The following is a 72089-nucleotide window of genomic DNA, read 5'->3' as shown; positions in this document are numbered from 1 at the left end:
CTTGTTAACTGCAGAAAGTTACATTGTTCGTAAAAGGCTCTTTAACAGCCTCATTTCGTGTACATAATAGACCATTAGTATATGGGAGGTAAGAGCCCTCCACTTTCACCTAGAGCTATGGCATTGAGGTTGGGAGAGCCTGGTCTAGTACTAAAAGGTGATCTAAGAATGGGATTTGTGCCCTACCCATCCAAAAGAAAATGTATGGGTATCAAAAAATAGGTAGCAAATAGAAAATGGAATTGTCTAGGAATGATGCTGTTTGCTGCCAAATTCAGAGCCGTATCTTTTTTTTGCTTCAGGAAAGTACCAACTCTACGAATCCTCTTAACCAACTAGTGAAATGTTTCCATATCCATTTCAAATTGTTTAAATAAAGAGATTGAGAATAAAAATCCAGATCAGCTATGGCATATAACTTTTGTCTGCAGATTAGATTTTTAACCTCACCCTATCTTTTTCAGCTGTTTTTTCTCTCCTTCAGATTCATTTGTACATCGAAACTTGAAACTCTTCTTCTCAACCAAATGATGGAGACATCACTATTCAGCCTGTTGGTTTTAGCTTCTAATGATACTCAAAATCCATTGATTTAATATTACAAACAGATCATTAAACAAGCGGAACATATGTTCCAGCACTAATGAGAATTTAGTGTATGAATTAACAAGAAGGATATTGAATCAAAGGACAGCACAATGATGCTTGCAAAAATATAATATTAAGAGTCTTCTCCACAAGAATAAAATGTGAATATCTTCTCAAGAGTAGATTCTACAAAAAATTTAGAAATGAATACCGCGCAAGGCCAAAAACAATGTCGGTGGATTTCCATTAGTTGGATGCTGAAGAACAAATTCTTCTGGGACCTTACTGCAAGGTTGACCAGATAGAAGCTTTAGATAGGATTACATGGAAAACTGCGAAATGGTTACCTAAGCTTAGTGGAAGCCATGATATATTACCTTAAGGCTTCAGCACCTAAGATTAGCTCGCGCGGAATCCATCCATCAATATTCATCAGATCCAGCCAATGTCCAATGATATCCAAGCTAATGTAAATATCCCAACGCCTAAAGGTTTCAAGAATCCCCTAATAAGTGCAAATTAGAGGGACTAGAAACCAACTGCAAATATAATTTTTAAGCAGTAGATATGAATAAAAAAATAATAAAAAAACACGAACAAGCAACTGACCAGATTAGCAATTGATGAAAACCTTCATCCCACAGAAAGCCCCTTGGAAAGAAGGGCCTACTTGGAACTGCTGTATATAGCTCAGCAGGCCAGTACAAGACAGAATTATCCCCAGCATTCAGCTGCATGAGTCAGGAGATTGTAGAACTTCGTTAGACATCCAAATGGTTACGATTATTGAACAAATAACTGAAGGACGCTAAGAGCGAAAAAGATTCAACTTCAAGAAGTACTTGTGATCATTAAAAGAACTTTGACGGCCCAGTACTGGTAACGTGAAATGGTTAAAACCAAATATCAACCTAGCCAAATGATTCATTAGTACATCCAAATTCTTGAAGCATATACTTGGTGTGGTGCAGGGCAGAAAATTTAAAGCAGACTGCACACTCATTAGTTTACTGAAGCCAAAGAAACAAGAGAAACAGCAACTTGACTAGATGCTTTGGGGCTTTCTTCTGTTCTTTATTCTTTGAAATATCAAAAGTCATGGCAGGCAACATTAGTATGATGAAGTATATTTTGCAATCAGGTTTAACTAGAACTTTTGCTGTTCTCTGCCCCAAGAGAAGTGCGGATTTGAAGATGAGAGCATAAACATGGGAAGGTTTCCTTGTCCATAGTTCTTCTTGGAACTCTTTATTTTCAAGATTTTAGCAACTTATCCTCTTCTCTCATGGTCTCACCTTTAAGTCTCAAATCAAAATGAAACAGCAGGATATTCCTATAACCACTTAAGCATTAATAGCTGCTAGAGAGCTAGTATGTATAGTATCCCACATTGGTAGAGAAGGGTTTAGCACTATGTAAACACCTTATATAAATAGGTCTAATGTAAGACACAAATGAATACAAGATCTTTCTTCCCATATCTTAAACTCTCACATGGTATTAGAACGAGACTCAACCCAATTTATTATTTACCCAATGATGGGACCCCATCTTATATTGTCCACACTCCAACTGTCATGCCTGGATGTGAGGGGGAGTGTTAAGTTCCCACATTGGTTATGGGATGAGAGTTAGGACTCCTTTTATCATTGTGCATCATTCCGGTGACATCCGGGAAGAAAGACCTCATTGCCGAACAATTTTCCAGCGAATAAATAACTGTTCCGAGGGTTCACCGCTTCCAAGGGTACTCTGCATATACGTACCACCAATACGATCGGAATCCCCGTGCGACCAGAACCAACAAAAATCGCTGTCATTGGACCTCCCACGCGCTCACACGTGCCGACCAGAAGGAGGAATTTTCCAGCGAGATCCAGCCACGTGCCGGCACGTGAGACTCACTCCGGCAAATTCCAGTGAGAACTTTTCATCTTCGGTGATCAACTATTCATTCCGACCCCATCCATTCAAATTCCACCACATCCCAGCGATTCTTTCCAGATTCCAGCAAACTTTTTCAAATTCTAGTGACGGCCAAAATTTTCTATATTCAGGTTTGTTTTTCTGGTTCTTAGTGGTCGCGTGCTCTAATTTCAACCGCTTGAAATTTTCCGACAACATACAGAGTGTTTCCAGCGATTCCTCATTGTTGCAACATTATACGGAGTTGTACCAATATTGTTCGCCCATTTTTTGTTTTCAGCGAGTTTTTGCAAAGTTGGCGTAATTACGAGAGGTTATTTGATTTTTGATTCGAACAAATGGCAATGAATATGTTGAATAGTTGGATGGTTTCTCTACCAAATTATATTGAGTTCCTTCAGTAAAAACTAAAAAGCACGTATCAGACATCTTTTGAGATAGCTTCTGTTGTTGAAACAGGTAATAGCATGACTTGTGTCTCTCACTCTTTTTTTCCAAACTCTTGGGTCATTAATTCAGGTGCATTTAATCACATTTGTGGTAACAAATCTGTTTTCGCTATTATTTCTTACTCTCAATCACTTTCAACAGTTACAATGGCCAATGGATCTCAAACCGTGTTAACTAGAATAGGTCAAGCTAGTCCACTTCCTTTATTACCTTTGAATTCGGTTCTTTATGTTCTTGGTAGTCCTTTTAATCTCAGATCTATCAGTCGCTTAGCCAAATCACTTAATTGCTCTGTTTTATTTCTTGATGACTTGTTTTATACAGGAATGCAGTATGGGACGAATCCTTAGTACCGGGTGTGAATTAAATAGACATTATTATCTTATCCTTGCTAAATCACACGGATTCACATCTTGTCCTCCTTCAACTGCTTAACATTCACCTGATTTATTACATAAATGGTTTGAACATCCTAGTTTATCAAAACTTCGAAAAATGGTATCCAATCCGTCTCACTTGACTCATATCAGCTTAGTAAGCATACTCTCTCACATTTCCCTCTGCATCCTGATAAACGAGTATATTTACCTTTCACTTTAGTCCATTTAGATGTTTGAGGTCCTAGTCACGTTAGTTATACCTTGGGATTCCACTACTTTGACAATTTCATTGATAATTATTCCAGGTGCACTTGGATATTCTTGATGAAAAATTGATCTCAGCATCCAGTAACAAGTACAAATGATTCACGTCCTATGTCAGATCCTTCACCTATTGTGGACTTGTCTCCTTCTAGTCTATCGATCACACTTTGGAAAGATAATCGATTCACTCTTAATCCCAACCCCCATTACATTGGTTTGAGTTATCATCGTTTATCATTACCCCATTATGCCTTTGTATCATCTTTGTCCTCTATTTATATCCCTAAGTCCACAGGTGAAGCGCTATCTTATCCTGGATAGCGACATGCTATGATCTAAGAGATGTCTTGCTTTACATGCTAGTGGCACTTGGAAGCTTGTTCCTCTTCCTTTAGGAAAATCTACTGTTGGTTGTCATTGGGTTTATGTCGTCAAAGTTGGCCTGGACGGCCAAGCTGATCGGCTTAAGGCTCGTCTTATTGCCAAAGGGTATACTGAGATATTTAAGCTTGCTTACAGTGATACTTTCTCTCCTATGGCTAAAGTAGCATCTATTCGCCTTTTTCTATCCACTCATGTTGTTCTCCATGAGAGTGCGAAGGACGGTGTCTATTTCAGATAACCAGTTCGGGTTCATGTCGGGGCGATCTACCACAGAAGTTATCCACTTTATTAGGAGGATGATGGAACAATACAGGGATAAGAAGAAGGATCTCCACATGGTGTTTATCGATCTAGAGAAAGCGTACGACAGGGTTCCTAGGGAGGTCCTATGGAGATGCCTAGAGGTTAAAGGGGTCCCGGTTGACTACATTAGGGTGATTAAAGACATGTATGATGGAGCTAAGACTCGGGTTAGGACAGTAGAAGGCGACTCCGACCATTTTCCGGTTGTTACGGGGTTGCACCAAGGGTCTGCGTTCAGCCCTTTCCTATTTGCCCTGGTGATGGATGCCATAACACATCATATTCAAGGGGAGGTGCCATGGTGCATGCTATTTGCTGATGACATAGTCCTAATTGACGAGACACGACGCGGCGTCAACGAGAGGCTAGAGGTTTGGAGACATGCCCTTGAGTCTAAAGGTTTCAGGCTGAGCAGGACGAAGACGGAATACCTCGAGTGCAAATTTGGGGCCGAGCCGACGGAAGCAGGAGTGGAAGTGAGGCTCGACTCTCAAGTCATCCCTAAGAGGGGTAGTTTCAAGTACCTTGGGTCAGTTATTCAGGGGACCGGGGAGATCGACGAGGATGTCACACATCGTATAGGGGTGGGGTGGATGAAGTGGAGGTTAGCAACGGGAGTCTTGTGTGACAAGAAAGTGCCACCATTACTAAAAGGTAAGTTTTATAGAGCAGTGGTTAGGCCTGCTATGTTGTATGGGACCGAGTGTTGGCCGGTTAAAAATGCACACATCCAGAAGATGAAAGTAGCAGAGATGAGGATGCTGAGGTGGATGTGCGGGCATACAAGGATGGACAAGATTAGGAATGAAGATATTCGAGAGAAGGTGGTGTGGCCCCCATGGAGGACAAGATGCGGGAAGCAAGACTCCGATGGTTCGGGCACATTCAGAGGAGGAGCACTGATGCACCAGTGAGGAGGTGTGAGCGACTGGCTGTGGTGGGCACGAGGAGAGGTAGAGGGAGACCTAAGAAGTATTGGGGAAGGTGATCAGGCAGGACATGGCACGACTTAGGATTTCTGAGGACATGACCCTTGACAGGGAATTGTGGAGGTCGAGCATTAAGGTTGTAGGTTAGGGGGAAGTTTGTGAATATTACTACAGCGCACTAGAGGGAGACTAGCCATTTAGGAGTTAGACTTAGGATGTTACTGATCAGCTACTGATGCAGGGCTGTATCTGTTGGATATTAGTATACCTTACATCCTTTTCGTATTTCCTATATTTCTTATATTGTTGTTATTTTGTTATTTTATGTTATGTATTTTATGTTATTTACTATGAGTCTATTGATAGTACTAATATATTGTCTCTTGTTGCTCTCTTGAGCCGAGGGTCTCCTGGAAACAGCCTCTCTGCCCCTCGGGGTAGGGGTAAGGTCTACGTACATATTACCCTCCCCAGACCCCACTTGTGGGATTATACTGGGATGTTGTTGTTGTTGTTGGTTGTTGTTCTTCATTAGCCTTTTTATCCGTTGGACATCAAGAATGTTTTTCTCCACGGTGATCTTGAGGATCTAATTTATATAGAACAACCACCTGATTTTGTTACTCAGCCGAAGTCTCGTGGTCTTATATGTCAATCGTGCAGGTCACTCTATGGTTTGAAACAGTCCCCTCAAGGCTGATTTGGTAAATTCGACATAGTTATTCAAGAGTTTGGCATGACTCGTAGTAAAGTTGATTACTCTGTGTTTTATCAGCATTCTGCTCCTAATCTGTGTATTTATCATGTGGTTTATATTGACGATATTGTTATTACTAGCAATGATCATGATGGTATTACTAATATAAAGCAACATCTCTTTCAGCATTTCCAGACTAAGGATCCGAATGTTAAGCTTCTGCTAGGACAGGGGGAGCCTCTTAGCGGTCCTAAAAGATATAAGAGGCTGGTTGGCAAATTAAATTACCTTGACATTTCTTTTCCGGTGAGTGTGGCAAGTCAATTTATGGACTCTCCCTATGATAGTCATTAGGATGCAGTTATCCGCATGTTTCTGTTATAAAATCAGACAAAGGGCTACTATTCGAGGATCGAGGCCATGAGCAGTTAACTGGATACAAAGATGCTAATTAGGCAAGATCATCTTCTGATAGACGTTCTATGTTTGGATATTATTTTTTAGTAGGAGATAATTTAGTCGCTTGAAAAAACAAAAAACAGAATGTGGTTGCTTGATCTAGCGCAGAATCAAAATATCAAGCAATGGTTGTGACAACATGTGAGCTATTTTGGATCAAACAGTTGCTCAGAGAATTAAAATAATTTGTGTGAGTTGCCATTCATATTGCGTCAAATCTAGTATTCCACGAAAGGACTAAACACACTGGGATTGACTGTCACTTGTCACTTCACCGAAAAGAAGATACTCTCCGAAAATATTGTTACATAGTTTGTGAAGTCAAATGTTCAGCTTGCAGATATTTTCACCAAATCCATCATTGGTGCTACATGAGTTATATATATAAAAAGCTCGGTACATATGATTTATATACATCGGCTTAAGAGGGAGCGTTAGAGTTAGTATGTATACTAGTATGTATAGTGTCCCACATTGGTAAAGAAGAGTTTAGTACTATGTAAACACCTTATACAAATAGGGCTACTGTAAGACAAATGAATACAAGAGAAATTCTTTCTTCCCATATCTTAAACTCTCACAATAGCACCATTCCTAAAATCAACCCTTCGTAACTAACTAATGTAGCTCTTAATTGCAGTATCGCCTGAGCATTCTTGCAGTAAGCAAGCGTAGAAAAGAGACATATAGTTACTTGAGTAACTTCCCTTATGTGGCTATTCTTTTATAATAGAGAAATACCCGAGGGCCAATGGCACACAATGTTAAACTCGGTAGATGATGGGCCCACCCCTACCCTTCTCCACTTAAATACTTGGTTTTTGTTTGTGGCAGAGTTCGAACCTGTGATGTGCGCCTAATCCACTTATCTACTTACACACATTGCACTCTTACCACTAGACGAAAGCCCTTATGTGGACAATTTTTTAGGCCCTTACTTTATTTGTTGGTGCATTTGAGGCTCAGATATGATGATAAGTTCTTGATCATAGAGCTAAGAGACATTTCTGGCATAGTAGAGATAGATAACAAAGTTACTTAAAACTGATCATTGGGTTGGTATTGTACATGTCACGAGTTTATTAAAATAGCAGGGAACCAAAACTAAAATATCTTACAGTGGAGGTTGATGGAAGCCAAATCTTTGATTGGCCGAAGAAGTAGCCAATCCCACCCAACATGTTCCCCAGAGCAACCTTACCAACACTCTCAGATTCCAAACCAAGCTGAAAAGATAAGACGTAAACATTTCAGCATTTTATATTTATATACATGGATATGTTGCATCACGGAAGTTAATACAAGGAAAAATAGCTTCCAACTGCAAGTAATACTGCATCTGAAAGGTGGTACAATTAGGTCATCAGCTCGATAGACATTCATATTTCTCCTAGCATCTGAAAGAACTTGTAGAGTACTCAAAGATTGAATTCAGTCCATGTAATCAAATACATAGTAAAATTGAGAGATGTATTGATAGAAATAGAACAACTATATAACTATATAGATGGTGTTAGGAGCAGTGAATTGCTTGAGTAGGCCTACTTTCCCAGATCCATACAACGTATAGTATAGTAGTACAACATATTAGTTTCAGTTAAAATATCCGCATTTATGCACGCATGATGTAACTTACCCAAGTCTATGTTGTATATATTTGTGTGGTACAAGTAATTCAGTTAAATAAACTTACTCATGCACATCACATGAACTGCAAATAGCATAATAGAATAATATATGCCTTCAGGTGAATTCCAGGTGCGCTTTGGGCGAAGGGTATCAGAGGAACTTGCAGAACAGAAGTATCCCACCATCACAAATAGAGACAGTTTCCGAGAGTAGATAAAATTAAAATTTGACTGTAGCTTTTAGTATATTCTAGTGTTTCAGTCCTCTTTATAATAAAGACATAGTAGTTTATAATCCATTTTCGAACTGAGAATAGGTCAGATCTAACATCCGAATACGATTTGTTACAAAAATTTTGGACAGAGATTATATGCCAAGCTAACAAAATGTTAGAATATGAGGACAAGCAAAATCATCAATGACTGTTCGATACCTCATCAGATAGGCTAAAGCATTTCTTAAACTTATCATCGAACTCCTTTTGCTTCTCAGATAGTAAACTGGTCAGCGATATACCTGGAATGATGGAAAGAGTTTTATTTAAAGAATGAGGAAAGGAATGGTACATATAAGATAGACAGTTTCCTCAAAACTGAACATGATACACATAAAACATTTCCATTCTGGTTTAATAGACATTTTCAGTGAAAGAAAAGTTAAAGATAACATTTCCTTGGCTCCTACAATTAGACAACGGCGACCAACATCAAACTTCAAATGGAATATGGGACATGGCAGAAAAATTGGGCAATGCTTAACTTTCTCCTATTTCAGATATGAAAATTCAGTACCGACTCCGACACTCATATTTAGTCTTAATCCTGTATAAGCAATGAGGAATATATATTGTTATTCCAGGGTCAATCAGGAAAATTCACATTCTAGACACCATCCTGAGAATCTAGCAACTGAATTCCACTATCCTTTGTTTTGGAGAAGTCTAGCTGGGGCATGGTATTAAGGGTCATAACCCTTCAAATTACTGTTTTTCTGGCTCTGGCAAAAAAGCTAAGTGGTGAAACGCCAAAAGCCACCAATATCAAGCACACTTTCATATTATGCTAGTCCTCAATCTTGGAAGTGAAACAAAGCTCAGAACCATATATTTAGATACACTGAAAGAGAGTTCCATAGTTCTTGTTTTGGTAAATGCTATGACTATTGCCTAGGATGTGGTATTAGGGGTAGGCATAACCCTTCAACTAGAGGTTTTCCTAGCAAAGAAGCTAAGTGGTGAAAGCGAAAAGCCACTAGTGTCAAACGCTCGTTCATATTATGCTAGTGGTCACAGGATTCATTTTCTCACCAAAACTTTCCTGCACGACACTCAAGTCACTTGACTCAGCCTTTCACTCAACAGAAGTTCGTTAAGGAGTTGGCATTATTTTCAGGCAATCTTCCAGCCTTTATGTTAATTATCAATTACAAAAAGGACTCACAAGTTGGCAATGTTTACAACACTCGATGCCTTAGCCATCAGCCAGCCATGGACATATATTCTACCAATGACAGTTACAAGGAACAAGGGGACACTTGGCAGATAATAAGTTAATCTTAACATGCAGTTGGCATCCCCAACTACTAGGCAACATTTTAGGGAATTCAATGGTCCAACAAAATCCATATGTCACCATGGCACATGTCTAGCTCAGACAATTGCCAACAGCCATCAGGATAGAATTAGCCTTCAACTATCTAACTGCCCCATGTGCCAGGATTGCCTGTGTCAATTGCCAACCTTGGCGCCTAATTGCCCATTTTTGGCATCAAGTGACAAGCCTTAACATTCATGCTGCACGCATGTCTTGTTTTGCAAGCCCCGCACATGCTGAACGCCCATGTCATTCACATGTCGCATGCACATGAGCCCATGTGACCATATCCGCACTTGGCACTTGCTAAAAAAATTGTGGTTTGTTATCAGGTGGACAAACAAATCATAAATCTTTTTTTTACTAGAGTGTAGGTCAACATTACATATATACCTCCTATGACAAATCATTGGTTTCCAATATTTAATCCCCTTTGACCTGCATCTCATATTTCTCTCGCTTCAGTGGAAAGGATGATTTCTACTTTCCTCATTAGTTACATGTTATGGTCAACATAATTTTCCAGGAAAAAAAACTAATATTTCCATTTTTTTTTTGGGGGGGGGGGAGGGGGGGGATTTAAATGTAAGCCGGAATAAGCTGGAAAAACTAATATTTCAACTTTCAAAAAAATTCCTTTTTTATGCCAATCATATTCTAATGAAGTAGACACAGCATAAACCTGTTAGCCTGCTAAGCCGTTCTTCAACTCTTGAATCACGAGTACTGGTCCCAGAAAGAAAAACAATGTCTGCTCTGAAAGGAATCCTAGCAGAGATCTGGATTAAAAAGAAAATCTACTTACAGAATATAAAATCAGCAGAAGTGCAGGAAGTGTTGGTAACTGTCTCAAGGTACCTGAAATACTAAAATGCTGGGAGAATCATCAGATGAATCCGAAAGCAGCAAATGGCCAAATTTTCTTGCCTAATCCAACATGGACAAAAAGCAAGCAATTACAGGCTAAGGGGCTAACTACATAAGTTAAAAGGCAAAGATAACTTCCAAAAATGTAGCAAAGAAAAATATGATTAGAGGCATACTTGGACTGCCAAATTTGCCAGGACAAGATCAGATAAATTGTGAATGTGAGGCGTCTTGAAACCAGAATAATGTACTTGAGAAACATCCTACAAGAAGCATTTCAAATAAAAATCCAACTGCAGATAAATGCTTATGATGAGACCACCTGCTGAAAACTTTGAAAATCTCAACATTTTGGGAGATGGATAATGTCAATGACAACGGAACTATTACAGTTTTGGCATCTGCGAGGTTTGGGTAAGGCAAAAAGGAAAATCTGGAATACCATTCCTTGCCTCTCTACCTCCACCAGTAGGGGTAAGGTCTGCGTATTTACCCTCCCTAGACCCCATAATGTGGGATTACACTGGGTATGTTGTGTTGTGTTGGAAAACCAGTCCTTCAGTGTTTTGGAGGACTATTTGGAAATAAAGGAACACGAGTTTTTAAAAGCAAATTGGAAACTGTAATAACCATGAGCATAGTTGTATATCTTCTCTCCTTAAGTCTAATATGGCCCTTTCAAATGACACTGAGGCCATGATTGATTTTCTAAGCTCATTACAGAACTCGTAATGTAGTCCCCTGCAATTATTTCTACAGCACTTATTGCTGATTTTAATATACTACTTTTAACAATAAAAAACGAAACAAAAGAATTAAAAGAGAGTCATGGAATAGAAGGCAGAATTACCATTTCAGTTCTTATACTGTTAAAAGATAAGGTACAGATTTGAAATCAATGAAATGTTCTAAAAAGGTTATAATCAAAGCATAAGCTATCATTCTAGAACTAGCAATGAACTACAGGAAAACAAAATTATGCCAACAGAGGGTACTCTGTCATGCAGCTTTCACGAAAGATAGAAATAGCAACATAATCACAGTTTCTCCCATATAATTACTACACCTCAGCGCAGAAGGGATCAGGTTCTTCTATATAGTCATCCATGCTCTAAATGACCAGAACACAAGCCACCTTAAGAAGCACATAAAACGCTAGAATCCCTTGCCTTATATGGAGCTTATGGTAGGTAAAATTTACTGATAAAAGCAGTGCATCCATATGTAAAAGGTGTTAAGGATACAACTAAAAGCTGACCACAGCCGTCGGTATCAGCCTAACTTTGGTATAGAGCAACCTAAACACCAAATGTACATTCAAACAACAACAACGACCCAGTAAAATCTCACCGGTGGTGGGGTCTGGGGAGGGTAGTGTGTACACAGACCTTACTCCTACCCGGAGGGAGTAGAGAGGTTGTTTCCGAAAGACCCTCGGCTCAAGAAGACGAAGAGAGAAAAGAGACAATATATCAGTACCATCAATAGAAACCCAAGGAATAATAACAGTATCATAAAAATCAGAAAATAGATGAAAAGCAATAGCAATAACCAGTAAATAGACCCGACACTATGAAAAACGAAATAGTCCAATACAACATTAACCACTAGCAGTCTAAGACAAAAATCCTATCAGACTAGCCTCACATAGTTACGAAGTAGAAATAGGTGCAAATACCTCCTACCCTACAACCGTAATACTCGACCTCCACGGCTTCCTATTAAGGTACATGTCCTCGGAAATCTAAAGTCACGCCATGTCCTGCCTGATTATCTCTCCCCAATATTTCTTAGGCCGCTCTCTACCTCTTCTCGTGTCTTCCAAGGCCAGCCGCTCACACCTCCTCACCGGTGCATCTGGGCTTCTCCTCAAATGTCCATTCAAACAGTTGTTGTCAAAAGCGAAAAGATCTAACCTCTAGGTCTACCGGCTTGGGGCATTAAGCACAAGTGCAATCACTATTGGCTTTAGTTTTAAAAAAGGCACAATCAAGAAAAAAAATAAAAATATATATGTAATGCAAGAAAAATGTAACAAATCCATTCATAATTTTCCTTCAACATTTAATATATCTAATTGTTTAGTACAACCCCATTCAAGATTAACTCATAGGCTTAATGCCTTGGCTACACTGAAGCAAAGCTTAAGCAAGGCAAAGTGCCCTTCCTGAAGTTTCATAAGCTTCAGGGCTCAAGCTTAAATGAGTCTTTGACAAAACTGCATTCAAATTTGACTAGTTTCTTCCTTTGGCTAAGTTTTTTTTGCAGTTAATTGAACAATGTGGTAGAAGAAAAGGCATATCTCCACCTGAGCAAAGATTACATCCTTTCTTCTATTAACTAGAACCACTGAACAGGAGCAGAAACTTGGACACCAACATTCTAATTCTACTACAGAAAAATATGAGGTTCCTTCAAAGATTGAGAAATAGATTTCCCGCTCATCTATTTATTGAAAGGACTGAAAATGCAAAGCATGATATATCAGCAATTTCTCTTTCTTGCCTTTACACTCATCCAAAAATCAGGAATACCTTTATCCTCCTAGCGACGTACTCTCCTCATTGCAGTCTTTAACTCCCTACCAAGCAAAACCCTTACATTAACCATCATCCTTAACATAGCTCAGTCAAGTCAGTTTTTGGTTTGAATTGGGACTTTAGACACATTTCTCTCCAATTCAATTATCTGGGTTACTTCACCCTGAGCTCACACTAAATTAACATATTCCTGTGTCCATCTTCATGTGAACCAAAGAATAGCCCTCTAAGTTATATTTTGTAATGAAGCCATTAGCATCCTAACCAGCAACAAGACTCTAAAAGCTGAATGTGACAAACAAATGGAAAGAGCATTCTGTGTGCAATCATACCTGAAGACTACAAAAGATCTCCTAGGCTCCTACTTAGCAAGTCCTTATATAGCAGCACAAATGGAGGACATAAAACCCTCCTATAAGAAAACAAAAAAGGGAAAATAAACCAGAAAGATCGCTCAAACTAGCATTATCACTTTAAAAGTTCAGTATCCTCTTCTTTTTGACAAATCAGTATCTGTATAAAATAATAAGCCCACAAAGATCAGAAGAGCTATGGAAGATATACATAAGGCAATAGTTTCAGAGAACTGCATCAATAGATGCATAATCATGGCAAGATTGAAGACAACTGAAATCATTAACTTTTCAATTGCAACTGAAAACCAGTCAGCAAACTTACCTCTGACAATAAGTGAAGCTGCCAGTCTCCAGTGTCACTACGTGATCCTGACGCCAATACAGAATCATCATGAATATCCAGGACTCCTCTACCCAAATTAAAACTTTTTCCTCCTTCATCAGCCATGTAAAAAAACAAGTGTGCGGTGTTTAACATTTCATCATCGGGTATAGATCTGTGAAGAATTTAACGGTAAATTGTATAAGGGACACAAAGCATGAAAAAAAAAAATTAAATCCATGTATTATCATTAGACTGCAGGTGGAAATACAGCTTTTTCAGAAACAAAAATAGTTCATGTTTAGGTGGTCTTTGGTGCCAAAAGTAACTTGAAACGCAAATGCAGCAGATTTCTAATAAGAGAAGGCAATACTCTGATTAAGGTCTCTTGAAGCTCGCATGCTTTTAGAGAGGAGAGACAGACATTTGGTGCATGATAATGGAGAAAGTAGTATATGATTGTTAACATATCATCTGTGAAAAATAGAAAAAATAAAGGTAAAAATAAGCAATAGTTGCAATAACTACTCCTACTACTGCTTTAAGAATTTGGCCCCACAAAATAAACTTTTCAGAGTCCAGGCAATCTGATCTCATCCAGCAATTTTACCAAACATTTGACCAGTGCATGTTAATTGTTAGGCCCACCTTAAGTTTAAAATATGCCATCGCTCTTGAAACTTATTATTCAACGCGAAATTATCTTAGATATATCTTCCAAAAAATTCTGCCAGCTAAGCTATTATTACTTGTCAGACACATTCACAAACTAGTAACGAACAAGGAAGGAGTAGCTGATGAAATCTAGCCAACCTTTTCTTTCAATTGCCAAGAGGATCACTCAATCAATCAACTACACCTATATCATCATTAACTGCTAAAAAACCAAAAGATGAATTTTGATCTGCAGCAAATAACAAAGCTTTCCATAAGATGGTGTAACGTGCTATTTCCTTACTAGAACCTAGAGGACCAAATTCTAAACATACTTTCACCTCACAACCACTAGAGCCATGTATAGGCATGTCAAGCTCAAGAAGGGAATATTATGAGAGATGGTAAGGAGAAGTACTCATTGCTCTGCGCTCCAATTCGAACAGCCCAGTCTCCGCCATAGCCACTACCATGGCCCTTCGATTTCAGAAAGCTAGTTGTCAAGGACATTGTCTGTTCAGTCAGAACCTGATGTCCATAATCCCGTCCATTATGACTAGTCCATCCATATTGTTTCAACTCATCTGAATCTTGGCATACATGACGCATGAAATACCTCCCGTCCTTCACTCCAATCCACATTAAACCAGCAACTAATGATTGTGGAGTCCTGCAAATTGTAAGAACATACCAGTAGAAGTTTTATAATAGAGTACTTTAGCATATAAAAAAGCAAGAACCATGTAACATCACAAACTATAGAGAGCATGATAGAAGAGTTGCCCTACTCAACACCAGAAATTATGGACATCCCTATTGTCAGTAATACTTCTATATAAATCAGACAGTGGCATGGAACTTGATGCATCAACAATTTCATTGCCTAGACAGAAAATGCTCAATTGTGACACAATTAGTTGTTGAAGTGTGCCCATAGTTGAACCAACAAGGTCTATTCAAAATAGTTGAACCAGCAGAATATCAGGCATTATAGCACTCTATTTATGAGAAACATCCTTCACAACAAAAACAAAAAACCCAGTGTAATCCTACAAAGTAGGGTCTGGATCCTTCTGTTTCCCCGACTCCAAATATTTAAACGGAAATGACCAACTATTATGCAATTACTGCAAAACTTAGCCATGTTTTTGTGCAATCTTTGCACCAGATTTCACAGCTTGTCAGTTGTTGCATTCATTCGCTGCATGATATTACGAATTAGGTCCAGCGAGGTTAAATAACAGCATAACTTTGTAAGATACTTTCTTCAGATTATGTCAATAGAAGATGAACTTGTTTTATTTTTAAGCTAGAGTGACAATAACCAAAGAAATAATACCGTTCACATTAATTCTAAAACATTTTTCTCTACCAGTCCACATTAACTCTACGATTATCTTATAATGTCAAAAGATACCATTCGATTCCTTATGTAATCCTTTCATCTCTTACTTTATGTAACCTTTATTGAGTTAGGATGTCCCAGGATTCCAGTATATCACATTAAATAAGCATTTTATATCATCTTTAAAGCTACAGCGCATTGACCACTCTTTTCCATGTTTTTGTTGTACAATTTTCAATATTTGAGTCCTTTTATTTCAACAAATGCAGGACCAAGAAACTGGCATGGCCTAGGTCAGTAACCAAATATTAAATCACAAGCCACTAATGAGAAAGAACCTGAGTCATGGATAATTGAATTTTTTTAAAAGAAGGGGAAAAAGGCACCATCATAACGCAGACAATACACCAAAACCTTAAACTTTATTGAATCCTTAATTCTTACCTTCTAGCTTAAGATACAACAGGTAGTACTACCGTTATGTCTCAATCACAAATTAGACGGTTCAACTTTATGATTCCGCAAAGTCCATTCCGCTCTATTTGGATAGGCTTCATTCCAATATTATTGTAAGCATATATCTATATTTACTAGTTTTATACTATCAATATACCATATGAGCAGAATATATTATTACCTTGCACGAACTCCGAAATAAACTTGAGGCCTGTAAGTACCCCAGTATAAGCTCTCTCTATGCTCTCCTTGAAACTGCCTCAAAATGTATAAATTATCAAAAAAATAAAATGTCAATGGAGAAGGAAACAAATATTCAGTATTTAATTTACCATTGGAAGATCCGTTAGTTTTGGAGCTGGAAGTGGAGTGATCACTCTGGGTTTTTGAGGTTTCTCCATGGGATTAACGATCGGATAAATGAAAAAGAGTGCGATCACAAAGGAAATAATCCCAAACCCTAGCAGGAACTTGAGGTTCACATTGAAAATGCGAATTAAGCTGTTATTTCTTGTTTTATCCTTTCGTAGTTTTGGATTGAGAGGACTGAGAATTGGGGCATTTTCGGCGGAAGATTTCGAAGCTCTGCTTCGAGTACTTCCCCGTGAAGTTCCCGCCATTGTTGGCCGTTTGTTTCCAGTTTCGCCGTCTGTGACGGATACTGGGAGTGAAGAAGTGAAATGGTAGAGGAAGAGGACGTTGAATTGTTCAGAAACGGTCTTGGGCTTTGATTCTATAGTCAACCTTTCAGCCCACATATATGACAAAAAAATTGTTTTTTCCTGCAAAAGAAAATACTAAGAGCCGTTTTAAAAACTTAATGACAGAAATATTTTTCTTTTTAAAAAATAATAAAATATGCTCCTTTTAAAGATTATATTACCTAGATACCCCCTACTTTTTATGTCCAAAATCCACCTAAAACCCTCCTTGGTTTCTTTATGGAAAATTACCATCTATCTCCATTTATAATTAGCTCATTACAAAAATTGACCAATTGATAAAATATTACTAATATTAACCAAATTAACAAATTAGCTATTTGTAGCAAAAAAATATCAAATTTGCGCTTTGTTTTGTGTGGGTGTTATTAGAATAGACTGAGCACAACTTAAGGAGCTTGAATCTCAGTTTTGGGGTGATTTGGTGAAGTTTTGAGGTGGTTTGAATTGAAAATTCGAAGTAAAAGCTGAACATGAAAAAAAGATATGTGTATCACACGGTGTATCATTTGTGTATCACATATGTATCATATTCGTATCAATTATGTATATGTATATCCATGTATACATGTGTGTGAGATACATGCGTGATACATGTTTGATACATGTGTCGTAGAAGACTTTTTTGAACTCGATTTAATTACGAATTTTGATACAAAACCAGTCCAAATCACCTCTAATATTCCTCAAATTTTGTATATTGACTTATCTATATATTTTCAATGAATTTCAACTATACTCATTAAAAAAGTCCCTTTTTTATTTAGATTTTTGGAATATTGTATAGATTTTTGTATTCAATCACCTTATTTGCTACCTCGTCCATAAAATTTCCTTTGCGTCTTATATCTAATGTTGCTAATCATGCTTAAAAATATGGAAGGTGATTTTTGCATGTGATTCTTTGAGAGAAAGAACCCTATTATTTAATTTTTCAATTTTTATTGGCTAGTTTTGCTAGGTCTATGACTAATGGCTAGATGTTGGTAAGTTGAGATTTATTTGGGACATTTGTGTAAGTTTCCCTTTCTTTATAGCTAAATCGGCGAATACTAGAATTTAGTATACTACATTAAACATGGTATACCAATATGTAGTATATCAAGAATACGAGATACCATGATTCAATAGTAATTATGGTATATCAATGTGTAGTATACCAAGAATATTAAGTATACCGTTTAACATACTCAAACAAAGTATACTATAATTCAACACTAATTATGGTATATCAATATATATTATACCAAAGATATTGGATATACTATTTAACATACTCAAACAATGTATACCATGATTCAATACTAATCATGGTATACACATGTTAGTATACCAAGAATATTAGAAATACCATGATGGAACAATAATCATGGTATACTAATGTGTAGTATATCAAGAATACTAGTTATACTATTTAACATACTCAAACGAATTATACCATGATTAATAGTAATTATTGTATAACAAAAAGTATTATACCAAGAATACTAGGAATACCGTGATTGTCGAATCATGGTATACCATAGTATACCAAGAATATTAAGAATACTATTTTAAAAACTCAAAATAATGTATATCATGATTCAACAATAATCATGGTATACCAAAAGTAATATACCATGATTCAACTATAATCACGATATACCATACCAAAAATAGTATGAATACCATTTAACATGCTAATAAATATAGTATACCATGATTCGACACAAATCACAATATATCATGATTCAATAGTAATCATAGTATATCTGATTCAATTGTAATTATTATACTAAAAATATTGTGAACATCATTTAACATACCAATAATCTTAGTATACCATTACTCAACTATAATAATAATTACGGATAAGGGTTAAATATACCTTTCTACTATGAGAAAAGGATCAAATTTACCCTTTGTTATACTTTTTGTCTAAAAATACCCTTGTTGTTATACAATTAGGCCAAATATACCCCTCATCCATTAAAGTTGTCCAAGGTAGCCCCATTTTCTATTTTAATTTTATTATTGCGTCGTCTACTAAATAAAAAATATGTTCGGTTGAGTTTGAACGACTAACTTATTAATGTTATTAGAGAGCAATATCTAATATGTCAAGAGTCAAATTTTGGTTAATCTAGCATTAATAAATTATTTGGTTGATATTTGAAGTTCTTTTTAATCTTCTTTTTCTCCTTTCATCTTCTCTCGGCAAGAAATTCATTAAGAACGATTTGTAGAATCAAATAAATGATAAAATTTCTGTGTATTTTTTACTTCTTTATATAAAAAAGTATTTAATATTATTCCTAATAAGGTTATTTTGATACATTTCTAAAATAAAAATTTATCGATAAGAGTAGTAATTTACCTGAGTTGTGGTTTATTATTAGAAGAATTTGAACGGTATTTTTTAAAATATGATATTGTTAAAGTGAATTGTTAGTCGTTCACTATTTTAGATTGTGACACCACTTATAAAAAATCCTGCGTATGTCACTGGTGTCATATCACCAGTATGTGTTCAATAGACACAATAGAACTTGAGTTTAAGTGTCTAATAAGTACAACCTTCAGTAGGCGTCCAAATGAAAAACATGGGCAAGTTTAAGTGGCAGCTTATGTATTCAACCTTTTTTGTTTCAACGGATAAGGGTCAAATATACCCCTCTATTATGAGAAAAGGATGAAGTTTACCTTCCGTTATACTTTCTGTCTAAAAATATCCTTGTTGTTATACAATTAGGCCAAATATACCCCCCATCCGTTAAAGTTGTCCAAGGTAGTTGCCCAATCCCACGTGGCACTGACATTTTGGCCATGTGGCATGCCACCTCACTGCCGAAAAACCCATTTTACCCCTCTCTTTCCCCTGGGCATTTAATAAACGCGAATTCTCCAAGCAGATTTGTGTGCACCTCCCCATCGATCATCTAATAAGGTAACGAACCAAAATCTGTAATATTTAAAAATGATCAAAATGCTGGTGTTGATTTTAAAAGAGTGAATAATTTCTAGTTTGGTTGGTCTTTTTCTTTTTTTTTAGGTTACAGAAACAAGAAAGTTTTATTCCTTCAGAAATTGTGAAGCATTCAGAACAAACTGCTGAAATATGGATATTATTTCCCATGATTTAGAAGATTATTTAAGAGAACCCCTGTATTATACTACAGATATTAATTAACAGTATGTAAAATTTGTTGCAAGTCTCTACCAAGTCTTATGAGAAGTTGGAAAAGCACGATAGTTAGTACTTGCTGAAGTTTGAGGACACTCTGCGGTCTAAGTTTCTCAGCTGACAAAGTTGAGATGAATTTATCTTTTGGCTGGCCATCAGAAATACTAATGAACTCAACATTTGAAATACCAATGAAATTTTTTATTTCAGAAGTATTTCAAGTCATATGAAATAATGGAGTTTTACTTATAAATAATCTTCAAGTTTTTTTTCATGGAATCAAAGTCCAAACATAACTAGACCTTGTAGATACTAAATCTTAACTTTAGATTTAAATATATGTTTTTCAATTTCAATCAAATATTTTCCAAACACATACTGGAGTTGTCAAGAACCCTACATCATGGCCAGCTTTTAATTGGTAACATCAGAGACCTTTACAGTGTTGGAAAGTCAAAAGGTAGAAATTATTATTATATTTTATTTGCAGTGCATGAACTAGAATAGGTTTTGGGTTGATTAATCCTGCACTTGCAAGATTTTGTTCATGCATTCTTAGGAGTTGCTAGTTGTGGGAGAAGAAGTAAAAGAGACGGGTAAGATGGGTTTACGGCAGCGAGGTGGCATGCCACGTGGCCAAAATGTCAGTGCCACGTGGGATTGGGCAACCACTTTGAATAACTTTAACTGATAAGGGGTATATTTTGCCTAATAGTATAACAACAAGGATATTTTTAGAGAGAGTATAACGGAGGATAAACTTGATCCTTTTCTCATAGTAAAAGGATATATTTGACCCTTATCCATAATAATTATATGAAATATATTGTGAATATCATTTAATATACCAATTTTTTGTATACAATGATTCAACAGTATTCATGGTATAGTAAATATGTATCAATATACTATTACTATTGAGATTTTATGAACATTATTTAACATACTAGTAAACAAAATATATCATGATCTTAATTATGATATACTAAATCTTATAATATTGAATAAACATAAATTAAAAGTATATGTATACTAAATAGTATAATATTTATTAAATTTAATATATTTTATTTTTTTCTTTATGTAATACTAACATTATATTCTTTGTTAAATATGTTATATATTCTTAAAAACACTTCTTGATTATAAAGAAATGGATTGAACGAGCGCAAGAATTAAAAAAGAGAGGTGAAACGATAAGGACATAACAAGCATAGCACCTATACTATGCGGCAAACTGTAACAAGTGTTTGCTACTTCTACTCAAGCTATTTTTTATCTCTCACTGCAAGTATTTACTAAAGTCCTTGAACATATCATTTATCAAAAATATACAAATATTTTCTTGAAAATGCACTAATATGGGCACACCTGAATTTAAAATTCGACAACTAAAGTTCGCGATTTCTCATAACTAATGTAATTTTGGGTAATTTTGAGGTGAAGTTAAAAAAGGGTACTAAAATTATCTTTGACTATGAGTTTTAACCAAAAAAAATAAAATAGTAAAAGTTGAAAATCTAAGTGAAAGTCAATATTTCACATAAAATACACCTTCAAGCTAATATTTCAATGTCTTATTTAAAGATGAATTAACTTCATATTTATTTAATATAATGAATTAGTAAGTAGTTTGACATTTTTATGTCCAATTATTATATAGTATTTACTTATTCCTCTTCCTGTTTTGTTCCTAAGCTACAGGGGAAAATGCAAAAGAGAAGAAAATGGCACACGTAGGTTGAATTAAGGGGCATGCTAGGAAGTACTCCTTATGTAGTAGACAAAGAAATAGGAGGTAGTTTGGGAGTAGCGGCTAGAATTTGAGTATTTAGGGGCGGGTTGGGTAATTAAGTTATGCTGCTAGGGCATTTATGTCTGAATCCATAATTTATATGTACTGATTAAAGTATTTTACATTGCCAGTTTACTTAGAGGTCAACTGTAGTTATTACCTTATTGTGCAAGTTATCGCAGGATTGAGGAATATGTAATTACGTGAAAATAGTATTAGCTAGCTGTTGCGGAAGCCAAATGTATATAGTGTGAATGAGTCACAACTACTATACCAAAAATTATGACAGCCATCGAATAATAAATAAGACAATAAGACAGCAATAAAAGGAACACTAGAATTTACGAGGTTCGGCCAATTTTGCCTACTTCCTCGGACACAACCAATATTTTATTCCACTCCAAAAATACAAGTGAAATAATACTAAAGAGAGAAGATACAAATGCCTTAAGAAGATAAGAAGGCAAATGAGAGGTGTGTTTAAATCCTAAACATTAGGCCTTCTTTTATAGGGAAATATTTTCCCCCAAATGAAATCATCCACCGATGTGAGACAATTTCTTTTGTCAATCAACAAATCTTCACCTTGACAAAATTCCACATCTTTAATTTTCTCTCAATAACAAATTTTGGTTGTGTCTTCATCTTCTATCTTCAGTGTTCAACAATGTTGATCAAATCCAAACAATGTTGAAACTTGACCGCAGTCACCACTTTTGTCAGCATATCAGCAGGATTCTCCGTAGTATGAATTTTCTTCACCGTGACTCCACCTTCTTCTATGATTTCTCGGACGAAATGATACCGAACATCAATGTGCTTCGTCCTTGCATGATAAACTTGGTTCTTCGCTAATTGAACAACACTTTGACTATCACAAAAAATTGTGATACTTTTTTGTTCAACACCAAGCTCTTTTAGCAACCCCTGAAGCCAAATTGCCTCTTTCACAACCTCTGTAATAGCCATGTACTCTGCCTCTGTTGTAGACAAAGCAACTGTTGACTGCAAAGTAGACTTCCAACAAACTGGTGTCTTTGCAAAAGTAAACACATAACCAGTAGTTGATCTTCGTTTGTCCAGATCACCCGCAAAATTCGAGTCACAATATCCAACTACAGACTGATTGTCTTCCTGCTCAAAAACTAACCCAACATCTACAGTATTATGAATATACCGTAGAATCCACTTCACAACTTGTCAATGCTCCTTTCTTGGATTATGCATATATCTGCTAATAACTCCAACAACTTGTGAAATGTCAGGTCTCGTACAGACCATTGCATACATCAAGCTACCAACAATATTTGCGTATGGTACCTTTGACATATACTCTCGTTCAACTTCATCTTTTGGCGACATAGTAGTACTTAGCTTAAAATGGGGAGCAAGTGGAGTACTAACTGGCTTAGTCTTTTCATCTATGCCAAAACGTTGTAGTACTCTTTTCAAATATTCTTTCTGAGATAAACAAAGTTTCTTTGAACGTCTATCTCTTATTATCTTCCATGCCAAGAATTTTCTTTGCCTCACCCAGATCCTTCATCTCGAACTCCTTCTTCAGTTGAATCTTCAACTTATCAATTTCTTCCGAATTCTTGGAAGCTATCAACATATCATCAACATATAGGAGAAGATATACAAAGGAACCATCTTTAAGCTTGTGCAAATACACACAATGATCGTATTTGCTTCTCTTGTACCCTTGCCGCAACATAAACTCGTCAAATCGCTTGTACCATTGTCTAGAAGATTGTTTCAATCCGTACAACGATTTTTCAAGTTTGCACACCATATTTTCTTTTCCAGCAACTTTGAATCCTTCTGGCTGAGTCATGTAGATTTCCTCCTCCAAGTTTCCATGTAAAAACGCAGTTTTTACATCCATCTGAACTAGTTCCAAATCCAATTGTGCTACCAAAGCCAACATAATTCTAATGGAGGAATGTTTTACAACTGGAGAAAATACTTCATTGTAATCAATTCCCTCCTTTTGAGCATATCCTTTGGCCACCAATCTTGCTTTGTAGCGAACATCTACTTGGTTAGGAAATCCTTCCTTCTTTGCAAATACCCATTTGCACCCAATTGCTTTCTTTCCCTTCGGGAGATTGGCCAATCTCCATGTATGATTCTGATGAAGGGACTGTATTTCATCATTCATGGCAATCCTCCACTTATCTTCTTCTGAACTTTGGACTGCGTCTTTATAAGTGGTAGGAACATCATCAACTACAATTGAGGTTGCACAAGAAACCATCTCTATGAGACGAACAAGTTTCGTTATTGTCCTTTTTGGCCTGCTGGTTGCTATTGATTCAAGTTGTTGTTGAGGTTCCTGAGTTGAAATCTCCTCTACTAGCTCTCCTTCCAGAGGATAATCTTCATTTGTTTCCTCCTCTGCTTCTTGTGTAGGAAAAATAAATTTTCCCTCAAACTCCACCTGCTTAGAAGCACCTTCATTTTGTTTGGTATCTTCTGTTACCTTATTTACCATAGCAGATTCATCAAAGGTAACATCCCTGCTGAATATTACTTTCTTTGTCATAGGACACCATAAGCGATATCCTTTGACTCCAGAAGTAATTCCCATAAAAATAGCCTTCTTTGCCCTTGGATCCAATTTTGACTCTGTCACATGATAATATGCAGTTGAGCCAAACACGTGCAAAGAGTCATAATCTACAGCAGGCTTTCCATACCATTTTTCAAATGGTGTCTTGCCATCAATAGCAGCAGATGGTAGACGATTAATGAGGTGGCATGCATATGTAATTGCCTCAGCCCAAAATTCTTTGCCCAAGCCAGCATTGGACAACATACACCGTACCTTCTCCAGCAAGGTCCGGTTCATACGTTCTGCCACTCCATTCTGTTGTGGTGTATGTCTAACAGTGAAGTGTCGGACGATGCCATCATTTTCACAGACCTTATTGAAATGATCATTTTTGTATTCACCTCCATTGTCTGTGCGAATACACTTGATCCTCCTGCCTGTTTGATTCTCCACCATCGTCTTCCATTTGAGAAAAATTCCCAGCACTTCATCTTTGCTTTTCATTGTATACACCCACACTCTTCGGGAAAAATCATCAACAAAGGTTACAAAATAGTGCTTCCCACCCAATGAAGGTGTTTTGGAAGGACCCCAAACATCAGAGTGTACATAATCCAAAATGCCTTTAGTATTATGGATTGTTGTACCAAATTTAACCCTTGTTTGTTTCCCTTTGACACAATGCTCGCAAAACTCCAAGTTGCAAGTCTTTACCCCTTTTAACAATCCTTGATCTGATAGAGTCTTTAAGGATTTTCCTCCAGCATGTCCCAAGTGCATGTGCCATAGCCTGGTTGCTTCTGCCTCTTTGTCGTCACTGGACGTCACTGTCGTTGTCCCAATAACTGTACTACCACGATAATGGTACATGTTATTGTTCTTCCGATTAGCCTTCATTACCACTAGTGCACCAGAGTTTCACACCTCCTTTTTCACCCGCGCCACCGCAAAGGGGCGTAGAAGGGAGTTTTTTCAATTAAAGGACAATCGAAATGAGATTTTATTTAAAGATTCAGAGTCTTCACTTGGGAGATTTGTGGTGTCCCAAATCACCGGTTGAATCCCGAATCGAGGAAAAGAATGACTCTGTTTAACAGTCTGCGCACCAGAAATCCGGATAAGGAATTCTGTTAACCCGGGAGAAGGTGTTAGGCATTCCCGAGTTCCGTGGTTCTAGCACGGTCGCTCAACTGTCATATTCGGCTTGATTATCTGATTTTATACAATTATGAACATACATACAAATTTTAACTGTTTACCGCTTATGTTATTATTTATTCAAAGAATTGCAACGTCGTGAGAACGCATCTCGAATTGCGCCACATAAATGTACCCGCAATTTTCGATACGTTCCGACTTCGTTGAGATTTGGATTTGGGTCACATAAATGTGCACCCGAGTTTAAGAAGATAACATTATTAAATACGCGCCTAAAGCGACTAGCGTATCATTATTTTGGATAGGACCGCGAAATTTTGCTAAACGGTCCAACCCGAAGTCTAAGTAATTTTACCAACACGTATAGAGGGCCCCACAGCTTGTGTACTTTTGTTTGTCGAGGCTCGTCTCATTCATTATTTTTAAAAGGAATTTGCAACGTCGTGGAAATGCATCTCGAACCACATCACAATCAATGTACTCGTGATTAGCGACACATTTCGACTTCGTTGAGATTTGGATTTGGGTCACATAAATGTGCACCCGAGTTTAAGAAAGTAAATTATTAAAAGTACGCGCCTAACAATGACTAACACGTTATTACTTTTGGGAAAAAGGCCGTGAAATTCGCTAAGCGGCCGATCCCGAGTTCTAAGTTATTAATACGTACATTTGTGAGGGCCCCACAATCTGTGCGTTTTGCTATGCGAGGCTCATCTCATTTATTTTAAAAGGACAATCCTAAAGTGACTACATTTTTATTAAGTTTGTCTCTAAAAGAAAAAATCTCCAAATTAATTACATGCTTAAAATAGGGACGTGACTTATTAGTTATTAGTCTAAGACAAATGCAAATGGAAAATTGTAATCGAGCTTGTACAAAGGGAGATTATTTAGTATCTTATTCTATAAGTGAATATTACCAAAAAATTAAAATTATAAATAGAAATACAGAATTGACGAACAATAATATCAAAAACGAAACTAATTACTCTTTACCAATTTTAGACTCACCTTACTAATTTCAGCTCAATTTATTTAATACAAGTGAAATTCAGGAATTCCAAAACACTTTCCTGTTTCAGCTTGCAGCTGGCCTGTAATCTCACAAATTATACTACGAAACAAAACTAAACTAATACGACTATTACATAATCATATTCCAAGATCCAAACAGTCCCGGTCCAGATTAATTTAACAGTCCAACAAGCTCATTTTTAACTACAGGAATCAGTTACCAGATGCTAACATGTTTTAATAAAAAAATCTCTCATACAACTCCGTTTCAGTCCACTTACTACATACTAACAGGGATCTACCTATCATCAGCGACTGAAGAATTTAAATACACAAGTCATATTGAAACCAAAGCAGAATTTCAACTCTTCACGTATATTCAAACTTCATGTTTTCAGCTTACAAATGCCAAAGTTACAGTTGTGTACCTGGTATTGCCAATACAAGAAGAGGAAGGTCAGCAAAGTAGTATGTAACACAACAACAGCAATAATAACCAGCAACAACCAGCAAACGGAACACCCAGTGACAGATTTGAAAACCAACACGATTCCAGCACACTCAATGAAACAGTATCAACACAAACCAATGCAGACCAGGAATAACAACTCAAGAAACCACTTAAAAACCTCAATTAAACGGAAACAAACTGATTCTGATTTTCAGTAGTAAAGAAGACCTCACTTTTCAGTATTTAGCTCTCAACCTATTGAACTCCTTTCGGTAAAAACTCAGCTTGTATTTCACTCTTAAACTCTGAATTTCTGATGTCAAAAATCAGCCCCCCCCCCTTTTTCTTTTTTTTCTCCTTCCTCTGTTCTAAAATGACTCTATTTATAACAAAACTCTTGCCTTGAAAGACTTAAACTAATCCGAAATATTCTCCCCACACTTGCATGCCTTGTTCCCCACTACTGCATGCTTTGTCTCCCACTATATTAAACAAATACATTAATTCTCACCACCATATGTCTTGTCCCCCACTATATTAAACAATGCATTATTGCCTACTACCATATGTCTTGTCCCCCATTATGCACTAAATAATATATTAATTCCCACCATCATGTCTTGTCCTCCACTACGTATTATTTTAATATTATTAGTGGCTAGTGGACGGGGCACTCAAATTAATCATTTTTAAGTCTTATTTCCCATATTACCCCTGAAACTACTGAAATTACCATTCTGCCCCCATCCCTTTTCAACCTGTACCAAAACCATATCAGCTATAACCAATTCCTCTAATCAATTAACCAAACTACAGTAGCTATAACCAAATCAAGCCTGACAATTGACAAATTAAACACATGAAACTAACTCCCAATTCCGTTTATCATGGTCAGATTCATATCAACAAACTTAATAAGACAAACAAGTAGATTCAAATCACTAAACTCAATCATCAGTTGACCTCAAACTAAATCAAACAACATCATAACAAAGATGAATGATTCAAACTAAATCAAAAACTAAGGACCAGCACACAAGCACTCGACATTAAATCACTTGATGAAAAACTAACGAACTTCAAACAAAAATGAACACGAATTATCTCTAATACAAACAAAGACCTAGGTTCGAATTCAAACCAACCCATCAGAACACAAACACAATCATAGAAAGAAGAAAAGGAGCGGAAGATGAATTCGCTGAACGAAAACTAAAAGAAAAGAGAACGAAAACCTACTAGTTTGAAGTCCGGGTTCGAATGGCAACCTCGATTTCCGACCAGACACCAAAAAAAACTTCGCGTCGAACCCAAACGCTTGAGCTACTCCATTTCGATTATTTCTTAGAAATGACTTAAAGTTAACGTTTTGAAAGAACAGCAAACACTGAACTCTATCTATTTCGTGGCTGTTTTCGTTGCTTTCTCAGTCCTTTCCTCCTCTGTCTTCTGAATGTGGACGTGAGTGTGTGCGACGTTGCTGGGTTTGGCTGGAGGTGAACGACGAGAGCTTGGAGCTGGTCGTGACAGTGGCGGTGGCTGCTGGACGTGGAGGCTGCTGGGGTATTGAAGAAGACGACGCAGTGGCAGTGAGTTGGGTCGTTCGTGTATGGCTGCGTCGTGTGTGTTTGAAGAAGGAGAAGGAGGGCAGCGAGGGAGCTGGAGGTCGACGTGATGTGGTCGTTCATGGCTGGTGGTTGCTCAGAAGCGATGGGGCTGGCTGGGGTGTTGGTCGTCGATGGTTGGTCCGTCGTGAGGACGGTGAAGAAGATGAAACGGAAGGGATGGGGTGCTGCGAAGAAGACGACGCAAAGGGGGGGTGGGGTCGTTTGGAGAAGATGATGCAACAGGGGTGTGGATGTTTTTTTTTAGGCCTCTAGGGTTTGGTTGTTTGGGTGAAGGGTAACTGAAAGGGGGGAGGGTCCTTTTGGTATAGTGCTGGACCGGGTCGGTGGGTTTTTGGGTTGGATAAGGGGTTATTTGGTTTGGGCCTGGTTGATTTAATTTAAAAGGTGGCCCAGTCCGATTTTCTTCTTATTTCCATTGCTTCTTTTTCTTCTTTTATTTTTCTTTAAATAAAACTAAAATTCTAAAAATCCTAAATTAGCCTATAGAACTAAATTAATTTATAAAAATGCTAATTAACTCTTAATAATAATTAACACACAATTAAATAGCAATTACGATAAAATCACACAATTTGGACATTAAATGCTAAAAATGCGACGTACATTATTTTTATGATTTTTGTTCTTGTAAAACAAACTTAATTGCTCCTAATTGTAGAATTAAATTCTAAATGCAAATGCGACATATTTTTGTATTTTTTATTAATCTAATAAATAAACATGCACAGACAAATACAAATAATTATCCAAAAAAATGCCACGAAAATTCTCAAAATTGCACACAAAGGAAAATTATTTTATTTTGAATTTTTATTATTATTCTTCCGATTAGCCTTCATTACCACTAGTGCACCAGAGCATACTCTCATCACTCCATTTTCTGCAATGATTTTGAACCCTTTTGATTCTAGGGCTCCCACAGAGATGAGATTCTTCTTCAAATCCGGTACATATCGAACATCTGTTAATGTTCTGATCATTCCATCATGGTTCCTTAATCGTATTGAACCAATGCCATATGAGGTAAGAGGGCTGTTATCCGCTGTGTGGATGACTCCATATTCTCCTTCTTGAAATTCCACGAACCAGTCCCTGTTGGGACACATATGATAGCTACAAGCCGAGTCCATCAACCATATGTCTGATGATGTTGATGACTCTGTTGTAACTAATGAGAAGTCTGAATCATCACAATCAGCTACATTTGAATCCATAATGGCCTTTCCATTGTTATGTTTGGCCTTATTCTTCAACTTCGGACAGTCTTTCTTCCAGTGCCCCTTTTCTCGACAAAAGGCACATTCATCTTTGCTGGGTCTGGATCTTGACTTGGATCTTCCCTTCTTTGTCCTCGTTTGATTTTGAGGACGACCCCTCACAAATAGTGCTTCTCCTTCTCCGCCCTTCTGTTTTTCTCGCTTTCTTTGTTCATAGCTGTACAAAGCCGAACAAACTTCTCTGAGAGAAACTTCGTCATTTCCATGGAGTAGAGTAGTTTCAAGGTGCTCGTACTCATCAGGAAGTGACGCCAACAACATCAAGGCCAAGTCACCATCATCATAAGTTGTATCCATATTTTGCAAATCTGTGACCAACTTATTGAAACTGGTGATATGTTCATTCATCGTGGTACCAGGAACATAGGTGAAGTGAAACAGTCTCTTCTTCATGTACAATTTATTTTGACTGTTTTTCTTCAAAAATTTATCCTCCAGTGCTTTCCATAATCTACTTGCAGAAGTTTCCTTTGTGTATGGATATTTCTGCTCTCTAGCAAGGTAGGATCGAATGGTACCGCAAGCAACACGATTGATAATTCTCCAATCTTCTTCTCCAATAGCATCTGGTCTCTTTTCTTCAATAGCAAGATCTAGCCCTTGTTGAAAAAGGACATCTAGAACCTCGTCTTGCCACATCCCAAAATGTCCTGACCCGTCAAAAATTTCTACCACAAATTTCGCATTTGACACAATTCTTGTCATAAGCGAAGATGCCAATGATGACGTATTGTTGACACTTGATGTAGATTTTTCTTGTTTATTGTCTCCCATCTTTGACACGAATATTATTTAATAGCTGGCGACACAAATCAAGATTATTTTCTTTCTGGTGTGGAAGATCAGACTAAGCTGCAACCACAGAGCATACTAAGACAGAACCTTGACACAGTACCAAGATAAATCTTTTCTGATGTGGAAGATCAGACTATGCTGCAACCACAGAGCATACTTAGACATTACCTTGGCTCTGATACCAATTGTTGCGGAAGCCAAATGTATATAGTGTGAATGAGTCACAACTACTATACCAAAAATTATGACAGCCACCAAATAATAAATAAGACAATAAGACAACAATAAAAGAACACTAGAATTTACGAGGTTCGGCCAATATTGCCTACTTCCTCGGACACAACCAATATTTTATTTCACTCTAAAAATACAAGTGAAATAATACTAAAGAGAGAAGATACAAATGTCTTAAGAAGATAAGAAGGCAAATGAGAGGTGTATTTAAATCCTAAACATTAGGCCTCCTTTTATAAGAGAAAAATCCCAACAATTTTTCTCCCCAACCGATGTGGGAGTTTGACAACTTCAACACTAGCCAGTTTTCGGACTGGTCATTAAAAAATAGTCAGCGTTTGCAAAATTATTGAAAATAGCCACTATTTTACCGTAACACGAAAGTTCCAACATAATATATTGGAGATTGGTACACCTGTGTATAACTCCAACACACGGAAAGTTCCAGCATAATATACTGGACATTGGAGCACCTATGTATGAACTTCCAGCATATTGTATATTATACTGGAATATTTTTCGAATTTTGAACAATATTTGCGTTCAGTTTTGTCTTTACATGAAAAATAGCTAAATTTCGATTACTTTTTAAAACTGTGGCTATTTTTCAACTACCACTTGTAAATCTAGCTATTTTTTAATTTCTCCCGGTAATTACCCTTCAAAAGATGCCAAACTAGACTGATATCTTAGAAATTCTCTACATTTTTTCCCGTATAACTTGATTCTTTACGGAAAGTCTATGATGAGCTTATTTTTCCGGTGGAAGCTCTTTTGGTTCTTCCTAGGAGCAGTACAATGATTAATAAGTCACAATTTAAAACGAGTAGTATCATAAGTTTTAAACCAACTAAATGACTGTTCACCTATTTAGATCTTCGGCTTTCCGGGTTAACCATGTAAAGAAAGTTTGTTGAAAATATATTTTGAGGAAAAACAACTTGAATTTCTTACTGAGATATGTAACTTTTCATTTCTATGTTTACACTTTGCACCATATCACTTACTGTTCAATTTATAAACATTATATCACCCACCGAACCTACCAGCAGCATTCCTCTTTCGCCAACCTGAACCACCTCAAGCACTTCACATAAAAGGTGAAAAGGAGTAGAGCTCAGGCTTTTTCACTTTTACAGGTGAAGACAAGTATACATTATGTGTCATTTTTCTTAATCAAGAAAGGCATGAACAGACATATTTCCAGAAACATAAATGATTCTATCTGCATCTAGGGTGAAAAAAATGGTTCTTTCCGATCACAACAAATTATGATAAACAGAGTGAACGATTGCAGAATTCCTTTTTATTACTCTCCAGATAAGAAGTTAATACAATTATACCAAACCAATAGCACATCCTGTAATCTAAACACCATGCAACATATATTCCTGCTAATCGTCTACCAAAAATAGTTAAAACTCAGAGTTCAAGGTCAAAAGGAGCAAAAATAATTGCTATATGAAGAACCTTATACAAGCATTTGTCAAATTCAGGGTTAAAAGGAGTAAAGATAATTGCTAAATGGAAGAACTTGTACCGACATTTGTTGACTTCATTTGGATTTTTTCATTCTCCAAATCTCGTGTCTCCACCCTCCAAATTAACTTAGAGGATGAATAAGAAATGGAGTGAATTGCATGTCTTCCACACGTGGGCACAAATTATCTCACCAGATATCTAACTGCAGCAAATAGTGTATTTACAGACCGAGCCTCTTAGGTCGTAGATAGGTAGTTGAGCCTTTCTTCAAACCAGGCATTGAAACTTGTTGCTGCTCTTTTGCTCTCTTTTCCCTCTCCTTCTCCTTGCTTCCTCTTTCAGCCTCAGCCTGGACCATCCTCAACTTCTCCATTTCTTCCTCCATGGCAGTTTTCTCTTCTTTCTGTTTCTTTTTATGTTCCTGCATTGACGTATCAGAATCTTTCACGGAGAAAAACATTGGGCCCAACTCTGCCAACCAGTGAGGCTCCACAGCCGTCACACACTGCATGTACTCTTTTGTCGTCAAGATCAGCTCATGATAAACCACGTGGTCAGGAGTGTAACCCAATCCATAGAGAGCACTAGTGGGATGCAAGTTACAAGGCATCCCATTCCTGCAATTAACATATTCCCCAACTCCCTTCAGTCTAGCTGCATTGTGGAAGTAGGCAGAACAAATGGCTTTCCTTATAACATCCCAATCAGGACCACAGGAGGTGAGCGGAATTTTAAGTGTCTTGAGGATGTCCAGCAATTGGGATCTTACTTCCCTAGCCTTGCGCAGACCTTTGACCTGTAAAAAGTGGTCGTTACACCAGTCCCCCCTATATTGATTAGCTTTCCATTGCTGGTAAACATTAAGCAGTGTAAGATGATCAGATTCAGGCACAAAAAACTTTTCCCTAGCTGCATCACTTTCCTCTGCCCTATCCTTGGGTCTAAAGAAAACTGAAGGCACTGAAAGCATAGAAACAATTGTCAGAACCTCATTTAAGCATTCTAGCTGTTCTCCCATCAAGAGCATTTTGGCAAGGGGAGGGTCCAATGGGAACTCCACCATTTTCCAGCCAAGGCCCGTTAAATCCCCAACATTGTTAAGTGCACCTAGTACCCACAACTGATACATGGAATTAAGGATGTTATCCTGAGGAGGTGGGTCCATAAAATCAAAATCCAACAGGTTCTGAATTTTGAGAGACTTGAGCAGCAAAACCACATTCCCAAGATTTGTCCGTTGAATTTCTGGCACGGGGCTTGGAAGCATTTCATTCTCATACGCATTCTCAGTGTAAAGCCGGTAACAAGTCCCTGGGCCAGTTCTACCAGCTCGACCAGCACGCTGGTCAGCAGCAGCTCGACTAACAGGAAACACTTGCAGAGCATCCATACCCATTCGTGGATTGTATACCTTCATTTTACCATAGCCTGTATCAACGACGTAGAAAATTCCATCAACAGTCAAGGATGTTTCAGCAATATTGGTAGCAACAATGCATTTGCGAGCCCCATCTTCAGCTTTCTCGAATATTTTTGCTTGCAAATCAGCAGGCAGTTGGGAGTATATAGGAAGAATTAACAGCTTGGGCACTGCTTGCTTTGTTGACGAGGTAAGCTGTTCCATCCGCTCTGAAAGTGCATAACAGGTAGCTTCAATCTCATCCTGACCAGTCATGAAGATGAGTATATCACCTGGTGCACTAGTAATATGGATGGTCATGACTTGTTTAACTGCAGCTTCGACATAGTCTTCACATGGGGTTTTACTATACAGTTTTTGAACAGGAAAGGTTCTTCCAGGTATGTGATATACCGGTACACTGCAATAAAAAAAGACACAGGTTATGTGAAGTGGAAAGGAGATGAAAGCCAATGCAAGCAGTCACCTCGTCCTATTCAATAGAGAACCTACCTCCCAAAGAAGTTGGAGAATTTTTGGGCATTGAGAGTGGCAGAAGTGACGATAAGCTTAAAATCACGTCGCCTAGCCACAACTTTCTTAAGAATGCCAAAAAGGACATCAGTATTAAGTGATCTCTCATGGGCTTCGTCCATAACAATTACACTGCAAAAAAGAGAAATTTTCAATGACTGCACTACATAAAGAAAGCAGAAACTTGATGTTCTAGGAAATCAAATATTAAATGCTTATGAAAGTATTAAAGAGTGAAACAATACCGATATTTTTCAAGATCGGGATCTTTGAGTGTTTCCCTTAGAAGCACACCATCAGTCATGTACTGCACAAGGAAATATATATATATTCAACTACACCAACTTACGAGTGAACCAAGGGCATCTAAAGGAAAAAGAGGGTGATTAGGGGTACACTTCCTTTCCAATTGCATAAATTACAACTAAGAGGTGTGAGCATACTCATATCTCATATGATCAAAAGACCCACCTTGATAACAGTACTTGGCCCAGTGACATCTTCAAAACGAATAGCATATCCAACTTTATCACCAAGCTCAGTTTCCATTTCTTCACTAACTCTTTTTGCAACACTCATGGCTGCCACACGCCTGGGTTGGGTGCACCCAACGATTCCACTAATTGTATAGCCATCTTCATACAGGTACTGCATGCAATTACAGGCAATTACAGACAAAGAGTCAAAGACTGTACAAAAATTTCTAAAGATTCCAATTTAGACTTCAAAAAATAGTTTAGAAAAAAGAAGAAAAAAAAGTCTAAACGAACCTGGGTTAGCTGCGTTGTCTTTCCAGAACCAGTTTCTCCAACAACAACCACTATCTGGTTTTCGCGAACCACCTGTTACCCCAAAGGAAAAGAACCAGAAAAAACATTCTGCAAGTTAAAAAGAATACCTTGGAGAACCAACTCTGTTTTTCATAGGTAAAACAGTTAGTGAATTTATCCCAAGGTAAAGGACATTAATAGACTTTAGAAAGCAGCTTAGCATCTAATTTGTACACACTGCTTCAAGTCCTACCTATGGGTGCTCATGTCAGTTTTACCATTTAACTGATTCTCAATGATGTTCAAAGCAAAAGTTTCTACTTTCTAGGTTTATTAAGCTGGATAACAGGTTCAGTAATTCATCATTCACTAAAATCCCCGGAGTACAAAAATGGGACAATGGGTCAAACCTGCAGTAAATCATCTCGCACAGAGAAGATGGGCAGATATTGCCTTTGCTGTGAAAGTGTTTTTGATTTTGCAAAATCACTAACAGCTTCCCCTGTCTTTACGTGCTGTGAGAATCTAGCTTCTCCCTTAAAATCAACCTCACCATCCTCACCCACTACAGCAGTATCCGCATCAACCTAGCATAAGGTGAAAGGAAATGTCAGATCCATAACTTCTATGACCTAAGAGATACAGGACTAACATAGTATATTCAATTTGATGGCAAACATAAGGTACCTGCTCTGCACTCTTCTCCACACCAAGGATATCTCCGAGTTTTGAGCCAGCAAGCTCCCAGAATCTTTGGCGAGACTTATGCATGTTTTGTTTTTCACGTATTTCCCGAACTAGAGCTGACCCTTTGCGTGAAATTATGGCCATATCTGATGTGGGGTCCTTTATTGGCATTATCGGCTCAGCTTGCTTGGTGAAAACAATTCTCCCATCCAAAAAGGGGGGCTTTGTATCTGTCACAACAAATAGTAAGATATCCAAACAAAAATAGAGCAAATATTTTTGAGAAGCCAGATTGAATTTCTCACTGGGAAGCTTATCATAGAGATGTACCATGAACAAGAAGAATAACTTTCCGTTCCTCCTCATCATCAAACTCCGTCTGCAACTCAGTACCTCTAACAGCTCCAGATCTCAAAAGCTGACGATCTTCCCATTGAGCATTGTCTGCAGTGAGTTGTGATAACCTTTTACTTTGAGCAAGTGACATCTTGCTCCCATCTCTACGAACCTGTTACATGTGGCAAGGGGAAAGGGAAGAAGGTGGCGTCAATGACAGACCATACACGTGTTTGCATGAGTTTTGCAACATATATAACCGATTGTTAACCACACAGTATAGTTAAGTTTGATAGATTACAGAAGCTCTTGATATTATGCTAACCCACGAAGAACAGACTTTCTTTAGCAATCACATCGGGAAAAGTCCAAGAAGCTCTGAATATTATATTCAAATGATGAAAACTTGACTTACAATGTATAAGAACTTAATAGCAATGCTCATTCAGCTAAAAGATGATCACCTATTTTGACATGTATAAGAACTTACTAGCAATGCTCATTCAGCTAAAAGATGATCACCTATTTTGACAAGAGGGAATACTTTTTTTTAATCAGAGAAGCAACAATAGTATTTAGATGATGTCACCAAGGAGGTGCAAAATCAAGAACATCTAGATGTATGAAAAGTAGGCACAACCACAAAGAGAGAAAAATACAGCACTTTCATTTAGTACAAGGTCTTCCATCCCTTTTGTTCAAACGTCTTTGTGACCTCTCAGATGTTTAACACGGGTCTAAAAGAGGAGGATACAAAATACATACTCCCTCCGTTTCAATTTATGTGAACCTATTTCTACTCCGTGCCAAAAAGAATGACCTCTTTCCTTATTTCAAAACAATCTACCTTTATGCAATGATTTATAGCCACACAAAATATATGTGCCTCATTTTACACCACAAGTTCAAAAGTCTTCTCTCTTTACTTAAACTCCGTGTCTAGTCAAATGGCTCACATAAATTGAAATGGAGGGAGTATCTAAAAAGGAGACCTATCTAAATAAAGGATTTCAATCAGAAGGTGGCATAAGGAAAAGCACAACTGAATATAAGCTGATGCAAATTCTCAAACACAATCACAATAGTGATAGAAACATGTTCGCACATCAAAAGGCAATTGGCACCAGAGAATTTTACAAATTCATCTCTGGAAAACAATCACTCTTATTCGCATCATCAGTTATTGATGACAGCGGAATCCAGTGCAGGAAGCATAATCTTCATAGTCTTTCTCAAATACAGCAAGTTATGGCACGTAAGATTGTCATGCAGACAGTGACATGAATTGCCAAGTGTAAGCTAAACTTTAACCAGCAAGCAAGTTTTCTAAACAACTGAAAGCATCAGCCATTCATATCGTTACAACTTCCACGTAACATACATGAGTTTGCTCTAGCACAAACATATAAATGCGAATATATGCCAAAAACATGATTTAAGACTTCTGTATCTCCATACTTACCAGTTTTTTGGCTAATTCCACTTCTTTCTTCTGGAAAGATGCCTCATCACCAAGGAATACTGAGGAACCGTCCCCCTCAAACACTGTACTACCTTCTTCTCGGTCATACCTGTATAACAAAAGTGATTATTGGCTCTATCAAAAATAATAAAACTGATTACTAGAAGCGCAAAAGAACACATAGCAAGCACGTATACTCATACGACTTGCTTCATAATAGTGTAGATATTATAAAATGGAAAGATAATTACCAGGCACGGTCAGAATTATACTCCATCTCTAGACGCATACTTTCAGTAATCTCTTGATTTTGAACTTCAGAGGCACCATTTGTGTCATCTACTCCATCCTAGAAGGAAGTAAAGCATAGGTAAAAAATTTAAACAATGTCACTTATTAAACTGTCAGACAGCACACAGATGGCCTCATATTTAGCAACACAGCAACCTTTATTTTCCTAGTCCCGTCAACCCCCCAAGCCCAAAGGAAGGAAGTAAGAAAGATGGAAGTTTGAGTAGAAAGCACTACCTCGGACAGAAAACTTTTTGTAGAAGACATAACCAAATTGGATTTCCCACCATATCTAGAACTTGAAGATCTTACTGATGACCCAGATGCCCTTATTGGAGTTGGAGAAGGAGCCACACTGTCCCACGGGGAAGCAACCTCTGCAGGTATGAATTTCTCATTAATCATGTGCTGACAAAATTTTGCGACAACGCCAGTGTTAGAATTCACAGCCACCATACCAGCAGAATGAGGAGTACGACCCCCCAGCCATGGAGAAACAAGCCGAGCATCAGGTGAAGCACCAAGGAACATTGGGGAAGGTGAAGGCTCATGACGTCTGCTACTACTATTGGAACGGCTATCACGACGAGGGGTATCTTGCCACTCCCATCTACCATCATCCCATTCAGATCTTCCTGAATGGTTACAAATTTGCCAGTTCAAATGTCAAATGCCTAAAGAAAATGTCACAAAATTACAGCGAGGAGATTCCGTAGTAGATACTTCCGCAGGAGCATAATCTATATCTGGTTAAATACATTACGATATGTTTTGAAAATATCAAGCACCAGCAGGCTGAGAACTAGGTGCACTGTGATGACTTAAATCTTGGTCAGCATATCCGCATGTTGACTGTATCACATGCTACCCACTAAAATTGTTTTAGATTTGAAAAATCAGAACAAAAAATACAAGGCATTGGTAAATGAAAATGTAATGCTTACCAGGTGTCCTCCTAGAGCCTTCATATCTACTTCTTTTTCTTCCGCCATCCCCGTCATATTCTCTTTCATAACCATGTGCTGAATCCCTGTAACGGTGCTCTTCCCTGCTAGTTCTCTCTCCCCTTCTCCCTTCCCTGCTTTCACTTCTGTAATTATCCCTGTATTTACTTCTATCCCTTTCACGGTCAACTGACTCGCGCCTAGTAGTATTCCTAGAGCGTGAACTCCCAGAAGATGCAGCTGGAACCTTGAATAAGACATAAGTCAGTGACACATTATTGTCTTCAAAATACAGCAACGATACATCACAAAACATAATCACTCCATCAAGTTAAGGCGAGAAACTAAAGCATATGATTCAATCTACATGAAATTCACCAAAATACCAGGATACGTGCACTGAGGAATGGGTTTCCAAAAAGTCATACAGAGATTTCAGACGCAGAAATCTCAAGAAATAAGTAGAGAACTCTTAAGGGTACCAAATTATAAAATCCAAGCAGGAGAACCTGACCATGGAATCTACAAGAAATTCACTAAAATAGCAGGACACAAGCACCGAGGAATGGGTTTCCAACAAGTCATACAGACATTTCAGACCCCAAAATCTCAAGAAAGATGTAGAGAACTCTTAAAGGTACCAATTTGTCAAATCCAAGCTGGAGAACCTGACCATTTTTAATGGATACGAGAGGAACGAAAGAAGAGTAAAAGAGTGAAACGAACTTCAAATGACACAGATAAGTAATATTACTGCCACATCTCGCATATAAGACGTTCTGATGAAACCCATGCTGTACTTTCTTAGCGATTGCTTCATCAAAAATAAAGTTTGGTCAGTTGCAACCAGTTACCTTGATTCATTTTGTTATTTCATCATATTGAATGATAAGATGCATGACCTATAAATGTGCATCCATATGTATTATTTATAGATAACCATGCATTCATATAGTTTATTATGCTACTTTGACAATTAAGAGTGATATTTCACTATATTGAAAAGGACAAAATGTATTCAAATTTGCTTCATGACAACGTTGCTGACTGGTCAATCTTAGACCCCAGCTGAGCCAGGTACCAACTCCGCAAAGTTCTTAATTCTGAACGTTACTTCCTTTCGTTTCACTTATTCTTCCCAATGCAATATGCAAAGATAGCAAGCAGTAAGAGAAGAGACTTAAACTACACATAACCCTTCTCCCTATGTTGGTCAAAACACTGAAACACTCGAACACAGAAAAAAGGAAAGGAAACTAGAAACTTCCACGAAAAGAAATTCAAGGTAATATTAGAAAAGCAATTTAACAACATCATGCTCAAGTTATAGAAAATAGAACAGCTTTACATCTTAAAATGGCAATGAGTTATGTCAGAGCAAGGGTACTTATAAGCAATGTACCTCTGTGTCCTCATTCAAGTGAGGCCTCGGGACTGTCTCGGGATCTTCCCATTCATCGGTTACTGTACTACCTAGAAAATAAAGGGTATCAATCGTTGCACACGTAGCAGGAAAGGTAGGTAAAGGAAAACAAAAAATGGAGCAATATCTCTATATGTGAAAGCAATTTAATTAGGTTGGGGAAAAAAGCGATTTAATTAGGTTGGGAAAAAAAGTAATTTGATTAGAAGTTAGGTACTTCCCAAGATCCTTGTCAATGTATCCGCAGAGTAGCAAAGGAGTTTCAAGGTCTCCTACTATGATTGATATTTACCCCCTCGAACTCTTTCATGGAAGGGAAGTATAGTCTGATCATGCCCCAAACATTGACGATGGGATCCACCAATTATGCTGCTCTAATTTATCTAACTACCGCTAAAACATTACAGGCCTTCAATTAGTCAAAAGTCTCAGTTCTTTTTTGGGAGTGATAAGGAAGTCTCAGCTAGGTTCGTTACTTGTTTTAGCTTTGAGTGGAAGGCCCATTTAGCTTACAAAACCGGCTTTGTTTAAGCCCTCACCTCACATTATGTTGGCATAAACACAGTTTGACAAACCTCAGAACAAAAGCTAGATTTTTTTAATAAGTTTTAACGTAATCCTGTTTCAATCTTCTCTTCCTTTTTTTTGAAAAGGTAATATGTTTGTATTGATTAAAAAAGTGATTACACCAGTGGTGAAAACCACCTAATAATTACATTGCAGGACCCCAGAAGAGAAGCCTAAAGTTCTATAGGATTCACAAATGGTCTAAAACATCAAAAATATTCTCACTCTTCTAGGAATTCCTGTTTACACCAAAAGTAGAAGAGCATTAAACAGCTCATCTTCAGTTTTTGTATTGAACTATGGTTGTCCTCAAAGCATCTTTGGTTCCTTTCTTTCCATATTGTCCACCAAATACAAGCTGGGACAATCTTCCATCTCTCCTTCTGACCGGAATGTTCCCCATTTCTTTTCCAACTAGTTAGGACTTCCTTGATATTCCTAGGCATAACCCACCGGATCCCCCTCAGATTGATGAATATCTTCCATAGTTGATCAGTCACATTACAGTGTAAAAAAAGATGGTTGACTGTCTCCCCCTGAGCTTCACACAGGTGACATCTGGACCCCAACCTCTCTTGATAAGATTATCTTGTGTCAGGACTGCTTCTCTTGCTAATAACCAAGTAAAACATGCAACTTTGTAGGGAATTCTTACTTTCCAGATCATCTTCCATGGCCAACATCCAATCTGATTGTTAGACTGATTAAGAGCTTTGTATGCAGATCTGACAGTAAACTTATCTTCTTTTCCCCCATTCCAATGCATCTTATCCTCAGAATATGAAGTCCCTTTGAATTGTTCTAAGGTGCTATAAAATTCTAAAATCCTTTGAATTTCCCAATCATTTAGGAGTCTTCTGAAGGTGTTAAATAACATCAGCTACCAACTAATTCCCAAATTCCCCTACCACCCCTGCCTCGAGACCCAAACACCTAAAGTTATTTCAGGTTTACCTTTACCTTATGTTAGAAGAATTACTAAATCTGATCATATAAATCAGGGTTTGCATCCTAAAAAACGAAATTGTCCAGGTGATACTTTTCCACTACTCCCTGTTTTGTCAAATCAAAGAACCTATAGCAGAACCAAATGGGAACAAACAATAACTACTAAAGATAAGGAAACAATCTATGTTCAAAAACACTCCCCTCCCCCTAAAAACCAGACAAAACGAAACAAAAAAAAAAGAAGCTGTTTTGTTAGTTTAGCATTGACGTTACAAAGACACTCAGAAATGCTATTTAACGTTAACAAAAAGTTGGAAAAGGAAACCACAAACGAACAGGATGACATATTTCTAACAAGAAGGAAAAGAAAGCAAGTAATTATTAGTCACAACTCAAACGATGTCACTGGATGTATCAAATGATTTGGCAAATTTCGAATGAGAGGAATGAGGGATTCTTCCCGAATAAAGAGAGGGACACTAGATGTATTTAAAGGTATTTAGTGTTTCTATGTTTTTCATGCAAGGAATATATTATCTACATATGATTGGGGTAATTTGATCAATGAATGGGGTTGAGCCAGTCCCTACTTTGTAAATACTTGACACCGTTTTGATGTGTTATTACTGAAACTTATCGTAACTTACCAAAGTAAAAACAAATTCAATGATTTTAAATCAGTGAAATCAATTTCATGTGGAGCACACAAAACCCTAGAGGCTAGAATGCCTAAAAATAAAAAATAACTATCCCATCGCTAGCAACACGACATTTTATTGGATACAAAAGAAAGAAAACTCAGAAAGATCATTCAAAATATTATCTACGAAATGCACTTTTGGTTGTGATACTCTAATATTCTAGTCCCCTGTCATCCAAAAGAGAGCACAAGATCTTTGATTTTTTTTCCTACAAGTAAGATTTTATTTAGGGAAGCAGTACCAAACAAGTGCTGAATTGTAGTAGTATGACTAATAGAGTCTTCAATACTTTTTATTCAGCATTTCTGGTTCAATGGCAATGAAGGTGGTTTGAAATTATAAATGTCTTTTACTTTCACCATTGGCTTCCTCTAGAAACAGAGAGAGAAGGAAAACTTTCCTCTCTGCAAAGGTTATCTCTATCTATCTTTTAGCACAATGTTATTCATTTTTTCAATTAAAGAATTATTGCGTGCTTAATTTATTCAAAGTAATAAACCTTAGATCTGGGTCCAGTTAAGCCCATACGAAGTACAGGTGCTATTATTGTCATAAAATTCATATTGAGTTACAATGTAGCAGCAGAGACCATAGCAAAAGCAATCACAATGTTGGAGTTGATTATAATAATAAATCCTCGGATGTGAAAAGAAAAAAGAGTTAGAGCTGGTACCTGAAACATATGCCTCACTAGCACAGGATTCACGATACCTCCTCTGTACATTATTCCGTGAAACATTAGATGCACTACTTCCCAACTCATCAATTCCAGAGGCAGCAGATGCCTCCTCGTCCTCATCTAAAGATGACACAACTGAAGCAAGTTTCTCCCTTGGAACTTTAAATCTACTCTCCACGGTACCCCCTCCCTTTTTAGCAATCGCCAAGGCATCAAGCCCTATCCAATAGTAAGAAGTTGATTAAGATGTAAATCACAAGAAGATTTCATGTTATCACATCTTACCACTTAACAAGAAAAGAACATAGTCAAAGCTGATAACTCAACAAGGCAACGGATCTAATACATGTACCAATAGTCGAAAACACATAAGAGCTGAAAAGAAGAAGATGAAACTATTACAAATAAAATGTAATGTTCTTATACTACTCTTTTTGGAAAGACATCTTGAGTACATATATGTTTATGGGGTCACCTAACAAAGAGAGGAATTTGGATAGACCAAAATAATATTTTTTTTAAAAGTTTCTCATGGATGAGCCTAAATGAAGTGACATATTCAGTGAGGATTCATATAGCCGACCTAACTTGTTTGGGACTGAGGTGCAGTTGTTGTTGTTGTTGTTGTTGTCATGGAAAAGCATACATCTCAGAAGAAGAAACGTGTATCTATTTTATAAGCCAGCAACAAAAGAAAGTCTATTATAAAGCTTTTAATATACTATGAAAATATTCAATGTAGGAAGCAAGCTATATAAAGGTCACATTTTGTGAAGGAATCCAACATACAAATGAAGGAAATCTGCAAATTAACATATGTGTAGGGTGAGGGACCCCAACAATCTAAAGCTTTGAAAACCTAAGCGAAAAACAAAATATGTAGATATGTAGAACTATACAAAGCTAAGAAAGCGTGAAAGGATGTTGTATATCACAATCAGGATACATGAGGTGTCACGAGGTGAACCTTATTTCCTACTTCTTTCTTGTTATTTCAGTGTGAAATTTTGATTCATTTTTTCCCCCAAAATTAGTAAGGTCATTCTATACCCTTTATATACAGGTTTGTCACATTTTGGCCGTTTCCCTTTTCACCTGCCAAGACAAGTAACAAATTTATTGAAAAGCAAATTTATCATTGACAGATAGCTGGAGAGGATGATAATCTAAGGTCATACAATAGTATGGATCATATTTCCTTGTTAGTTTGCAGATGGTCCTTCCATTTGTTAGAAAAAGTAAGGAAGGGGATGGTATGCCTACATACTAGTTAGGACATAGGAGTCATATCCAAGTTAAGTTTGTGTGTTTACTCATATATCTTTCAGAAGGTGGCATTACCAATCATCAAATGGATAATCATTTTCAGCTTTCAGAATACATAAGTCCAGTAAAAGTAAACAACTAAATCTGGATACAGTTGAGCCAAATCAACCTTGCTGTCATATAAAACTCCAATTGCTGTGACGTTGAACTATACAACATACAGAAACTATGCCTTATTTGCATTACATATAAACGACTTTTATTTTAGATAAAATGGAACCAAATAAAGTGCCAAAACCGCAAAATACATTCACAAATATGACCTAAATATTGAAGAGATGAAAATATGGGTCAATCAAATCATACCTAGAAGAGATTTCCGCTCCGAAGGTTTGAAAACTACTCTATCCTTCCCAGGAACGAAAAGACCCCCACCACTCGTCTTATCAGGTTCCAATGTCGTCGTTGTCTTATCCAAATCAATTGGTCCAACATCTCCTTGCTTTTGGGAGAAAAAAATAAGAGAGATTAATAATATAATGAATTTTTGTCCCTTGAAAAAAATTCAAACAATTTAAGGATAACATCGATGTGGTAGAAACAAACTATTCAAAGAATTATCTTCCTTATATTTAGAATCATTGTAGGTTTCTCAGAGTAGACACTCACCTGCATGTTCCTTTGAGGAGCTCTAGCAACTCTTAACCAATTAAACCTGCACTACTGCAAACCAATCAGAAAAACACATCAAATGGGATGCAAGCTTATCCATATACTAGAAAGATGATGCCCGCATTATGTGATTTTTTTTTCAATTGTGGTTGTAATAGTAGACATGGTGCGACGTATTGAAATCAAATTAGAGAACATATCTATTCAACATGTATAAGGTCTATTTTTTAGTATAATTTCACAGGAAAACAATAAGAACAATGTCCTTTCGAAAACCTATCTAAGAGAACCAGTAACGACATTTTTCAACTTGGCAAATGTTTGTTGCAGAACTCCATAGCTAGTCAAAACTTATTGTTATTAAGCCGTCCAGTCCTGTAAATTATATTTTGTACCCCATTGTCTGGACCACTTCACTTTTCTTCCTCGACAGAATGCTTGGATGTGCTACTGCAACATATGGCTTAAATAGAACTACAATCTAACATTTTTAAGTCTTTCCTATAAAAAATATAAATAGTGAATGATTCAATACCAACGTAAAAAATATGTAAACAGTTAGAAAACCTTTAAGACCAGCTCAGTTGTCTGCAAGTTTCGCAATGTAATCCCAGCAAAGATCAACTATCTCTTTCCCAATTGTACAGTGTATGTGGCTTGAATTATTCTTATCCCATCTAAAGCATGATTTGCTGAAAGGATCCAAAAAGAGGGAAAGCAACCCTTTCATATGATGCTTCTTCAAGACCACAAAAAAGAGTACTCTACAGAAAGCAAACAGAAATGTAGATGTATCTTCCAAGTTTTAGGCATGTTAGAGTGGAGGCTATCTTTATCATTGGATCAAAAATAAAGTTAAGTTCACACTATTACAAGAAAAGGAAAAATTAATTTATCCTCAATCACTTACATCAAAACATATTATTGTGGATACACATAGGAGAAGGAAAGAGATGAAACAATCTGGACCACTTAAACTTACTACTAACTGTTGCATGCTGCCATGCTCCTGAAACCAAAATAAAGCAAGGGGCAAAAAGAAACAGACAAAAAACTGAAGGGGGAGAGAGAATAAACTTAGAGGGTGTTTGGCTAAGTTTATAAGCTGGTCAAACTGGCTTATAAGCACTTTTTGGCTTATCTACGCGTTTGGTAAAATTAAAAGTGCTTGTAATTTAAGTGCTTATAAGCCAAAAATAAACCAAAAGTCATAAGTTGGTCTCCCCCAACTTATCAAATTTCAGCTTATAAGCACTTTAGGTTTGACCAAAATATTTAATATTTTATCCCTAAAATACTTTTTTTTAAAACAAAACACTTCGTATACCCAGTTCTTCGGCTGCTTATTATTAATTTCAGCATTTTTATCCAAACACGTAACTGCTTATTTTTTAAATCAGCTTCAGCACTTAAAAGTGCTTTTCAGCACCTAATGCTTATCAGATACTCTAAATCAGCTAAGCCAAACGGGCTCTTAATGTTTTCTCAAGTAACTTATTATCTATTAATCACTTAAAAGTAACTTCAATATGATTGAGACTCTGTTGACACGTCTTGTAATTGATTAGGTTTGTTATATTCCTCTTACTACTTCCTCACGCAAATTCCCCACTAAACCATAGAGGTCAACGGCAAGCCTAAACTACTTTTTTCTTTGACCTCGTTCGAACTCCTTCAAGATGCTAGTTTTTGCTACATAATTCACCAGTGCACAGTGAAGCCTTGGCATGACATATGTAGAACATGAAGATGCACATTTGACTCAATAAAAATGGAAAAAAAGAGTTCTAGGCAAACACAACAGGAAAGGAGTTAAGGGTAATATGGTACTCAAAACGATAATTGGTATATAATCATTTTCCTTGTATACTTTTCCTCGGATGGTTTTGTTGATATAATTGCTTTTACGAACAAAATAAAAACCAAGCAGTTACAAATTTATAAGATCAAAAGTCGAACAACAACTCGTCTAGATACGTATAAATAAAAATAAAAAGTAGAAATCAGTGAAAAGAACAAGTTACTGCATATAATAATATGAATGACATACTCACAAGCGAAGAAGAATATTGCAATAGTTGCAAGTACCAAGGTTTAAGGATATAAAATTGTGAAAAGTAGATATCTGAAAAACATGGTACAACATTGGCATCGCCTAATGTTCTTCATTTTCCCCATCGGCAGAGGATATGTTTTAACATTTAGAGAGAACTCATAAAGTTAGTTCTAATCATATCATAAAAAAACAATTCCAAATCAACCCAACACAAATATGTTATTCTCATCAGTCGTCTAAAAATCAGGTTGCATCTATTGCTTCTATAGAACATCTAGGCACTTCAAGCGAAGGTTTTATTGGAAAGTTAATGTCGATAAATTAGGAACTTAAGTTAGTTTATATAGTTGGAATACTACATTTAGAAGCTGTATTTCAGTTTTTTTTCTTCTTCATATCTCAAGTCACATGTAAGCATTACCCATAAGTAAATAGTTTGTACATAACAGAATAAGAATCCGTAACCTAAGATCTTCCAAGCACAACAAATAAATTATAGATATTTCATCCTTACAACCATCCAAAGAGCAATACCCATGTTCGTTCTATCCAATTGTATAATAGACAAAACTTATTTGTCCAATTACGTATTGCTTCCAGTATGAATACGACCTACTGATGAAAAATAAAAGGGGGCGATTTGGACTAAATCAGAACTTTAACCAAGTTCATCACTGGAATAGTATTGTATAATTTTTCTCTTTACAAATATTCAAGTCAAAATCTGTATAAAAACAAAAGCAGTTGCGAGAAGCAGCCAACAGAGAAGAAATAGCAGAAAGAATAGAAGGGAGAAAAAGGGGGAAACAACCAACTAAGAACAAATGAGAAAGGTAAATTAGCACATACTCTTGAGCAAATATTTTTCTCTTGTGGGTGAATATGAAATTTGAGTTAGATTTCCTTTCTGAAACGAAAATTGAATCACTTGCTGAGATTTAAGTTAGTGCTATGCATGAATCAGAATCTCATAGAGTTCTTGAAGTAGCCATTACTTTCAGGATTAAATTTCACACCCCAAAAGCTTTCAGATCCGTATTCATCAACGGCTAAAAAAATGCACCTGTGCAACATGCAGATGCAGTAGTTCAAAAAACCAAATTACTGATATGAATGACCACCAAAAAAAATCATGAGAACTAACAGAATTTCACCAAAAGAAGAGGAAATGGATAACATCCAGCAAGCTTTGATTAGAAATAAAGTCTAATTAAGAAAGAAAACTTGTAGAAGACAAAAGGCAAAAGTCTAATTTTAATCGAAAAAGGACAAAAAAGGTACCTCAGAATAACCACTATGTAAATCTAGAAAGAATGTCTTTTGAAAAAATGAATAAAAAGAGACACTGAGTGAGAGAAGAAGGAAGCAAAAGAAGAAAATAACAGTTTATGGGGAAAATTAAAGTACCTTAGGATGAAGACGAAAGCAGATCCAAGAGACGATTTAATGAAATCAAAGACATTCAGGAAGAGTAGAAGAAAATGGTTAAAGGGTTCGGCAATGAAGAATCAAGAAACGGGCAGAAAAAGCAATACACATGTCTGTAGAAGAGGTTAAAAAGATTCAATGAGAGATAGCCAAGTTAACATTATAAACTACACTACTTTTGGTACAAGCGTTTTTTGCTGTGTTCCGTACCTCTTGACCATTTATATATAGTACTCCCTCCGTTCCAATTTACGTGAACCTGTTTGACTGGATACGTAGTTTAAGAAAAAATGAAGACTTTTAGAATTTGTGGTCCTAAACAAGTCAAAAAGGGACTCAGAGTATTTGTGTGGTTATAAAAGCTTCTCATAAAGGTAGAATTGTAAGTTTAAGCTAAATTGTTACCAAATTTAGAAAGGAGTTATTCTTTTTGGAACGGACCAAAAAGTAAATAGGTTCACATAAATTGGAACAGAGGGAGTAGTAAAGTTCAAGAAAACTTAAGCCAGATATTTAATAATTATTTTTCTTCATACACTTTTTATTCTTTGAATGTATACCAAAAAAAGGTTATTTAGTGACTCCCTTCAAATATCTTGGGAGTCTCTTTTTGTAAACTAGTTATGTTACATAGATCATTTACCGTGTCAAAAAGTCATGTATAGGTACTTTGTTCAGATTCTTCAAAGTACCCCAAAAATTAGCAAAAAGAAAAGTACACATATCACTGTTAGATACTACTCAATGTAATATAGTAACTATTCATCTTTGTAGCTGAATAATTACTCTAATAATAAAATTTATGACTCTCATAAAAGAGCTGAAAACTCACAACAAAGTCATAAGAATTTCATATTTTATTGGCACCTATACTTATGGGAGGTAGCAGTGTAATTGTCTATTTGTGACGCAAGCTGGCCGGGACACACCATTGTAAAAAAGTCATATTTGTGGCTTTTCTTTTCTCTTTTTTCCTCCTTCTAAGAGAAATATATGTAGAAAAGATTACTACTTTCCGGAAGACAAAAAATTACTTTGCAGTCATTGTCACGAGAAAGCAAAAAGCAGAGCATATTAGATTGTAATATTCTCAAGATAGTGTCAAATTTATGGAGTTCATGGTTCATTTATGCAGTGAGAGCAAACACACAGAACATTACAACCCATTTTTCACAGTTTCTGTAATTGACAATTAAAAGTCGTCACTGAGAGAGTAGTAGGAAATATAAAGACAGATGAAAAGGGGAACTTACAACTCAGATTTCGCCGGAGGAAGAAATGGAGAGCAACAACGGTGGCTCTAGGGTAAGCACTACTGTATTATAATATAACAGTAAGTCAGTAAGAAAACCATAATGCAAACAAAACCAGAAAACTTTCTAAGATAACAGTTAAACTAAAATCATATTAATCACAGCAGAAATATATCAATGAAATACAGAAAATCGTAGCCTTTTGGAAATTTTCATGATTAAGTTCCTCAATGTACATCCGCACGCTCCTCAACAAATTAAATCGATTTCACAGAAAGTGGAAAAGGAAAAGAAAAAGAAAAAGTACCTATTTAAACTTATGGTAAATACAGAGATAATGCAAAAAGATAACAAAGATTGGATTCTTATGGTAAAAATTAGAGTTCAGTTGATAACCCAATTCACAAGTATGTTTCATTGGCAATCTTGCTTAAATATATGAACTTCATCTCAAGAACAGAAAATCAAAAACCCAGATAATAAATACAGATATAATGCAAAAAAGATAACAAAGATTGAATTTTCATGGTAAAAATTAGATTTCAGTTGATAACCCACTTCACAGGTATATTTCATTGGCAATCTTGCTTAAATTTATGAATTCCATCTCAAGAACAAAAAAGTCAAAAAACCAGATTAATAAATGCAGATATAATGTAAAAAAGATACCAAAGATTGAATTTTTATGACAAAATTACCGGTCAGTTGATAACCCAATTCACAATTATGTGGCTTGGCATTAGAGGAATTGTGAGAAGAATAGAGAGAAAGTGAAAAGACAAAAAGGGGAGGAACTTACAAGTTGAGTCCACAAAAAGAAAGAGCTACGGTAAGGGTTAGAGTAACACACGCCTTCTATTTATATTTCTTCGAAAAGCTAGTAACAAAAGCTCGCAGCTGTGGAGGAACGAGGAAGAAGAAAAGCCAAAAAGGTTTATTTGGGAGAAAATCTGACACAGAGGATTTGTTACTAGTTTGTCACTTTGTTGCTCCTATTTGGTTTGGGGTAGAAGTCGGTGTATTCCGACCCGTTCACCGACTATGGTCTTCGCGAGTCGGACTCTCCAGATTCGTTTTCTAATTTTCGAGGAAAAGACTCAAAAGATCCGTATCTTTCGTGGTAGGTTTATTATTGTGCTTTAAATATACCGAAAATGGCCAAATATATCTCTGTACTATTTAAAATAGTTTAGATATATCTTTCTTTGAGTATCCGTTCAATTATACCCCTACCGTAATACTATTATACTAATTTGCCCCTAATTTAGACGGCGGGACACGTGGCAAGCTAAGAAAGAAATAACCCATCCCCAATTTAATACCGAAAACCCACCCCTTAATACCCGACCCGTTCAAATCATGGACAAGTGGACATAGCAGATGCAACGAGCCTAAGGACCATATCTCTTTTCATATCTTTTATTTCTTCGTCAAACCCACTTCGGCGACTACTATAGCCTCGCCGGAAAAAACTCCCGTCTACAGGACATCAATGGTGATAGAGTAAATACGAACCAGCCAACAAAAGAAGAAAAAAACTGACTAATTCATTTTCTTAAAGTGGGACGTTTCGGCCAAATAACACCTGAGATTTTCTCAAATCTTACCTGATTAAACACTTTTAGTAGCACACTTCTTGATGTAATTCCAAGGATGAGGAAAAGAAAGAAATAGAAAAGAAAAAAAATCGGCATAAGGCGATAGTTTCTGATGACATCACATGAAGCTTGAAGCTGGGGAAGGGCATAGTTAATGGTAGAAAATAAAGTTATCGAAAGAAGGAATTTCTTCCATTTCAACTTATTACTGCTAATCTCCAAATGGTGTTAAAGAAATTAATTTTTACAACAACAAAAATATACTATCTAGTGTAAGCCATATAATAAAGTCATCGGCGAAGGAGATTTGGCATATCATTTGGTGAGAACAAGTTTACAGCAACTCCCGGGTTACATCCAGCTAGGGCAGGGGATTTTTCCTTTTTATTTTATTTTGGTGAACTTACATAAAATAAAAAGACACTTGTCAAGTTTTAATAATGTCAACGTAGAAAATATTTATATTTGAACGGGTCGGGTATTAAAGAGTGGGTTTTCGGGTGTTAAAAAATTGGGGGTGGGTTATTTCTTTCTTAGCTTGCCACGTGTCCCGCCGTCTAAACTAGGGTCAAATTAGTGCAATAGTATGACGGTAGGGGTAAATTGAACGGATACTCAAACGGAGAATATATATAAACTATTTCAAATAGTACAGGAATATATTTGACTCTTATCCATTAAATATAACACTGAACAAAGATAATTCTTATTTTTTGCAAAAAGTGGACACTATTGGTCTTGACCAACTTTCAACGTTAAAAACTAACGGTTGGTTCTAACGTTCGTTTTCACCTTTCATAAACCCCTGCTTTCATTTTATGCATTGATCTTTCAATGCCAAGATATGAAGATAATATGCATAACAACAAGAAGAACAGTCCAATGAAATTTCATAAGTGAGGTTTGGGGAAGGTAATGTGTACGGAGATCTTACCCCTACTCCGAAAGAGTAGAGAGGTTATTTTCGACAGATCCTCGGCACAATAGATGAAACGAGATAGTGTAATAATAACAACAAAGGAATCCAGAAAGATAACACCAGCAATATAATAACCAGAAAATAGAGAGAAAAGTAATAACACTAAGTAGTAACAAAGACATAGTACTATAGACTCGATGGAATAACATGGACACAACAAGACCCACTAAAATCCTAAGACGAAACCCTTCTAGACTAGCTTCCTACAACCCTAATGAAGTACTACGGACACAACTGGAGCCACTAGCAGCCTAAAACAAAACACTATCAGACTAACCTCCTATCTCCTAACCTACAACCCTAATGCTCGACCTTTACAACTTCATATCAAAAGTCATGTCCTCAGAAATCTGCAGTCGCACCATGTCCTGTCTGATCACCTCTCCCCAGTATTTCTTAGGCCAGCCTCTACCTCTCCTCATACCCGTCAAAGCTAGTCGTTCACAATTCCTTACCGGGGCATCTAGGCTTCTCCTCTGCATTTTCCCGAACCATCTAAGTCTGGCTTCCCGCATCTTGTCTTCTATGGGATCCATGCCTACCTTCACCTAAATATCTTCATTCCTAATCTTATCCAGCCGAGTGTGCCTGCACATCCATCTCAGCATCCTCATTTTTGCAACTTTCATCTTCTAGATATGGAAATTCTTAACTAACCAACACTCTGCGCCATACAACATGGCTAACCTAACTACCACTCTATAGAACTTACCTTTAAGTTCCGGGGGCATCTTCCTGCCACACAAGATTCCAGGCGCTAGCCTCTATTTCATCCACCCTACCCTTATGTGGTGTGTGACATCCAAATCAATCTCCTCATCCCCTGTATAACCGACCCAGGTACCTGAAGCTCCCTTTCTTGGGGATGACTTGAAGATAATATGCATATATCCATGAAAAATACCGCGGGACTAGAGAAGCAGGGAACCTCAATCAAAGCTCCATGTAAAATTTATTGACAAATGATAACAATAAAAAAAATTATGTCTAACTTTGAAGAAAGTTGTTTCCAATGTTATTACTATATTAATAAGAATTTGTAATGAACTTCCCAAACAACATACTTACAAATAGGAATTGTGAATTGATCTTTCATTAATGGAAACGCAATACATAGAATTAGAGAATAAGAAGATAGGCATAACAAGGATAGTAGCAGAAAGAAAGTAGGGGGGGAGACAGAGTCACAGAGAGAAATAGACATGGGAGAGGGAGACCATAGAGAGGGAAAACTTCTACAATATTTAGCCTACTGTACTACTGCTATTATTCCCCTATTTAACTATTTATTAAAATGTACTCGACCTATCAACCCAGATCCCATATATTGCCCAAAAGCCTTTCTGGTGATCTTTTAGTTCTTAAGCTTCTCCTAGTTGGCCCAATAATTGCATCTTCGGACAACCCAATATCCTTTTTGAGCCCAAATTCCTCATCCATCATGACATTACCCCTATCCTCAATAAGAACCTTGTCCTCAAGGTTCGAGTAGAGTAATGATGATGTCATAGTAGTGAACTTATGAAGAGTCAAATATGGAGCAAGAGCTCCTTCATGCTCTTATAGTGGATTGTAGATAACTCCAATTGCTGCCTTCCTTTTAACCTTGTGGCCTCACCCCAAGAAATGTAGGCTAATTTTTTGCAAGGGTCAAGCAAATAGATTGTCAAACCATCGACTCCAGGATCCCAAATTGATATCATAGTATACAAGTATGTCATAATACGACCAAAGATTATTAGAGCAACAATTTCTCTAAGGCCAAGCAAGGAGTATAATCTTTTAGCTTATTTAACTGTAGCAATACGAAGATTTTCTTTATCTCCCTCACTATATGGGATGGTGCACTGTTGTAACGACCCGGCCGGTTGTTTCATGAGTTACCGCTCCGTTTTTCCCATTTATGCTTATTATTGCCTTGTTCAGTTGTATTATGTGTTATCGGGTTGGTTGGTTTGGGTTCGGAGAGGTTTTGATAAGGTTTGAGACACTTAGTCTCTTTTGAGGAAGCTTAAGTTGGAAAAGTCAACCAGATGTTGACTTATGTGATAAAGGGCTCAGATGTGAGTTCTGATGATTCGGATAGCTTCGGGAGGTAATTTGGGACTTAGGAGCGTGATTGGAATGTATTTTGGAGGTACGAAGTAAATTTAGGCTTGAATTGGCAAAATTGGAATTTTGGCATTTTATGGTTGGTAGGTGAGATTTTGATATAGCAGTTGAAATGGAATTCCAGGAATTGCAGTAGGTCCGTTATATCATTTGGGATGTGTGTGCAAAATTTTAAGTCATTCGGACGTGGTTTTATAGACTTTTTGATCGAAAGTGGAATTTGGAAGATTTTGGAATTCTTAGGCTTGAATCCGATGCAAATTTGGTGTTTTGAGCATTCCGAAGGTTGGAACAAGTTTGAATACTGTTATGAGATATGTTGGTGTGTTTGGTTGAGGTCTAGGGGGCCTCGGGGTGAGTTTCGGGTGGTTGAACAGATCATTTCAAGTTGAAAAAGATTGCAGAAAATCTGTTGTGAGCGTTGCAGACTTTTGGCCTTCGCATTCGCGAGTGGGACCTCACGTTCGTGAATGGTTAGGATGAGAGGCTGGAAATTTGGCCTTCGCGTTCGCGATGGAGGTCCCACATTCGTGAAGGGTTGGGGTCGGTGAGCATCGGGTTCGCGAGAGGGAAGCCGCGTTCGCGATGGGTTGTGAAGTTGAGTCTTCGCGTTCGCGTACAAGGCGTTGCATTCGCGAAGAAAGAATAAGTGGTCAACGCCAGGTTTTGCTTCGCAAACGCGAGGCATTGACCGCCTTCGCGATGAAGGATTTTTAAGTGCTGGGCATAATGTTTTATAAGACCAATTCTGCAATTTTGGGTCTAAGTTCATTTTTGGGCGATTTTAGAGCTTTTTGAAGAAGAGTGAAGAGGGAATCAAGGGGGAACACTTGGAGGTAAGATTTATGGACTCAATACTCAATCCTAATGTGTTTTCTACCTAATTAATCATGGAATATATAGAATTTAAGCCTAAATATTGAAGAACTAGGGCTTGTAATTGGAGACCTAAAATTAGGGATTTGAGGGATCGTTTGTGGTTGGATTTTGGTGCTTTTGATATGAATGAACTCGGGGAGTGATAAGGAGTCTATTGATGTAGTTTTTATCGGATTTCGAGGCGTGGGCTTGGGGGTCGGGTTTGGCCAATTTCGGGATTTGTGTTGTAATTTGATTACTTTCGAGTGGGCTTTGTTTATTTAGCATTTTTTGATGGTTTTGCACTGATTTTGGTTAGATTTGGAGCATTCGGAGGCCGATTCGAGAGGCAAGGGCATCGCGGGCTAGAGTTTGGACAAGATAGAGGTGAGTAATGATTGTAAATGTTGTCGTGAGGGTATGAAATCCCGAATTTCACGTCGTTGTGCTATTTTGAGGTGATGCACATGCTAGATGACGAGCGTGGGGTTGTGCACTATTGGGGATTGTGACTTAGTCCGTCCCGAATGACTGTTTTACTGCATATTTGATTGAAAACTATTTGTTATCATCATGTTTTGGGATGAATGCCATATTTGGGCCTCGTGCCAACTATTTTGGACCCTTAGGGGATTTTACTACTATTCCTCATTGTTTTGACTTTATATTTGTTCTCAGTCATGCTATATTCTACTGTTTTTATAACTCAACCATGTTTACTCTATTTTGACATCTTAAATAATATTTTGAGCTGAGCATCATATTTTACTATGCCCGAGTGGCTTTTAGAGATTTCGGACTGAGTAGGGACGAAGGCTTGTGTTGTGAGGTTATTATGGGATCGGGCTGTGCGTCGTAGCGGTATTGAGCTGATTTATGATTATGAGGCCGAGGACCTGAGTTGTACGCCACAAGGTGGCTTGATATAAGGCCGAGATCCTATTGATTATGCCACGAGATGGCTTGATATTGTGCTTGGGCCGTAAGGGGCCCCTCTCGGAGTTTATACACCCCCACCGAGCGCGGGTACCCAGTGTGAAATGTGATATAGCCCGAGGGGTTGATGTTGTTCCACGTTATTGCCCGAGGGGCTGGTTCTGTTGGTATTTTGCCCGAGGGACTGATTTGTGTTTCTATCTTTTCTCCCTATTTTTCATTTACTCGTTTGAACTATTAAAAGAGGTTTTTGGTTGAACTAAGGTATTTTGATAAGTTTTCACTATTTTATTGCATTGTATTGGCTTTATACTGCCTCTTTGTAGCATGTTGCTGGGTTTTTCGTGTTTTCTTATCGCTCAGTTGCCTTTACTTTTATTACTCACTGAGTTGGCGTATTCACATTACTCCCTGCACCTTGTGTGCAGATTCAAGAGCCTCGGGTCCTGCTAGCGAGCGTTGATTGCTTCCCGCAACCCGTCCGAAGTTCACTTGGTAGCTACTCGGCGTTCGCAGCCCAGTGTTTCTCCTTCCTATCTTTATTTTCATTTGTACTGGATTTGTAGTAGACTATGTAGGCTCTTCCTACTTTTAGACGGTTGTTTAGATGCTCATGACTGGTGACACCCCGATGTCGGGCTGTGTTTATTTCTGCACTTGTTCTATTTTACTCTATTTTGGAATTTATTACTTATTAATATTTTAAATTGAATTATTATATCTGTTTAAATGGATTGGGGATTTATGTCGGCTGGCCTTGTTTCACGATAGGCGCCATCACGACCGAGTCCGGGTTTAGGGTCGTGACAAGTTGGTATTAGGGCCTATGTTACATAGGTCTCACGAGTCGTGAGCAGGTTTAGTAGAGTCTCGCGGATCGGTACAGAGACATTTGTATTTATCCTCGAAGGCTGCAGAACCTTTAGGAAAAACTTCATATTCTTGAAATTTTTGTCGTGCGAATCTGTTGATCCGAGTATTAAACTTCTACTATTCTATTCTCTCACAGATGGTAAGTACACGTGCTACCGGTCAGGATGGACGACTACCAGTACCACCAGCTGGGGCCACTAGAGGCTGAGGATGTGGTGGGGGCAGGGGTGTAACCCGCACAGCAGCTAGGGCAGCACATGTAGATCCACCAACCGCCCCAGTTCAGGATTAGGTCCCGATTGTAGATGCTCAAAAAGCACCAGCTCAGGCACTAGTTGTGCCCAGTGTGATTCCAGGTTTTTAGGAGGCCCTGGCCCAGATTCTATCGGTATGCAGTGGCCTAGCTTAGGCGGTCTCAGTTACTACAGTCGCAACTACTTCTCAGGCCGGGGGAGGCACTCAAACTCCCGCCGCTCGCACACTTGAGCAGGTCGTGCAGGGACTTCAGACACCGGGGGCACATCCAGCCCAGCCGGTTGCAGCTGCTCAGGACTATGTAGGTCCTGCCATGCCAGAGGACGAGCAACGCAGGTTGGAGAAGTTTGGTAGACTTCAGCCTCCGACTTTCAGTGGTGCAGAGGGCGAGGATGCCCAGGGTTTCTTGGACAAGTGTCAGAGGATTCTTCATACAGCGGGTATTCTGGAGACCATCGGGGTCGCTTTCACTACTTTTCAGTTTTTTGGAGCTACTTCACTTGGTGGGAGGCTTATGAGAGGTGTAGGCATGTTGGTGCATCACCCCTTACCTGGTAGCAGTTCTCCATTCTCTTTTTGGAGAAGTATGTGCCATAGTCTCGTATAGAGGAGCTGCGTAGGCAGTTCGAGTGGTTACATCAGAGAGAGATGATTATGACGCAGTATGAGATGAGGTTCTCAGAGTTAGCTCGTCATGTTGTTTGGTTGGTTCCTACGGAGAGAGAGAGGATTAGGAGGTTCGTTGATGGCCTCACATATCAGCTTCGTATTCTCATGACTAGGGAGAGGGTGTCTAGTTCTACTTTTGAGGAGGTTGTAGACATTGCTCGTGAGATTACAGTTCATCGCCAGGAGCGAGATGAGAGGGAGGCCAAGAGGCCTCAGGGATCTAGTAGTTATGGTGGTGCTCCTTCGAGAGGTCAGTTTCAGTATGGCAGAGGTCGTCCATTTAGGCATGCTCATCCAGCTCGCCCAGGTTATCGTGGGGCGTCATCGGGTCATGGTTCTCACAGTTCTCATCAGGACCAGTCATCACTCAGTGCCCTTCCAGCTCAAAGTTCGTCCCGTGCTCCATCATTTCAGGGCTCTTTCATGTCAGGTGCATCTGCTAGTCATTCCAGTGCTAGGGGTTCCCTTCAGTCCCCGTCTCCAGCACCAGGGAGTTGCTATGAGTGTGGAGAGATGGGTCATATGTGGAGGCAATGTCCTTATTGTCTTGGGGGTTCATCTCAGCAGAGGAGTCAGCCATCGGCTTCAGCGCCAGTTACTTCACCACCACCACCCACCCAGCTAGGGGTAGAGGTTAGTCAGCTAGGGGTCGCCCTAGAGGGGAAGGTCGATTAGATGGCGGTCAGGCTCATTTCTATGCACTCCCAACTAGACCCGATGCAATTGCTTCAAATGTCATGATCACAGGTATCGTCTCAGTCTGTCGCAGAGATGCCTCTATATTATTTGATCCCGGTTCTACTTATTCTTATGTGTCATCATACTTTGCTCGTTATTTAGATACGCCCCATGAGTCTCTTATTTCATCTGTTCGTGTATCTACTCCAGTGGGCTATATTATTGTTGTAGATCGTGTGTACCGGTCATGTATGGTGACTATTGGGGGTCTGAAGACCCGAGTAAATCTATTATTGTTATGTATGGTAGACTTCGATGTTATATTAGGCATGGAGTGGCTATCTTCGTGTCATGTTATTTTGGACTATCATGCTAAGACAGTGACATTGGCAATGTTGCGTGTGCTACGGATTGCCTGGCGAGGTTCGACTGGTTATGTTCCCAGTAGGGTAATTTAATTCTTGAAGGCCCAGCGTATGGTTAGAAAGGGTTGTCTTTCTTACTTAGCCTTTGTGAGGGATGTCGGTGGAGAGACTCCTAGTATTGATTTTGTTCCTATTGTGAGAGATTTTTCTGATGTATTTCCTGTAGACATGCCGGGCATGCCACCGGACATGGATATTGATTTTGGTATTGATCTAGTGTCGGGCACTCAACCCATCTCTATTCCACCATATCGTATGGCACCAGCGGAGTTGAAGGAGCAGCTTCAAGAACTCCTTGATAAGGGGTTTATTCGGCCTAGTGTGTCGCCTTGGGGTGCGCCTGTTCTATTTGTGAAGAAGAAGGATGGCACTATGAGAATGTGCATTGATTACAGGTAGTTGAACAAAGTAACAATCAAGAACAAGTATCCTTTGCCTCGTATCGATGATTTGTTTGACCAGCTTTAGGGAGCGAGAGTGTTCTCCAAGATTGATCTCCGTTCAGGTTATCACCATTTGAAGATCAAGGATTCAGATATTCTTAAGATGGCTTTCAGGACCCGATATGGTCATTATGAGTTCTTGGTGATGTGTCTTGGGCTGACCAATGCCCCAACAATGTTCATGCATCTGATGAACAACGTGTTTCGGCCTTATCTCGACTCGTTTGTCATAGTTTTTATTGATGATATTCTGGTGTATTCGCGTAGTCAAGAGGAGCACGCAGAGCATTTGAGAGTTGTGTTGTAGAGGTTAAGGGAGGAGAAGCTTTATGCAAAGTTCTCCAAGTGTGAGTTTTGGCTCGGTTCAGTGGCTTTCTTGGGGCACGTGGTGTCCAACGAGGGTATTCAGGTTTATCCGAAGAAGATAGAGGCGGTTTAGAGTTGGCCCAGACTGTCCTCAGCCACAAGGATTCGCAACTTTATGGGTTTGGCGGGTTATTACCGTCGATTTGTTCAGGGATTTTCATTTATCGCATCGCCCTTGACCAAGTTGACTCAAAAAGGTGCTCCTTTCATGTGGTCGGATGAGTGTGAGGAGAGCTTTCAGAAGCTCAAGACTACCTTGACCATAACTCCAATGTTAGTTTTGCCATCAACTTCAAGTTCATATACCGTGTATTGTGATGCTTCGAGAGTTGGTATTGGGTGTGTATTGATGCATGAAGGTAGAGTTATTGCTTATGCTTCTCGTCAGTTGAAGCCCCATGATAAGAACTACCCTGTTCATGATTTGGAGTTGGCTGCCATTGTTCATACGTTGAAAATTTGGAGGCATTATTTGTATGGTGTGTCTTGTGAGGTATTTACTGATCATCATATCCTCCAGCACTTTTTCAAGCAGAAGTATCTCAATTTGAGGTAGCGGAGATGATTGGAGTTGCTAAAAGATTATGCTATTACTATCTTGTACCATCTGGGGAAGGCCAATATGGTGGCCGATGCCTTGCGTAGGAAGGCGGTGAGTATGGGAAGTTTGGCATATATTCCAGTTGGGGAGAGACCTATTGCAGTTGATGTTCAGGCCTTGGCCAATCGGTTCGTGAGGTTGGATATTTCAGAGCCTAGTCGGGTATTGGCTTGTGTGATTTCTCAGTCTTCCTTATATGATTGCATCAGAGAGTGCCAGTACGATGATCCTCATTTGCTTGTCCTTAAGGATAGAGTTCAGCATGATGATGCCAAAGATGTGACTATTGGTGATGACGAGGTGTTGAGGATGCAGGGCCGGATATGTGTGCCCAATGTAGATGGGCTTCGGGAGTTGATTCTGGAGGAGGCCCATAGCTCGCGGTATTCTATTCATCCGGGTTCCGCGAAGATGTATCAGGATCTGAGATAATATTATTGGTGGAGGAGAATGAAGAAGAACGTTGTGAGATTTGTAGCTCGGTGTCTCAATTGTCAGCAGGTGAAATATAAGCATCAGAGACCACGTGACTTGCTTCAGCAGATGGATATTCCAGAGTGGAAGTGGGAGCGGATCACCATGGACTTTGTAGTTGGGCTCCCACGGACTTTGAAGAAGTTCGATGCTATTTGGGTGATTGTGGATCGGCTGACCAAGTCCGCGCACTTCATTCCTGTGTGTACTACCTATTCTTCAGAGCGGTTGGCAGAGATCAATATCCTAGAGACTGTTCGTTTGCATGGTGTCCCAGTTTACATCATTTCAGATAAGGGCACTCAGTTTACTTCGTAGTTTTGGAGGTCTATGCAGCGAGAGTTGGGTACTAAGGTTGAGTTGAGCACATCTTTTCACCCTTAGATGGATGGGCAGTCCGAGCGCACTATTCAGATATTGGAGGACATGTTGTGTGCTTGTGTCATTGATTTCGGAGGGTCATGGGATCGGTTTCTACCGCTCGTAGAGTTTGCTTATAACAACATCTACCAGTCGAGTATTCAGATGACTCTATATGAGGCTTTGTATGAGAGGTAGTGTTGATCTTCGATTGGTTGGTTTGAGTCGAGTAAGCCTAGGCTATTGGGTACAGACTTGGTGCAGGATGCTTTAGATAAGGTGAAGGTGATTCGGGAGAGGTTTCGTACAGCGCAGTCGAGACAAAAGAGTTTTGCTAACAGGAAGGTTCGAGATGTGTCCTACATGGTTGGTAAGAAGGTTCTGTTGAAGGTTTTACCCACGAAGTGTGTTATGAGATTTGGGAAGAAGGGTAAATTGAGTCCTCGGTTCATTGGGCCTTTTGAGGTGCTTCAGAGGATTGGGGAGGTGGCTTATGAGCTTGCTTTGCCACCCAGCTTATCGAGTGTGCATCTGGTATTTCATGTTTCTATGCTCCGAAAGTATATTGGCGATCCGTCTCATGTTTTGGATTTCAGCACGGTTCAGTTAGATGATTATTGACTTATGACGTGGAGCCAGTAGCTATTTTGGAGCGTCAGGTTCGAAATTTGAGGTCAAAGGATATAGCTTTAGTAAAAGTGCAGTGGAGAGGTCGGCCCGTGGAGGAGGCTACCTGGGAGACAGAGCGGGAGATGCGGAGCAGATATCCTTACCTATTTGAGGCTTCAGGTATGTTTCTTGACCCGTTTGAGGACGAACGTTTGTTTAAGAGGGGATGATGTAACGACCCGGCCAGTCATTTCATGAGTTACCGCTCCATTTTTCCTATTTCTTCTTATTATTGCCTTGTTCAGCTGTATTATGTGTTATCGGGTTGGTTGGTTCGGGTTCGAAGAGGTTTTGGTAAGGTTTGAGACACTAGTCTCTTTTGAGTAAGCTTAAGTTGGAAAAGTCAACTGGATGTTGACTTCTGTGATAAAGGTCTCGGATGTGAGCTCCGATGGTTCGGATAGCTTCGGGAGGTAATTTGGAACTTAGGAGCAAGATCGGAATGTGTTTTGGAGGTACGGAGTAAATTTAGGCTTGAATTGGCAAAATTGGAATTTTGGCGTTTTTCGATTGGTAGGTGAGATTTTGATATATGGGTTGAAATAGAATTTCGGGAATTGCAGTAGGTCCGTTGTGTCATTTGGGATGTGTGTGCAAAATTTCACGTCATTCGGACGTGGTTTGATAGACTTTTTGATCAAAAGCGGAATTTGGAAGATTTTGGAATTCTTAGGCTTGAATCTGATACAAATTTGGTATTTTGATGTTGTTTTGAGCGTTTCGAAGGTTGGAACAAGTTTGAATGATATTATGGGATATGTTGGTGTGTTTGGTTGAGGTCCCGAGGTCCTCGAGTGAGTTTCGGGTGGTTGAACGGATAATTTCAAGTTGAAAAAGATTGCAGAAAATCTATTGTGAGTGTTGCAGCCTTTTGGCCTTCGCATTCGCGAGTGGACCCTCACGTTCGCGAAGGGTTAGGATTTGAGGCTGGAAGTTTGGCCTTCGCGTTCGCGATGGAGTTACCGTGTTCGCGAAGGGTTGGAGTCGGTGAACTTCGCGTTTGCGAGAGGGAAGCCGCGTTCGCGAAGGGTTGGAGTCGGTGAACTTCGCGTTTGCGAGAGGGAAGCCGCGTTCGCGATGGGCTGTGAAACTGAGTCTTCACGTTCGCATACAGGGCGTCGCATTCGCGAAGAAAGAATAAGTGGTCAACACCAGGTTGTGCTTAGCAAATGCGAGGCATTGACCGCGTTCGCGATGAAGGATTTTTAAGTGCTGGGCAGAATGTTTTAAAAGACCAATTCTGTGATTTTGGGTCTAAGTTCCTCTATTTTAGGGCGATTTTAGAGCTTTTTGAAGAAGATTGAAGAGAGAATCAAGGGGAACACTTGGAAGTAAGATTTATGGACTCAATACTCAATCCTAATGTGTTTTTTACCTAATTAATCATGGAATTTATAGAATTTAAGCCTAAATATTGAAGAACTAGGGCTTGTAATTGGAGGCCTAAAATTAGGGATTTGAGGGATCGTTTGTTGTTGGATTTTGGTGCTTTTGATATGAATGACCTCGGGGAGTGATAAGGAGTCTATTGATGTAATTTTTATCGGATTCCGAGACGTGGGCCCGGGGGTCAGGTTTGGCCAATTTCGGGATTTGTGTTGCAATTTGATTACTTTCGAGTGGGCTTTGTTCCCTTAGCATATGTTGATGGTTTTGCACTGATTTTGGTTAGATTTGGAGCATCCGGAGGCTGATTCAAGAGGCAAGGGCATCGCGGGCTAGAGTTTGGACCGGATAGAGGTGAGTAATGATTGTAAATATTGTCCTGAGGGTATAAAACCCCAGATTTTACTTCGTTGTGCTATTTTGAGGTGACGCACACGCTAGATGATGAGCGTGGGGTCGTGCACTATTGGGGATTGTGACTTAGTCTATCCCGAATGATTGTTTTACTACGTATTTGATTGAAAATTGTTTGCTATCATCATGTTTTGGGTTGAATGCCATATTACGCATTGTGCCAACTGTTTTGGACCCTTAGGGAATTTTTACTACTATTCCTCACTGTTTTAACTTTATACTTGTTCTTAGTCATGCTATATTTTATTGGTTTTTATAACTCAGCCATGTTTACTCTGTTTTGACATCTTAAATGATATTTTGAGCTGAGCATCATATATTACTGTGCTCGAGTGACTTTTAGAGATTTCTAACTGAGTAGGGCCGAGGGCCTGTGTTGTGAGGTTATTATGGGATCGAGCTGCACGCCGCATCGGTATTGAGCTGATTTATGATTATGAGGCCGAGGGCTTGAGTTTTACGCCACAAGGTGGCTTGATATGAGGCTGAGAGCCTATTGATTATGCCACGAGATGGCTTGATATTGCGTTTGGGCCGTAAGGGGACCCTCCCGGAGTGTGTATACCCTTAGTGAGCGCGGGTACCCAGTGTGAGATGTGATATAGCCCGAGGGGCTGATGTTGTTCCATGTTATTGCCCGAGGGGCTGGTTTTGTTGGTATTTTGCCCGAGGGGCTGATTTGTGTTTCTATCTTTTCTCCCTATTTTTCATTTACTCGTTTGAACTATTAAAAGAGGTTTTAAAGAGGTTTTTGGTTGAACTAAGGTGTTTTTATAAGTTTTTACTGTTTTATTGCATTGTATTGGCTTTATACTGCCTCTTTGTAGCATGTTGCTGTGTTTTTCGTGTTTTCTTATCGCTCAACTGCCTTTACTTTTATTACTCACTGAGTTGGCATACTCGCATTACTCCCTACACTCTGTGTGCAGATTCAGGAGCCTCGGGTCCTACTAGCTAGGGTTGATTGCTTCCCGTAGCCTGTCCGGAGTTCACTAGGCAGCTGCTCGACGTTCGTAGCCCAATGTTTCTCCTTCCTATCTTTATTTTCATTTGTACTAGATTTGTAGTAGACTATGTAGACTCTTCCTATTTTTAGACGGTTGTTTAGATGCTCGTGACTGGTGACACCCTGATGTCGGGCTGTGTTTATTTCCGCACTTGTTCTATTTCACTCTATTTTGGGATTTATTACTTATTAATGGCTTAAATTGAATTATTATATGTTTAAATGGATTGTAAATTTGTGTTGGCTGGCCTTGTTTCACGATAGGCACCATCACAATCGGGTCCGGGTTTAGGGGGTCGTGACCACTGTATTATAAGAACTTTGCATTCGATATATTCAAAAGAACCCTATAAGAACATTATTAACTTGTCTCTGAATGGTGTAGGAAATTCCTCATTGGGAATGGATAAAACCACCCTTCGTAGTGTAATGTTTCCTTGATAGATTTGTGCAGTCCGCATCTTTACCATATTGTTCGACATTCTTATATACAATTATATCCACAAGTAGTAGCCACCCTTCTCCTGTTGGAACCACGGTCATTATATTCATGATTTTGCAACCACTTAGGTTATCTAAAACAAGATTGAGTTCACTTGCTCCACTCAATGCACATGACCTTATAAATGAAGGGTCTTTGTCGCCAATCTCTACAAATTCCTGTTGGATTTCCACGTGTGGTTGGACATCAACCGAAATGTAACTTTGCATCGTGAACCATATAGTGAGTATTTGGATGTACTGGTAAGAACACTTCCACCCCGAATCATCAAGTCCCTCATGTATGTAATGGTGGTACGCATAAGAACCTCGAATCAGAGAAGCCACACCTCAAAAAACAGAAAGATCACTAAAAGTTTCATCTAAAGATGCAATTAGGCCTGTAACTTTTGGGTCTCTGAATTTACTAGAAACAACTTAAAATCGAGGAACTAGAATAACGACAGAGGAAATAACAAGTCTACTTGCAAGTTGTAAAATAACATTTGTCACACCAAATGGAGCATTCACGCACATGTTTATAATAGTACAATCCACATTTTTCCTCGTGTCAGTAAGGAATTGGATAGCAGTGGGACATTTACTATCCAAAATAAGGCCAAACTTGGTAATAGCCCAAAAAGTGATAATGCATACACGTATCTGCACAAGTTTCCTAGGAATTCCAACAATAATGTTATAATTAGCATAATAACCATCCATAATAATTTTTATGAGAACAATTTTACCCACATATTTTGCGTCCACCCAATTGTATGCATCAACAATATTTCACATCTGAAGTTTCAAAGGTGTATGCAAGAATTCACAAGGTTGACGTTATTAACTTATCAGGACCCAAGTCGCTCAAAGTGGAACAAATAGCACAACTTCTTGTAACGTTAAGGAATATGGTATCGAACTATATCCGGGATCAAATAGAAACTCTAATCCAAATTGATCAAGTGTAAATTGATGCAAGGATAAAATAAGTTTAGCATGAGAAAGACCACTTAAGTATCAAATATACCTATGTCGAGATGTTGGCTATTATTGCAAGCAGAAAGGACACAAGGTAATGCTAGTTGATTATCAAATATGACATTGTTAGTGTAAGAAAACTTAATTGCAAAAATTGTATGAATCATTTCATCAAACACCTGAGTTTCATCCTTCACTGAATCTTCAACTTTCATGTTAATTTTCCTGTTGGGTATTTCAGTGAACACCTTGTAGGCATAGCTGTTTGAATTTTCCTCCTCATTATTTTTAGTTTCCACCATCTCAATAAGTACTTCGGAATCATCTGCAGGGCTGGAGCATCCGTTATCCAAATCACAGTAAACTTCTATTGTTGATATATCCTCTGGTTCACATTTATGGTAATCAACTAGCACTACATTAAATAGTGAATAGTAAGTTGCACAGACAATGAATAGTATAATATTGCTCCTAATAAAGATAATCAAATATGATCAAATACATCAAGTTTACCTAATTTGACAATGATAAGTTTCTCAAATAAATAAGACAAATATCATAATATGTACCAAGACTCATGTATAAATATGATATGCATCAACTAGCATTTATATGAATGCTTCTACATGATCCTAGAATGTCTATTCGTGACCAAGGCTCAACTTTACATTATCACACGGTACCCACACATGTACCAATACGAGTCTTATTCTCTCAACACAAACTGTGCAAATCCATGCACCCAGTACAAATCCATTTACCTGTACAAATCCATATACCCAGTACAAATCCATGTACTTATGCTCTCAGGGTCCAATGTAGCATGGGTGATCATCTAACTCTAGAGGGACGAATCCAAATCCAACCATGCAGTAGCTCTATGGTTCAATTGAGTATAATATGGTCAATAGAACTCGCAGGGACAACTCATGTGCAATAACAATATCAATATCACAATAACTACAAGTCAAAAATCTTGTGCCATAATCATCCCAACCGCACAGATAATTCACGTGCCATAACCTCAGTCTATATCAAGTATCCAAATTTTAAAATATGTCGTTATGCACAAGAGATAATATAAATGCAATGAACCAGGACGTAGATAACAAATATGTGAATATGTTCATGAATACTAGGTGTGACTATATCTAATCATGTGACTCAACATGGTGAATATAACTCATCGTACCCAATCAACGAATAATAAAGCCTAAGAATAGTCTCTAACATGCGTAATAATAGCCACGTGGTCACAAAACCATAAATTAACAAGGCAAGTATAAGATTATGGCTAATTGTAAAGCTCCACAAAGCAAAAGTATCATATGAAGTCTGAATTAACAAGTTATAGGTCTAGGCACAATTTTTATCATAATTAAGATTAGACATGTTTCATTAAGTGTGTAAATAATTCACATAACTCAAACAAGTTATAGTATAGGCCTAAGTTTATCCGGACATAGTCAAAACCCAAGCGCACGCATATAAATCACCTTTGAGGAAAATTCCCTCTTAACAAGGCTAGACAAGCGATTTACCTCTTCTCAAAATACTTTAATCTTCTAAAAATCCCTTTTCCTTTGAAATCTACCACCAAACGACTCGTATCTAGTCAAATGATGTTGGCATAAGGTATTGTAAGATGTAGGCATCAACCTCGTATCATAAAGGTTCAGTCTTTAATTTATAAAAGTCAATAAAACATCAATCTCGAGTCCGCACGCTCAGAATCCGATATTAATCGAAGATCAAGATTGTCCTAATATCACGAGTCCAAATATATAATTTATTCTCAAGTCAGACTTCAATTTCATGATCAAATCAAAATATTACTTTTCATGTTTTTTTCTCTAAAACCCACATTCTCTCTTTAAATTCCTTGATTTATAAGCTCAAATTCCATAAATAATCATGATAATTTAAAATTAGGTTAAGATTACTTACCATTTGGACTAAGGGTGAAAATCTCTTCAAAATCACCTCTCCTCCGAGCTAGGGCTTCAAAAATAGAATAAAAATGACTAATTCCCGACTTCAGCACTTAATATCACTGTCAGGACCCTCTTTTGTGATCATGAAATAGCTCTTGCAATCAGGAAACATGATAGTTCAAGCCTCTTCCGCGATCGCAACAGGTTCCTTGCGACCGCGTTGGCCAACTAGCCAAGTCTCCTCTTTCCACTACACAAACGCAGTTACGCTAACGTGATCGTGATTAATGCCTAGATCCTCTTTCCCGATAAAAGAGCATCACTAGCGATCGCAGTTAACAAATTCCCATGGGCCATTTCTTCTAGCCGATGTGGCTCATGACCACGATCGCAATGCGTTTCTGAGCATCAACAAACTAGCAACAGTTGTAAAACACTTCGAAATTGTCCAAAACTACCTTGAAACTCACTGAGGCCACGAAACCCCATCTAATTATTCTAAAAAGTGCATATACCTCATACAAAATTTTTGAAAGGCTCAAAATACGAATAACAACTTCGAAACCACGAATTAAAGATCAAACCATGTTTCTTAACTTTAAAACTTCCAACTTCGACGAACGCATTCGGATCATACTTAGACCTTTCGGATTATAATCAAATTTTGCACACAAGTTGCATTCAGCAACGAACCTATCTTCAGTCTTGGAATAACAATCGAAATTTGATAACTTCAAAGTCAACTATTGGTCAGATTTAAGAACTCTCCTATTTTTCAAATTGTCGACTCCCAACAAATAGAGTAAAACCTTTTAGGAATATTCAAAACCAAATTCAAACATACGCACGATTCAAAAATCTTCATACGAACCTGTTAGAACCCTCAAAAGGCGATTATGAGATTATTCACCCAAAAGTCAAATATTGGTAAACTTTTACAACTTAAGGCTTCTAAAATAGAACCAAGTATTCCAAATTGCTCTCGAACCTTTTGGAACCAAAATTAACCATATGCTCAAGTCATAAAATATCAAATAAGCCTACTCAAGGTCTCGATCATAGGATGAAATGCTAGAATTTTAAATGAACGGGTGGGTCGTTACAAGTTTAGGTCTAACTCAAAGACATAAACATATTCACTATTCATATAAAATTCTTTTGACTTTTACATATTTGATGTTTATCAACTTCTACATCATTATGGTCTATGCATATATTTCATTCCTTAATCATCCTTCATTTATTTGTAAATGTGACAAACAACTTAACTTCAACTTTGTTACCATGTCAGGGTCACAAATTGGTGTCTGAGGACAATTCTAATAGGTAATCAAAGAACTCGCGACATGCTAAATAAAAATATATTACTTACAAGAAAAAATAGGAAAGAAATGAGTAAATAGCCACTATTTAGATCACTGATTAAAATTTATCGATCTCAAATTTTGCCACTTTATAATCAATTGGATAAGAACCCATAAACTAATCACGAAAAATTGAAGACAAATAGCAAAAGGGAAAAACTCCAGTCAACGAGCAACTAAGAGAGACACTGCCTAGCTCCATTGCTTGCGGATATACCAGTGGCAAATATATAATAAAACCATCGTTGAATCGTTTGTTCAAAAAATACTCTTAAATATAAAAGTAACGACTTTGTAAACAAAAAAAATTCTCCCTTTTATCTTTTTATCTTGAAATGTGGCAATACAAAACTCCATTAATAAATATTGTAGCTTGATCAATTCAAACTCCAACATACTTTTATGGAGTTTTGAACAGCCAAAGTTCAAACTCCAGCTTTTTAAACTCCATGAAAAATTCTAAGAGGCTATTGGAGATTCACCTGTAAAAGTTCCGAACTTTAGCACATTATGCTGGAGCTTTTTCGCATTTTAATTATTCAAATTTTACTTCTACACCAAAAATTAATAATCTCAATTATATTTAAATAGTGCCTAAATATTAACAAGCAATCCAAATATTTTTTATTTCACAAGTGGGCATGCTAGATCATATATTTATATACAGATAAAAAGATCGATTGATACATTTGTATATGAGATCTTTCTACAGATAGTGACGGTATCCACCCCTATGGCCATGTTCTATTCGGAGGAATAAAATAAAAATAATCTTTCGCAGAGATGGCTGAGAAGTTGATAGCCCCACTCGCCCAAATTTTATAAGGAAAACGTTAGTTGGGCTCACCACTTTTTGGATCGACTATTAGAGTTTAGCCAGCTTTCCAAATGTATTACGTAGCAAAATAGTCACTAATTCGACTAAATTGATCGATGTTTTTGCCCCTAACTAAAACATGGAACAACTCCAGCAATCGATGCTGAGTTTGAAGATTTTACAAATCGAACCCCAATACAATATCCCGAATTCAAACCCCGGCAATGATTCACTCATGAAATTCAAAGCTTTATAAGTTTAAACCCCAACAATCATTCATTGGGTTCACCCTTTCACAATCTAAGTATGAAAATTTGTTTGAATTTCAAATCCAAAGAATGATTATTTGGCTACAAACCTTTATAAGTTCAAACCTACGAACAATTCATGGATTTTAGAATGATGAACGTTGTCAGCTCTTGCTCTCCCTGCTATTGAACTATTTTCCTTATTTTCTTTATCTTTCGTTGCTCAGCACGTGATGCTCTTTCTTTATGTAGTGCTCAAAGACATAAAAATTGATTTAGAGGCGACTGTAGTTAAGTCCTCATTTTTAGAACTAGCAGATGCAAAGCTTTACTCCGTTAATTAAATATTGAATGTGAGGAATAAGAAAACTTTTTAGGGATATGTACATAACGGTAATTTTGTAAAAATAAATTAAATTTTTTCTTGATTATATAAATGGACACTTATTTTGAACCCAAATAAAAAAACAAATTGATCACTTATTGTGGATCGAAGGAAGTAAGTTATACCCAACTCCAGTATAAGAAACTCGACTTTTACCTTAAAAGTTTCAAAAGTCTGTTTATTATATTGGGATAGTAAAGTGTATTTACAGAGGTCGGAGAAGTGTCCTTTTTTTAAGGTTCTAAAGTCTACCACCATATGCTGAGGTTTCACTGTTATACGTACAAGGAAACTTTAAACTCTGAGAATAATTTCTAGTATAAATGTTCAAAGTACAATAGTGGTTCCTCAAATTTTTCGTGTTTTAACTAAAGATACTTTTGTCCAAATATTGTTCGTATCAAATAGTGGCTAAATACTAATAGCTTTTTAAATGGGTGAAGTACACAAATAATCTTCAAAGTGGACGGTCTTAAATTTTTGTCCCTATTTGCCTCATGGGAAGAACTTCAAGTTTAAAAAGTGTTGCCTTGGCTCATTCTATGGGCAATACTTTTAACTTTTAACCTTAAAGTTCTACACATAAAGCAAGCGGGAGTCAAAAGTTAAAAGTCACCGCACAAAGTGTCATGTTTTTATAATTTTTTGCAAGACAAATGTGAATTGGAAGATGGGTTAGGGCCAGAGGCGAATTTAGGGGGGCGGGAGGGGGTTCACCTGAACCCCTTTAGCCGAAATATTACACTGTATTTATAAGGTAAAATCTATTTTTTGCCTCTATATATTATGCTTTGAATTCCCTTGACACAACTCGAAAGCATAGCTTAGTGGTCAAGGGGGTTCAAAACCTTTGTAGTTCAATTCCCACTCGCTACAGTTTTGTATACGGTCTAAATCGGAGAGCTTGATTTCGAATACTTGATCATACCCCAAGCTCGAGTT

At 37.8% G+C, this 72089-nt stretch overlaps 2 protein-coding genes across 13 annotated transcripts in view; both read right to left on the bottom strand.

The window, feature by feature from the left end:
- The window catches only part of LOC104228399 (mannosyl-oligosaccharide glucosidase GCS1), a 26823-nt gene extending 9952 nt beyond the window's left edge, over positions 1-16871 (bottom strand). The window contains exons 1-12 of one of the 2 annotated variants that reach the window (XR_011404229.1): positions 16474-16871; positions 16323-16396; positions 14759-15010; positions 13687-13861; positions 10645-10731; positions 10460-10528; positions 10284-10380; positions 8443-8525; positions 7499-7606; positions 1198-1319; positions 966-1073; positions 800-873 (exon numbers count right to left, since the gene is read on the bottom strand). Coding sequence is in view for 1 of the 2 variants with exons in the window: in XM_009780856.2 (XP_009779158.1) it covers positions 800-873; positions 966-1073; positions 1198-1319; positions 7499-7606; positions 8443-8525; positions 10284-10380; positions 10460-10528; positions 10645-10731; positions 13687-13861; positions 14759-15010; positions 16323-16396; positions 16474-16761 (1537 nt within the window). In the remaining variant the exon portion in view is untranslated. The remainder of the gene's footprint in view (positions 1-799; positions 874-965; positions 1074-1197; positions 1320-7498; positions 7607-8442; positions 8526-10283; positions 10381-10459; positions 10529-10644; positions 10732-13686; positions 13862-14758; positions 15011-16322; positions 16397-16473) is intronic. The other variant, XM_009780856.2, reaches the window with a different exon arrangement.
- Positions 16872-32227: 15356 nt separating this feature from the next.
- On the bottom strand, positions 32228-50849 carry LOC104217996 (pre-mRNA-splicing factor ATP-dependent RNA helicase DEAH7). Of its 11 annotated transcripts, none has more exons than XM_070165526.1 (22): positions 50636-50849; positions 49837-49898; positions 48794-48850; positions 48005-48218; positions 45667-45791; positions 45097-45150; positions 44794-44929; positions 43156-43380; positions 40246-40316; positions 38844-39090; positions 38358-38534; positions 38137-38276; positions 37860-37957; positions 37609-37717; positions 36141-36318; positions 35811-36040; positions 35534-35710; positions 35124-35195; positions 34825-35001; positions 34599-34660; positions 34333-34485; positions 32228-34240 (listed from the first exon to the last, which is right to left on the bottom strand). In XM_070165526.1, exons 6-22 carry the CDS (start codon positions 45100-45102, stop codon positions 32641-32643), a joined length of 3858 nt encoding a protein of 1285 aa, XP_070021627.1. In that variant the 5' UTR covers positions 45103-45150; positions 45667-45791; positions 48005-48218; positions 48794-48850; positions 49837-49898; positions 50636-50849; the 3' UTR covers positions 32228-32640. The 11 variants fall into 11 exon arrangements, with proteins under 11 accessions (XP_070021627.1, XP_009766677.1, XP_009766684.1 ...); XM_009768375.2 differs by lacking the exon at positions 48794-48850 and having other exon boundaries at positions 48005-48062; positions 48151-48218; XM_009768382.2 differs by lacking the exon at positions 48794-48850 and having other exon boundaries at positions 45097-45142.
- Positions 50850-72089: the final 21240 nt, after the last annotated feature.

The sequence above is a fragment of the Nicotiana sylvestris genome, chromosome 12 (assembly GCF_000393655.2).
Source record: "Nicotiana sylvestris chromosome 12, ASM39365v2, whole genome shotgun sequence".
Taxonomy (NCBI): Eukaryota; Viridiplantae; Streptophyta; class Magnoliopsida; order Solanales; family Solanaceae; genus Nicotiana; species Nicotiana sylvestris.
Note: the sequence above shows the minus strand (reverse complement) of the source record. Positions and strands in the feature narration are given on the sequence as shown.

Coding starts and splice junctions, on each gene's coding strand:
- LOC104217996 (XM_070165526.1), bottom strand. Junction 38,535..38,843: donor AGGCTCTAGGAGGACACCTG/GTAAGCATTACA, acceptor GTAACCATTCAG/GAAGATCTGAATGGGATGAT. Junction 34,241..34,332: donor TTCTCCAACTTCTTTGGGAG/GTAGGTTCTCTA, acceptor TTTTTATTGCAG/TGTACCGGTATATCACATAC.